Consider the following 72,089-nt stretch of genomic DNA (forward strand, 5'->3'; position numbering starts at 1 on the left):
CTTAGAGGGTAGCTAATCTTTGGAATTCTCTGCCCCAGAGGGCTGTGGATGCTGAGTCTCTGAGTATATTCAAGGCTGAGCTAGATAAGATTTTTACATTCTAGGAGAATCAAGAGATATGGAGATCAGGCGGGAAAGTGGAGTTGAGGTCGATGATCAGCCATGATCCTATTGAGTGGTGGAGCAGGCTCGAGGGTCCATACTCCTGTTCCTATTTCTTATGTTCTTATGTACATCGGACCAAAATAGTGATACAGCACCGTCCATGAACTTACACACACACACACAACCTCAAGTGAAATACACACACAACTTCATTTGAAACGCACACACAAGTTGAAACAGACACAGAACGTGAGTTGAAACACATATATATATACATACACAACCCCAGTTGAAACACTCAGATATACACACGCTATATTAACTATATCTCTTGTCTTGATTTGCACTTTTGACATCAGTCACTGTTGGCCTTTTCCAACTGATTGATACACGCAGTGAACAGAAGAGCTCTCAGAACTGAAACCAGAGTCAGATCACTCCCAATTCCAATCACTCGGGAAAATTGCCATTAAATCCTACTCTCCATTCCCCTCCCACCCCCTGACCAATTGTTGATACAGTTTGGTATCCTCCCCTAATTCACCATCCTTTATCTTCTCTAGGACTATGCCATGTGGTACCTTGTCAAAGGCTTATCCAAAATTCATGGGAACACCACATTCACTGCATTTCCCCCTCTGCCACGCCGGTTAGATCCTTAAAGAATTGATTGAGGTTGGTTAAGCACGATCGGCCCTTTTGAAATCCACACTGGCTACTTCTAACTATTTTCTCATCATCTAGCTACATGGTCATTTCATCCTTAATTAAAGACTCAAAGTCATCCTAGCTCAGATGTTGAGCTAACTGGTCTGTCTTTACCCAGATTAGCTCAGTTTCCCTTTATTAAAATGGGTACTACATTGGCTGTTCACTCATCCTGTGGCATACACCCAAACTCAGTAGAGCTGGAAATATAATTTCTGTGCACTTTTCAATTTCTTCGTTCGACTCCTCCAGGAGCCCAGGATGCTTCCCATCATGCCCTGGCACTTTGTCTGCATTTAGGTTAATTATCTAAAATATTTATTTTACCCATCCCGATATCACTCATCATGCTCTCAAGCACAACACAATTCATCTCCTCTCTGATGCCATTCTCTTTATCGAATCACTTCGAAGTATTTCTTAAATCCCTCTATTTTTGTTCGTCCGATAAAAATTTGCAATCTTCTCCGATTGATCTCATCTGACTTTTAACAACTGCTTGTTTGCTCTTATATTTACTGATATAAACTGGAGTGGAGGGGAGGAGAGAGCGAAGGGATGAAGGGCAAAAGCCCAAACCCTGGTGACACTTGGTGAGTACCCTGGCACGCATTCAACTGAGGCAACATGGTGAGGTGTGTTTGCAATAAATGCAATAAAATGTACGCAAGTTTTAAAAATATCAGCCCTTATCAAAACACCTACATCAAATTTGTGGACACTGCTTTCTCACACTTACTGCTTCCTTTGTTATCTTTGATGTTGCATGCATGAGTTGCTTTAGCATATTGCTAAAGAAGCAGGCTTGATAGGCACAATGAGGGTCACTCGTGTTTTTTTGATTGTTGTACCCTGTGTTTGGTTCATGTGATTAATAAACAGAAATCACCGTGGCAATGCACTCAGTCCAGTAGTCTGCAGTGCACCCTAGTCATGGTTTGGGGTTATAGCTATGTTGTTGCTCCCTACAATTGTTCACAAGAAGACTAAGTAAAGGCTTGAAATCAGTACTATCATAGGGTCAAAACGCAAAACAAGGCAGTGGCGGGGTCGAGTGTATTAGCATAAATGTAGAAGGTGACACATGTCTGGGGATGATGTCGCCAAAGGATAGACGAGGATGAGGAGGGACTAAGAATAGATCCTTGGAGGACTCGGAGGGCAATGGTGATTGGGGTGGTAGGATAAAACATTGCAGGATATGCTCTGGCTGCCATTGGGTAGGTTAGGATTGTTCCACAGAGGGAAGTCCCACTGAGCTGGACAAGGGAGGAGAGGTTTTGTAGGAGAATGGTTTGATTGAGTGGGTCGAAGGCTGTGGAGAGATGGAGGAAGGCAAGGACGGATAATGCATCGTGGTCAGTTACAGAGGGTGTCTTTTGTGAATTTGATTTCGGTCTCGTGCCAGACATGGAAAACTGATCGGAGAGATTCAAACATGGAGTTTCAGGAAAGATGGCAATTGATTGGAGAGGCGACAATGTGTTCAAGAACTTGGGAGAGGAAAGGAATGTTGGAGATGGGACAGTAATGTGCTGCTACAGAGGGATCAAGAGTATTTATTTTAGGAGGGTCGAAAATGGCAGCTTTGAAAGGGGGAGGGAGAAATGCAGCCGAGGAGATGGAAACGTTTACAATGACAGCTTACTTGGGATCCAGGAAGAGAAGTTATATCGTCAGCCGTTTCGTTGGATTGGAGTCTAGGGAGCAGGAGATGGCTCCCAAGGACTTAGAGCAAATAGGAGAGAAACAATAATCACTCGGCTTCCCGGCTGTGACAGAGACAGAGGGAGCCTGGGGAAAGGTTTGCCTTGGTGAGCAGGGGAGCTAGGTTTAAGGGGACGGGTGGTAGAGGGGAAAAAAGCTGCATGTTATTGCTGACCGTCAGGATATTTCTGGACAAGTTATGGGTGTTGGCAGAAGAGAGTGAGGTCCAACAACACTTGCAGTGGCCCGATCTGTTCTTGTGATGGGCGGATAAGCCAGTTCTGCGCCAGATATGATCAAATCTGCGATCTTGGACTTGAGGGACTGACTATGGGAGCCCCACCTGAGGGATAATGAAATGAATGATGGTCATATGATGGGAGCAGTGGTGTTTGATTTTGTTACCTTTAATGTTCAATGAATGAGATAAATAATGTTCATATGATGAGACCAATTGTGTTCTTACATTGAACCCAATAAGTTCCTATCGTGAGATGAACAATGTTCATGTAACGAGAACAATAACGTTCATTAAATGACACCAATATTGTATGCATGATCTGGCCAATAATATTGCCAATGTTTATATAAGATCCAATATCCAATATTGGGACAGAAATTGACATTAATAACAGGCGTTAAAATTAGTCTAACAATATTCATATAATGAAACAAATAATGTTCATATCACGAGATAACAATGTTCTTATGAGGAGAACAGCAATGCTCAAACAGCGAACTGCTCACATTTCCACACTCAGGCCACATCTGGATTCCTGAAGCAACTCCAGCTGTTCCTTTCCAGTGGAACTGAACGAATTCTCCCCCAGCCTGCAAGAGGTTAATGTTTAAATAGAAAATAAACAGAATACACAACAGTGAAAATAGCAGGTAGACTGGGGTTACTATTTCAATAATAATAATTAGAGATTAATGATTCAATGCCAGAATATCATTAATATTTTATACGGCTGAAAGAATGATGTGGGAGGGAGGGGTTCCATTTCACGGGACACTGGCATCAGTACTGGGAGAGGATGGAGCAGTACCATTGGGATGGTTTCCACATGATGCCGGAATCGGACCAGAGTCGGAGTGGAAAGGATAAATCGGGCTTTGGGCAAGGCTTTAAACTAGCAAGATGGGGGGGCGGGGAGGATCGGGTAGAAATAACATACGCCTAAAGATAAAAGATTTCAGAGATAAGAGTAAAGCTCAGACTGAGGTAAGGAATAAAGATGACAAACGGTCAGGGAACAAATACAGTTCTACATACAGTATCATAGACCACATGGAAGGCAGCTATACTGCCCATCATGCCTGTGCAGCTCTGTGAAGTCCCACTCCCACTCCCTGCTCTTTCTCCATAGTCCAGCATTTATTTTCATTTTCAAGTATTTATCCAATTGCAAATTATTATAGAATCTGCTCCCATCGCCAGTCCAGTCAGTGCATTCTAGATCATAACTCGTTGCATTTTTTACCTCATGTCGCTGTGGTTCTTTTGCCAATTACCTGAAATCTATATCCTCTGGTTACCGGAAACAGTTTCTCCTTACTTAATCTATCAGGACCCTTCATGATTTAAATCTCAATCAAATCTCCTTTTAGCCTTCTCTGCTCCAAGGAGATCACTAGCTTTCCATGCGATCCACATAACTGTAATCCTTCGTTCCTGGAACAATTCTGGTGAATCTTGTCTGTACCCTCTCCAAAGCTTTCGGTCATTCCAAAAGAGTGGTGCCCTCTCCCTCACACTTTCCCCCGTCTGACCCCTGTCTGATCCCTCTCCCTCACACTTTCCTGTCTGACCCCTCTCCCTCACACTTTCCTGTCTGACCCCTCTCCCTCACACTTTCCCCCGTCTGACCCCTGTCTGACCCCTCTCCCTCACACTTTCCCCCGTCTGACCCCTGTCTGACCCCTCTCCCTCACACTTTCCTGTCTGACCCCTCTCCCTCACACTTTCCTGTCTGACCCCTCTCCCTCACACTTTCCCCCGTCTGACCCCTGTCTGACCCCTCTCCCTCACACTTTCCTGTCTGACCCCTCTCCCTCACACTTTCCTGTCTGACCCCTCTCCCTCACACTTTCCTGTCTGACCCCTCTCCCTCACACTTTCCTGTCTGACCCCTCTCCCTCACACTTTCCTGTCTGACCCCTCTCCCTCACACTTTGCCCTGTCTGATCCCTCTCCCTCACACTTCCCTGTCTGATCCCTCTCCCTCACACTTTGCCCTGTCTGATCCCTGTCTGATCCCTCTCCCTCACACTTTCCCCCGTCTGACCCCTGTCTGATCCCTCTCCCTCACACTTTCCTGTCTGACCCCTCTCCCTCACACTTTGCCCTGTCTGATCCCTCTCCCTCACACTTCCCCCTGTGATCCCTCTCCCTCACACTTCCCTGTCTGACCCCTGTCTGATCCCTCTCCCTCACACTTTCCTGTCTGACCCCTCTCCCTCACACTTTGCCCTGTCTGACCCCTCTCCCTCACACTTCCCCCTGTGACCCCTCTCCCTCACACTTTCCCCTGTCTGATCCCTCTCTTTCACACTTTCCTGTCTGATCCCTCTCCCTCACACTTCCCCCTGTCTGAACCCTCTCCCACACACTTCCCCCTGTCTGATCCCTCTCCCTCACACTTTCCTGTCTGATCCCTCTCCCTCACACTTCCCCCTGTCTGAACCCTCTCCCACACACTTCCCCCTGTCTGATCCCTCTCCCTCACACTTTCCTGTCTGATCCCTCTCCCTCACACTTTGCCCTGTCTGATCCCTCTCCTTCATACTTTCCTGTCTGATCCCTCTCCCACACACTTCCCCCTCTCTGAACCCTCCCCTTCACACTTCCCCCGGTCTGATTTCTTCTATTTCTGAACGAATCATTATTCTAACCATATTTGTCTCTTGCAATCCGCTATGGACCTTGTATCTTCATTTCAGTGCCTCTCCGCCTTGCAATATTAGTTTCAATGAACAGAAGTATAAAAAGACTTAAAATAAAGAGAGGAGTGATTAATAAAAATAATGACATTGCCTATACAGAAATGTGCATAGCATCCGGAATAAAACAGGGAACTGAAGGCAATAATTCAGTGAAGAACCAGATATAGTAGGTATGACTAAAATAAAGAACAGGACTGGCAATTAAATAATACAGGTATAACATATTTAGAAAGGATAAGGAAGGAAGAGGGTGGAGTAACAATGGCAGGAGAATAAAGGACACAAGTAATAGAATGATAGAAAGAGAATCCATATGGATTGAGTTGAAAGATAAGAACAGATCGATTACACTAAGGGGGTATTGTACAGAGCACCAAATAATGGGAGGGAGGTGGAGGAAGAAATATGTAAACAAATCAATGAAATGAGTAAAAGCCACAGAATAATAGTCATGGAAGATTTCAACTGCACACAAATAAACTGGCAAGTGATAGGGAAAGGGAAAGGGGAATGGGATTTTTACAGTGTGTTCAGGACTCCTTTCTTACCCATTATTTAGGAAGCCCAGCAAGAGAGGAATCACTGCTGGATCTAGAAATGGACAATGAACTGGAGCAGTTAAGAAAAGAAAGTTTGGGGAACATCCAGGCAATAGCGATCACAACATAATAAGTTTAAGATAAAGATTGAGAAGAGTCATAAGTAAGACAAAAGACCAAAGTAATCTATTGGTAAAAATGATGGTTTTGAGGGGATAAGATTGGAATTCGGGAAAATAAACTGGAAAATAATAGTGACAAAGAGCGAACTATTTAAACCAATGATGAATAGATTGCAAGAGCAATATATTTTGATAGAAAACAAGAACTAACCAATAATGGAACACCGTGGATGAATGAGGACATAAAGTCAAAATTGAAATGGAAAAAAGGCATACATTAAGTACATGGACAACAAAGGACAACAGCAAATACGAAAAGATTCGGAAAGCAATAAAAATATCCAATGTTGATTCATAATTCTATCACTAATAGTAATAATGCTGAACGGCTTTGGAAATCAAGGTGTTATGAAAGCATCTCAGAGTTTGGTACTTACCGCAGTTTCTCTATTTTACAGTCCGGGTTCATCAGAGAAGCAGACAGTAGTTTCACTCCTGAATCTCCTAGATTGTTACTATTCAGATTCAGCTCCGTCAGTGAGCGGTTTACACTGAGAGCGGAGGCGAGATCCTCAGCACAAGAATCTGTGAGACCGTTATCATTCAGACTGGGCATCAGAGAGCAAGACGAGAAAAATTACTAAATTTGGTGCTAATAACTTTAATCCACATTTACAGATTGCAGCACGTTAGCTGTGTTGTAATACAGGGTTTATTCATGCTGAAACTTCATTGGGGAATCCAGTTATAATAATCTCACACAATATGATACTTACGACAGTTTCTGTATTTGACAGTCCGGGTTTTTCAGAGCCATGGATAGTCGTTTCACTCCTGAATCTCCCAGATTATTATGACCCAGGTACAGCCCCGTCAGTGTCCGGTTTGTACTGAGAGCTGAGGTGAGATCCTCAGTACGAAAGTGTGTGAGACCATTGTCTGCCAGCCTGAGGATGTGAGTGAGAGTGAGAATGTATGTGTGTGAGAAGGAGGGGGAGGGAGAGAGAATATGTAGCATGGTAACTCAATGTTTATTAATTATACTATTACTGATGCTAAAAATAATGTGCAGTGTTAGACATCCAGTTATTATAAACACAATCTAGCAGTCTGGTACTTACCCCACTACCTGTATTTTACATTTAGTGTTCCTCAGAATCATGGCCAGTAGTTTTACTCCAGAATCGCCAAGATCATTTCCCTCCAACCTTAAGGTAAACAGACAGGGGGTGAGAAATAAACTGCAACAAGCCTCGGATCTGATAGCTATGCAGCTCTCTCTCTGTTATTATGGGAAGTTGAAAAATATCAAGAAATGAACAGATTTTGCTGTCACTGAAGTTTGTTCAGAGAGAACTTTCTTGATCAGAATGTTTACCACCCAACGAGGAAGGAGGCATTGCTGGATTTGGGGAATGATATGTGCGTCAAGTGAAGCAAGTGTCAGTAGGGGAACATTTAGGAAACAGTGATCCTAGTCTCATGAGGTTTACATTAGCTATGGAAAAGGACAGGGAGCAATTAGAGTAAAAGTACTTCATTGGAGCAGGGTTGAGAATGGATGTGGCCCGTGTAAATTGGAATCAAAGATTGGAGGGCAAAACTGTAATGGAACAATGGGCTGCCATTAAAGAGGAGATGGTTCAGGTACAGTTGAGCTACATTCCCACGAGGGGGATAGGCCGGACACCCAAAGTCAGAGCTCCCTGGACAAAGAGATAGAGATTAAGATGGAATGCATTGCATGAAAAGGTGGTGGAGGCAGATTCAATTGTGGCTTTCAAAAGGGAATTGGATAAGTAACTGATGGAGAAAAATTTGCAGGGCTATGGGGAAAGGACGGGGGACTGAGGTAGCTGAAGTGCTCTTGCAGAGAACCAGCACGGGCTCAACCGACCGAATGGCCTCCTTCTGTGCTGTAACTATTCGGTGATTCTCTGAAAATGAAAGAGTTCATTCCACTTTGCTATATGTTGATGGATGGTCAGAATTTACTTTTATTAAATAAACCACTGTGTGTGAAGCCTTTAAATGCCCCTCAATCTGGTCTCATTCCCTGATGATCAGAATTACCCTCCTGGAGCCCAGTCATGTTTGAGGGAACTTCTGTTGCTTCTTAACCATCGCATTATTCCTCTAACTAAATGCACAGCGGTGATTCCCTATGTGTATCCCTTGTGTATTGTAGCAATCTGTATAATATCTCGAGGTGAGGTATATTGTGGAACAGCAATAGCTGCTGTAAAATCCACCCTAGATTTTCTGTAACAAGGTCAGTTCATGCTTTCCAGGTATTGTACAAGGCTGAACAATCCCTGCACTTTGATTTTATAGTGGAGTGAAGTCTCTCACTTTATTTCGAATTAAACTGTCTCTATTCCAGTTCCATTTAATGGCATGTTTTAATCAGACTCAAGTGCCCACGGCAGGGCCACACACACAGACAATGATACAGTGAAAGATCCTGGAGTTACATAAAAACATAAAAAATAGGTGCAGGAGTCGGCTATTCGGCCCTTCGAGCCTGCATCACCATTCAATAAGATCATGGCTGATCATTCACCTCAGTACTCCTTTCCTGCTTTCTCTCCATACCCCTTGATCCCTTTAGCCGGAAGGGCCGTATCTAACTCCCTCTTGAATATATCTAATGAACTGGCATCAACAACTCTCTGCGGCAGGGAATTCCACAGGTTCACAATTCTCGAAGTGAAGAAGTTTCTCCTCATCTCGGTCCTAAATGGCTTATCCCTTATCCTGAGACTGAGACCCCTGGTTTTGGGCTTCTCCAACATCAGGAATACTCTTCCTGCAGCTAATGTGTCCAGTCCCGTCAGAATTTTATATGTTTCTATGAGATCCCCTCTCATTCTTCTAAACTCCAGTGAATACAGGCCCAGTCAATCCAGTCTCCCCTCATATTATCAGTCTAGCCATCCCAGGAATCAGTCTGGTGAACCTTCGCTGCACTCCCTCAATAGCAAGATTGTCCTTGCTCAGATTAGGAGACCACAACTGAGCACAATATTCCAGGTGAGGCCTCACTAAGGTCCTGTACAACTGCAGTAAGACCTCCCTGCTCCTATACTCAAATCTCCTAGCTATGAAGGCCAACATGCCATTTGCCTTCTTCACCGCCTGCTGTACCTGCATGCCAACTTTCAATGACTGATGTACCATGACACCCAGATCTCGTTGCATGCCCCCTTTCCCTAATCTGCTGCCATTCAGATAATACTATGCCTTCATGTTTTTGCCACCAAAGTGGATAACCTCACATTTATGCACATTATACTGCATCTGCCATGCATTTGCCCACTTACCTATCCTGTCCAAGTCACCCTGCAGCCTCTTAGCATCCTCCTCACAGCTCACACCGCTACCCAGCTTAGTGTCATCTGCAAACTTGGAGATATTACATTCAATTCGTTCATCTAAATCATTGATGTATATTGTAAATAGTTGGGGTCCCAGCACTGAGCCCTGCGGCATCCCACTAGTCACTGCCTGCCATTCTGAAAAGGACCCGTTTATCCCGACTCTCTGCTTCCTGTCTGCCAACCAGTTCTCTATCCACGTCAATACATTACTCCCAATATCATGTGCTTTTATTTTGCACAATAATCTCTTGTGTGGGACCTTGTCAAAAGCTTTTTGAAAGTCCAAATACACCACATCCACTGGTTCTCCCTTGTCCACTATACTAGTTACATCATCAAAAAATTCTAGGAGATTTGTCAAGCATGATTTCCCTTTCATAAATCCATGCTGACTTGGACCGATTCTGTCACTGCTTTCCAAATGCGCTGCTATTTCATTTTTAACAATTGATTCCAACATTTTCTCCACTACAGATGTCAGGCTAACCGGTCTATAATTCCGCATTTTCTCTCTCCCTCCTTTTTTAAAAAGTGGTGTTACATTAGCTACCCTCCAGTCCATAGGAACTAATCCAGAGTCGATAGACTGTTGGAAAATGATCACCAATGCATCCACTATTTCTAGGGCCATTTCCTTAAGTACTCTGGGATGCAGACTATCAGGCCCTGGGGATTTAATCGGCCTTCAATCCCATCAATTTCCCCAACACAATTTCCTGACTAATAAGGATTTTCTTCAGTTCCTTCTTCTTGCTAGATCCTCGGTCCCCTAGTATTTCTGGAAGGTTATTTGTGTCTTCCTTCGTGGAAAATGGTGACATGATAGGTCCAAGTCAGCATGGATTTGTGAAAGGGAAATCATGCTTGACAAACCTTCTGGAATTTTTTGAGGATGTTTCCAGTAAAGTGGACAAGGGAGAACCAGTTGATGTGGTATATTTGGACTTTCAGAAGGCTTTCGACAAGGTCCCACACAAGAGATTAATGTGCAAAGTTAAAGCACATGGGATTGGGGGTAGTGTGCTGACGTGGATTGAGAACTGGTTGTCAGACAGGAAGCAAAGAGTAGGAGTAAATGGGTACTTTTCAGAATGGCAGGCAGTGACTAGTGGGGTACCGCATGGTTCTGTGCTGGGGCCCCAGCTGTTTACATTGTACATTAATGATTTAGACGAGGGGATTAAATGTAGTATCTCCAAATTTGCGGATGACACGAAGTTGGGTGGCAGTGTGAGCTGCGAGGAGGATGCTATGAGGCTGCAGAGTGACTTGGATAGGTTAGGTGAGTGGGCAAATGCATGGCAGATGAAGTATAATGTGGATAAATGTGAGGTTATCCACTTTGGTGGTAAAAACAGAGAGACAGACTATTATCTGAATGGTGACAGCTTAGGAAAAGGGGAGGTGCAACGAGACCTGGGTGTCATGGTACATCAGTCATTGAAGGTTGGCATGCAGGTACAGCAGGCGGTTAAGAAAGCAAATGGCATGTTGGCCTTCATAGCGAGGGGATTTGAGTACAGGTGCAGGGAGGTGTTGCTACAGTTGTACAGGGTGAGGCCACACCTGGAGTATTGTGTACAGTTTTGGTCTCCTAACTTGAGGAAGGACATTCTTGCTATTGAGGGAGTGCAGCGAAGATTCACCAGACTGATTCCCGGGAAGGTGGGACTGACCTATCAAGAAAGACTGGATCAACTGGGCTTGTATTCACTGGAGTTCAGAAGAATGAGAGTGGACCTCATAGAAACATTTAAAATTCTGACGGGTTTAGACAGGTTAGATGCAGGAAGAATGTTCCCAATGTTGGGGAAGTCCAGAACCAGGGGTCACAGTCTAAGGATAAGGGGTAAGCCATTTAGGACCGAGATGAGGAGAAACTTCTTCACCCAGAGAGTGGTGAACCTGTGGAATTCTCTACCACAGAAAGTAGTTGTGGCCAATTCACTAAATATATTCAAAAGGGAGTTAGATGAAGTCCTTACTACTCGGGGGATCAAGGGGTATGGCGAGAAAGCAGGGAGGGGGTACTGAAGTGCATGTTCAGCCATGAACTCATTGAATGGCGGTGCAGGCTAGAAGGGCTGAATGGCCTACTCCTGCACCTATTTTCTGTGTTTCTATGTTTCTAAAGTATTTGTTCAATTGGTCTGCCATTTCTCTGTTCCCCATTATAAATGCACCTGATTCTGATTGCAAGGGGCCTACATTTGTCTTCACTAATCGCTTTCTCTCCACGTATCTATAGAAGCTTTTGCAGTCAGTTTTTATGTTCCCTGAAAGCTTACTCTCATACTATATTTTTCCCCTCCAAATTAAACCCTTTGTCCTCCTCTGCTAGATTCTAAATTTCTCCCAGTCCTCAGGTTTGTTGCTTTTTCTGGCCAATTTATATGCCTCTTCCTTAGATTTAACACTATCCCTAATTTCCCTTGTTAGCCACGATTGAGCCACCTTCCCCATTTTCCTGGCAGCAGAATTTCCATAAACCGCCTGCAGTGTGCCCAGTCTGTTCCCCCATTATTTAATGTGCTGGATTAGAAACATAGAAACATAGAAAATAGGTGCAGGAGTAGGATATTCGGCCCTTCAAGCCTGCACCGCTATTCAATAAGATCATGGCTGATCATTCCTTCAGTGCCCCTTTCTTGCTTTCTCTCCATACCCTTGATCCCCTTAACCGTAAGAGCCATATCTAACTCCCTCTTGAATATATCCAGTGAACTGGCATCAACAACTCTCTGCGGCAGGGAATTCCACAGGTTAACAACTCTCTGAGTGAAGAAGTTTCTCCTCATCTCAGCCCTAAATGGCCTACCCCTTATCCGAAGACTATGTCCCCTGGTTCTGAACTTCCCCAACATCGGGAACATTCTTCCTGCGTCTAACCTGTCCAGTCCCATCAGAATCTTATATGTTTCTATGAGATCCCCTCTCATCCTTCTAAACTCCAGTGAATAAAGGCCCAGTTAATCCAGTCTCTCCTCATATGACAGCCCAGCCATCCCTGGGAATCAGTCAGGTGAACCTTCGCTGCACTCCCTCAATAGCAAGAACGTCCTTCCTCAGACTAGGAGACCAAAACTGAACACAATATTCCAGGTGAGGCCACACTAAGGCCCTATACAGCTGCAGTAAGACCTCCCTGCTCCTATACTCAAATCCCCTAGCTATGAAGGCCAACATACCATTTGCCTTCTTTACCGCCTGCTGTACCTGCGTGCCCACTTCCAGTGACTGATAAACCATGACACCCAGGTCTCGCTGCACCTCCCCTTTTCCTCGTCTGCCACCATTCAGATAATATTCTGCCTTCGTGTTTTTGCCCCCAAAATGGATAACCTCACATTTATCCACATTATACTGCATCTGCCTTGCATTTGCCCACTCACCTAACCTGTCCAAATCACCCTGCAGTCTCTTAGCGTCCTCCTCACAGCTCACACCGCCACCCAGTTTAATGTCGTCTGCAAACTTGGAGATATTACACTCTATTCCTTCATCCAAATCGATAATGTATATTGTAAAGAGCTGGGGTCCCAGCACTGAGCCCTGCGGCACTCCACTAGTCACTGCCTGCCATTCTGAAAAGGACCCGTTTATCCCAACTCTCTGCTTCCTATCTGCCAACCAGTTCTCTATCCACGTCAGTATATTATCCCCAATACCTTGTGCTTTGATTTTGATAACAATCTCTTGTGCGGGACCTTGTCAAAAGCCTTCTGAAAGTCCAAATACACCACATTCACTGGTTCTCCCTTGTCCACTCTGCTAGTTACATCCTCAAAAAATTCCAGAAGATTCGTCAAGCATGATTTCCCTTTCATAAATCCATGCTGATTTGGTCCAATCCTGTCACCACTTTCCAAATGCGCTGCTATTTCATCCTTCATGATCGATTCCAACATTTTCCCCACTACTGATGTCAGGCTAAATGGTCTATAATTACCCGTTTTCTCTCTCCCTCCTTTTTTAAAAAGTGGTGTTACATTAGCTACCCTCCAGTCCATGGGAACAGATCCAGAGTCGACAGACTGTTGGAAAATGATCACCAATGCATCCACTATTTCTCGGGCCACTTCCTTGAGCATTCTGGGATGCAGACTATCAGACCCCGGGAATTTATCGGCCTTCAATCCCATCAATTTCTCTAACACAATTTCCCGCCTAATAAGGATATCCTTCAGTTTCTCCTTCTCACTAGACCCACTGTCCCCTAGTACTTTCGGAAGGTTATTTGTATCTTCCTTCGTGAAGATAGAACCGATTGAGAGTCATTCTATACAATTACAGTTAAAGAAAAAGTTTTCTGAATAAAGGCAATTTTCTCTTCCAGGACCATAAGCATTTGATTCTACATCGTGAGTTAAACAGTTAGAAAGTCATCTTGGGTTGAAGCCCGAAATCGGAAGAATCAGACCTCAGCTCCCCGCCCGATATTCACTACTGAAATAAACTGAACTCAGTATCATTCTCATTTCCTTCCTTAGCATTATGCCCCAGTCCAGTTATTACTTTGCACATTATTGGTGAATTCGGCTCTCTCCAGTTTACCTGAAGTGTGCAGTATTTTATTTAGATAACAAAATAAAAGACTATTCAACAATTCAATCAATGGTCATAGAAACAAAAACAGTTACCTCAACACCTGACACTTGTGCAGAACAGGTTCCAGCCGCTGCAGCCCTTCACACTGAATAGAGCAGTTCCGCAGATCGAGGTGTTTCACTGTATGGCAGAGTCCAATGGCATGGGACAGGACTGCGCAGTCAATTGGGGTGAGTGGCAGTGCTTTCTGCGAGTCAGCATCTCCAAATTTAAGCCTCTCGACAGATCCCACTGTGATCTGTGCCAAGGCTTTATTCTGGGACTCAAACAGGTAGTGCAATGTGTTCAGGAGCTCCCTTTTACCAGCTTCACTCGCTGTGTTCTCAATATGTCCTTCAACCTTCTCCTTCACCCAGTCAATCACTCGGCAGGTGGTTTCATGAAGAAATTTACCCAGAAACTCCTCCAGGGGTCCAGCTGCATGTGGGGAGGAGAGACCAGCAACAAACCGGAGAAATATCTCAAATCGCCCATCTTCCTTGCTGTGGGCTTCACTGAGGAGTTTCAGGACGTCCCCGGGATCCGGAGTCAGGAATTGTGCGAGTGCGGCTACAAACTCTTGGATGGTGAGGTGCGGGAACGTGTACACCACGCTCTGGGCAGAATCATCTCTCTCCAAAAGTTCCATCATGAACCCAGACAGGAACTGGGAAGGTTGCAGATTGTACTTGATCAAATCTGCATTTCTAAACACAATCTTCTTCTCGGCGACTCCTGTGAAGGCCATCTCACCGATCTTCAGTAACACATCACGGGGGCTTTCAATCTCTCGATCATGGTTTTTCAGAATGTTGTAGATATAGTAGGAATATAGTTGGGTGATGGTCTTGGGAACTCGCTGCTGATTCCTGTCCCTTTGTGTAAAGAAGGGACCCAGTGCCAGACCGAGGATCCAGCAGTAGGAAGGGTTGTAGCACATGGTGTACAGGATCTCGTTCTCCTCCACGTGTTTGAAAACAGCTGCTGCCACCTGCTGATCTTCAAAAAACTTGTTGAAATATTCCTTCCGTTCTTCACCAACAAATCCCAGGATTTCAGCCCAGACACTGATCTCAGCCTTTTACAATAAATGTAATGCAGTGGGGCGACTGGTCACTAGCACTGAACATCCTGGGAGCAGCTTTTTCTGCATTAAACTGCACACTATGTCAGACACTTCACAGAGGAACTCAGGGTCCATACACATGTACTGAGGTGCTGTATTTGTCTGATTGTCAGTAAAATCGATCCGGTCCTTGAATTCATCTAAACTATCGAATATAAAGAGCAAACTGGCTGGATTCCTCCAGAGCTCTTCCATAACATTCACCAGGTAAGGATAGAAAACCAGAATCAGATCCTTCAATGTTGTTTTGCAGTTAATAGCGTTCAAATCGCGGAATTTAAAACTGAAAACAAATTGAAAATGTGGGTATATTTTCCCAGTGGCCCAGTCATAAACTATTTTTTGTATCATTGTCGTTTTCCCAATTCCCGAGACTCCACTGACAACTGCTGAACACCCTGAATTAAATTGCACAACCTCTCCCGTTGTTGTGTGAAGCAAACTGACTTCTCGGGAAAAACTACTTCGGAACAATTGATCGATGCGGATTTTTTCGAGTTCTTTCCGGAGATGCATGTCTCTCCATTCTTCATGGTCCTTGCCACGTGCCAGCAGTTCGTGCTCCACCAGTTTCCGATGGCGAACAGGAGAAATGATTGTCAGCTCCGTGTATCGGTCATCCAACTGGGAAATCTTAACCTTCTCTTTGATTAGAATAGTGTTCATTTCAAGTGTTTCATTTTGCTGCCGGTGTATGTCCTTGTGTTGCTGTTGAGCATCTTCAATGAAAACAGACAGATGTAATACACTTTATCTGCTAGTAAATTACAACATAATTTAAGTTACAGTTTGCGGATGTCTCACTCCTGAAAATAGAAACTCAGATGATGAGAATGTTGGTATGACAATATTAACCTGCAATGTCACCGAGACTGAACAACCCAAACTGGATTAAGTGTTACATGGAACAATTGATTTGTGGAGTATGGGGTTATAGTGGACATTCATTTCATTAAAATTAGAAATTTTGTATTTTTGGCATTGGAAGAGAGAGAATAAAATTGAAATACATTGCATTGTTGTGTTCACTCATTGTCAGACCATTAGAGTTATTGGCCCCAAGTTTCCACACGCAGTGAAAAAGGCGCACCTCAGAGCTGGGCACCTGTTTTTCGCGCCGGAAAAACAGTGCGGTATTCTCGAGCTCCTTGGAACTCGATGTCTGCTTGGCGTGGCGCACAGGGGGCGGAGCCTACCACTCGCGCCGATTTTGTAAGTAGGAGGGGGCGGGTACAATTGAAATGAGGCTTCTTGGTGCCGGCAACCCTGCGCGTGCGCTTTGGAGCGTTCGCGTACGCGCAGTCTGAAGTAAACATTGGCACTCGGCCATTTTTAAAAGTGCTGCAGAAAAAGTGAAGATTTGTTTCTTGGACCCCTGCAAAGGCTTGTATTTTAATTTTCTTGATATTTCTGTGTGTGAGGGAGTGCTTTTAGCAGCACTGCTGAATAAATCACCTGCTGAAATCAGTGAGTTCAGCTTTTCACTGCTAAACTTGCAGAACCGGTGCCTGCAAATTAAGGACTGTGTGTTTGGAGAAATAAAAGTGCCAATTCAAGTTTGCAATGGATCAACTTCCACCAAGAACAAAGAATTTCTTGCATGAGGAAGCAAACCATTGCATAATATGTGGTGCACCCATTCTGCAAATTTAAATATAAAGATGTCGATGTGGCTGCCTCTCCCTGTCCAAATGGCCTCAGTCAGTCCCCCTCACAGCTCGAAGGCTGCTGCTGTTCTTTCTTCGGCTCCCGACCAGCCACTGACGCCGCTGCAATCCCATGGCCGAATGATCTCGCGTCCGCTCCTGATTCTTCGGCTGCCTTTGAGCCACTGACGCCGCCCCATAAGCGTGGCCGAACGGCCTAAAGAATTTTAAATCTGCAGCTGTGTGTGTCCTGTGTTCATTCTTTGGCTCCCGGCCAGCCACTGACGCCGCTGCAATCCCATGGCCGAATGGCCTCAAGTCCGTCCGGGTGCTGCATCTTCGCGGGGAAGGAAGGCCTGCCTCAAGCACCGCAGCTCAGCTCGAAGGCTGCTTGCTGCCTGCCGCTGCCGTCGAGACACTGACACCACACCCCTGCCTGAAAGGCCTGCCTGAAACACTTTCACACAGGTAGGAACATGGTTTATTTAATCTTTTCTTTGCTTATAAATTTTTATTCAGGTTGGATTTATTTGTATAATATTTGTATAAGTTTAACTAAGGATTGATTGTAGAATTTAATGACTTCCCTTCCCCCCCCTCCCCCACCTCGTTCCCTACGCCTAATTTGTAACCTGCGCCTGATTTTTTTAAGTGTAGACAAGGTTTTTTCAAGCGTACAAAAATCTTCACTTACTCCATTCTAAGTTAGCTTGGTGTACGTTTTCACTGTGGAAACTTTGAAATCAGGCGTCAGTGGCCGGACACGCCCACTTTTGAAAAAAAATTCTGTTCCAAAGTGAAACTGTTCTACTAGAACTGGAGGAAACTAAATGTGGAGAATTCCGATTTCTAAGATACTCCGTTCTACACCAGTTGCTCCTAAAAATCAGGAGCAAATCATGTGGAAGCTTGGGGCCATTAGGTGCAGTTCTGCTCTCCTAGTTATAGATAGAACATTATTGTACTTCAGACGGTATAGATGTCAACCACAAATATTATTCTTTTGCCAAGCAGTTTGTTGACAGACTATGCAAAAATCTACAGCTGCATTGACTTCGATTTTCGAGAAGTTTAAAATGGGCGATATCAGACCATCCAATTTTGCTTTCCGTTTGCATCAATCGCCAAATGTATCCCATTACCAAGGTGTCTGAAACTGTGTTACTGAAAGTAGGCAACGGTCCATCTGAATAATGTTATCATTTGCAGAAATCCATTAATGTGCACAAAATGAATCGAAGATAGATTCAAAGGGCCGAATTTGTACTCTGTAAAAATAATACTTTATCAATCCAGTTCCCCACAGATTATGTTGGAAGAGAATCCTTCAGAAAAATCAACTTTCCCAATTTGGTTCCAGGTACTGTTTACGGGCCCACAATCTGTAGCCGATAAGAGCTGTGTGTGCTTGTGCATGTAGATATCTAGATAGATAGATAGAATGAGACAAAGACATTGAGATATTGAGATAGACAGACAGAGATAGAGATAGACAGATAGCGATATCTACATATTAGATATTTTTACATAAAAATCTAGAGAAAGAGAGAAATCTAGGCATAGAGTACAAAAGCAAGGAAGTTATGGTAACTGGTTAGGTCTCAGCTGGAGTATTGTGTCCTATTCTGGCCTTAGAGAGGGTGAGGAGATTTACTAGAATGGTACCAGGGATGAGGGAGAATGTTCAAAATGATGATGGGTTTCGATAGCATAAATAAGCAGGGGCTGTTTCCACTGGCATGTGGGTCGGTAACTAGAGGAAACAGATTGAAGGTCATTGGCAAATGAACTAGAGGTGAAGGATAAGGTAATAAAGAAGATGAAGGCAGCAAGTTGTGGTGGTCTGGAATGCACTGCCTAAAAGGGTGGTGGAAGCAGATTTAATAGTAACTCACAAGGAAATTGGATATATACTTGAAAAAGAAAACATTGCAGGGTTCTGGGGAAGCAGCAAGGGAGTGGAACTAATTGGATAGCTCTTTCAATGAGCCAGCAACAGGAGCAATGGCCGCCTTTATGCTTTATGATTCTATCAGCCACAATTCAGCTGTCGAATCAACTCCCAGCACAGTTTGATTTTCTCTCTTTAAGTTATTGCTGTTCAAAATCCCCATTGCTGAAATTTTGACTTTTCAATGTTGCCGATGTTTCTTGACAAACGAGGCCTGCCCACCGACAACAGCTGGATAACCAACAGGAGTCGGGCCAACATCTGCAAATTTACACACATTACTCCGACCTTGGTACGAATTGCAACTTCGTACCACGTCGAACCTTTACACAGAAACATAGAAAATAGGTGCAGGAGTAGGCCATTTGGCTCTTTGAGCCTGCACCACCATTCAATACGATCATGGCTGATCATTCACCTCAGTACCCCATTCCTGCTTTCTCTCCATACCCCTTGATCCCTTTAGCCGTAAGGGCCATATCTAACTCCCTCTTGAATATATCCAATGAACTTGCATCAACAACTCTCTGCGGTAGGGAATTCCACAGGTTAACAACTCTCTGAGTGAAGAAGTTTCTCCTCATCTCAGTTCTAAATGGCTTTCTCTTATCCTTAGACTATGTCCCCTGGTTCTGGACTTCCCCAACATCGGGAACATTCTTCCTGCATCTAACCTGTCCTGTCCCGTCAGGTCAGAATTTTATATGTGTCTATGAGATCCTCTCTCATCCTTCTAAACTCCAGTTAATACAGGCCCAGTCGATCCAGTCTCGCCTCATATATCAGTCTTGCCATCTCGTGAATCAGTCTGGTGAAGCTTTGCTGCACTCCCTCAATAGCAAGAATGTCCTTCCTCAGATTAGGAGACCAAAACTGAACACAATATTCCAGGTGAGGCCTCACCAAGGCCCTGTACAACTGCAGTAAGACCTCCCTGCTCCTATACTCAAATCCACTAGCTATGAAGGCCAACATACCATTTGCCTTCTTCACCGCCTGCTGTACCTGCATGCCAACTTTCAATGACTGATGTACCATGACACCCAGGTCTCGTTGCACCTCCCCTTTTCCTAATCTGCCGCCATTCAGATAATATTCTGCCTTTGTGTTTTTGCCACCAAAGTGGATAACGTCACATTTATCCACATTATACTGCATCTGCCAAGCATTTGCCCACTCACCTAACCTGTCCAAATCACCCTGCAGCCTTTTAGCGTCCTCCTCACAGCTCACACCGCCACCCAGTTTAGTGTCATCTACAATCTTGGAGAAATTACACTCAATTCTTTCATCTAAATCATTAATGTATATTGTAAATAGCTGGGGTCCCAGCACTGAACCCTGCAGCACCCCACTAGTCACTGCCTGCCATTCTGAAAAGGACCCATTTATCCCGGCTCTCTGCTTCCTGTCTGCCAACCAGTTCTCTATCCATGTCAGTACATTACCCCCAATACCATGTGCTTTAATTTTGCACAACAATCTCTCATGTGGGACCTTGTCAAAAGCCTTTTGAAAGTCCAAATACACCACATCCACTGGTTCTCCCTTCTCCACTCTACTCGTTACATCCTCAAAAAATTCCAGAAGATTTGTCAAGCAGGATTTCCCTTTCATAAATCCATGCTGACTTGGACCGATCCTGTCACTGCTTTCCAAATGCGCTGCTATTTTATCTTTAATAATTGATTCCAACATTTTCCCCACTACTGATGTCAGGCTAACCGGTTATAATTGCCCGCTTTCTCTCTCCCTCCTTTCTTAAAAAGTGGTGTTACATTCGCTACCCTCCAGGCTATAGGAACCGATCCAGAGTCGATAGACTGTTGGAAAATTATCACCAATGCATCTACTATTTCTAGGGCTACTTCCTTAAGTACTCAGGGATGCAGACTATCAGGCCCCGGGGATTTATCGGCCTTCAATATCATCAATTTCCCTAACACAATTTCCGGCCAATAAGGATTTCCTTCAGTTCCTCCTTCTCACTAGCCCCTCGGTCCCCTAGTATTTCCGGAAGGTTATTCGTGTCTTCCTTCATGAAGACAGAACCAAAGTATTTGTTTAACTGGTCTGCCATTTCTTTGTTTCCCATTACAAATTCACTTGAATCTGACTGCAAGGGACCTACATTTGTTTTCACTAATCTTTTTCTCTTCACATATCTATAGAAGCTTTTGCAGTCAGTTTTTATGTTGCCAGCAAGCTTCCTCTTATATTCTATTATCCCCCTCCTGATTAAACCCTTTGTCCTCCTCTGCTGTATTACAAAATTCTCCTAGTGCTCAGATTTGCTGCTTTATCTGGCCAATTTATATGCCGCTTCCTTGGCTTTAACACTATCCTTAATTTCCCTTGTTAGCCACGGTTGAGCCACCTTCCCCGTTTTATTTTTACTCCAGACAGGGATGTACAATTGAAGTTCATCCTTGTGATGTTTAAATGTTTGCCATTAAGTATCACTCGCCAGTCTATTCTAGCCAATTCACGTCTCATACCATCGAAGTTACCTTTCCTTAAGTTCAGGACCCTAGTCTCTGAATTAACTGTGTCACTCTCCATTTTAATAAAGAATTCTACCATATTATGGTCACTCTTCCCCAAGGGGCCTCGCACAACAAGATTGTTAATTAGTCCTTTCTCATTACACATCACCCAGTCCAGGTTGGCCAGCCCTCTAGTTGGTTCCTCGACATATTGGTCTAGGAAACCATCCCTAATACATTCCAGGAAATCCTTCTCCACTGCATTGCTACCAGTTTGGTTAGCTCAATCAATATGTAGATTAAAGTAGCCCATGATAACTGCTGTATCTTTATTGCACGCATTCCCTATTATCTTGTTTAATGCTGTCCCCAATCTCACTACTACTGTTTGGTGGTCTGTACACAACTCCCACTAGCGTTTTCTGCCCTTTGGTATTCCGTAGCTCCACCCATACCGATTCCACATCATCCAGGCTAATGTCCTTTCTTACTATTGCATTAATTTCCTCTTTAACCAGCAACGCCACCCCGCCTCCTTTTCCTTTCTGTCTGTCCTTCCTAAATGTTGAATATCCCTGTATGTTGAGTTCCCAGCCTTGGTCACCCTGGAGCCATGTCTCCGTGATGCCAATTACATCATATCCGTTAATTGCTATCTGTGTAGTTAATTTGTCCACCTTATTCCGAATACTCCTCGCATTGAGGCACAGAGCCTTCAGGCTTGTCTTATTAACAACCTTTGCCCCTTTACAGCAAAATTCTAATGTGACCCTTTTTGCTTTGGGTTTCTCTGCCCTCCATTTTTACTTTTCGTTCTATCTTTTGCTTTTGTCCCCATTTTACTTCCCTCTGTCTCCCTGCATAGGTTTCCATCCCCCTGCCACATTAGTTTAACCCCTCCCCAACAGCACTAGCAAACACTCCCCCTAGGATATTGGTCTCGGTCCTGCCCAGGTGCAGACCGTCCGGTTTGTACTGGTCCCACCTCCCCCAGAACCAGGATGTCCCAGGAATTTGAATCCCTCCCTTCTGCACCACTCCTCAAGCCACGTATGCATCTGAGCTATCCTGCGATTCCTACTCTGACTAGCCCCTGGCACTGGTTGTAATCCTCGAGGTTGAACAATTCTGTCACCCCCTTGAACTTTTGTTTCCTAGTGGAGTGACGTTGGACATGGGACAGGGAAATAAAACAAGTGGAATCACATTTGCCGCCCGTTACCCGACACGCCCAATATTCCGTTCTCGTGAGGTCAGTGGGAGGGAATACCAGTGGAGCGAGACAGGTGACCAATGTGTGACCACCAGTTAGGTATCGCCGGCCATCTCCAAGTTCACCCTCCTAGAAATCTGTCAGCAAATGGTCAGCGTTAAACCTTTGATCAACAGAAGTGAAATAAACTGCAAGCAATTTCCATTTCATGACATACCCTTCAGCTGATCGGGTACTTCTGATATCCCTTCTGTGGTGATTGCATAACATGACAGATCAGAACCTGTTTAAACCAAATAGTTTCAATTAACTCAGATATGCAGACTTTAGTAAAATATTTGGTTTTAGACCGGAAATTAAATTCAGTGTGTGATTATACAGTACCGTGTTCCTGTATTTCTTTCAGTATTTTGTCCAACTTTGGTACCCCATGGCGCATTTTCACAAAGGATTCCCACATCACCCTCCGGGCCCCAGAACCTTTCTCCATCACCAGATTCAGAAGGAGTTTGGAACTTTCAGCCTTGTCTCCACTGTCTGCGAGCTCAGTGACTTTCTGCAAAGAACAACAATTAATATGTTGGGGAACAGAGCGAGTCATAAAGTGAATGTGTGGAGGAACAGGATCTGCCCGCGATGCTGTTCCACTGGTTTTAATGAAGGTGCAAAGAATGCAATCACTGGAATGTGTACTGATTATTCTGGTCAAGGGCTGAATATTATCTAAACATGTTGTTTCAGTGACTGAAGTGAACAGGAACAGGAAATGATGTTGTAGTGTGTGAAGTTCTGCCACAGTCTGAAAATCACCCAGGTTAAGGTATAGGATATCAACCTCCACAATGCCCCCCTGACTGGGGCTGGCCTTTCACACACAATACTTTCCCTCCCAGATGGGTCTCCCACAGCTGCCTGCTGTTCCTTCAAGCGTTTGTGTTACACTAACTATGTACTCAATTGCTGCTGATTTTCAGTCGTTTGGATGCGATTAGTTCTCATTTATTATGCATGCGTGAAAACACGCAACTTGCGATCTGTCAACGTTCCTCTTGACAGATCCACCTCACCGCCTTAAAAATCACTTCACTGGCGCAGAGTTGGGCTATTTACCCAACTACTGCCCAACAAATGTACACAAATCCTATAGGCCTTGTAAAAGCAGGTATAGAGCCTACTTTCACCAGCTTAAGGTTAATATAAATCATAAATTTAAAAAAGGTTAAAAAAAAATGCACAAATCATTTAAAATTAGTTTATGTAAATTTCGGCCTGGATTAAAATGTTTAGTTATTTTTCAAAAAATTACATTTTTACTGCAATAGCTTCACTGAAAGGGACTTTGATTTAAATTGGAAAATGGGAACATTTATTTTTATTCCAGTTGTATAAATTTTTTTAATTGTTTGGAGGGTTCTTTTATGCTTATGGCAATGCAGCTTGTAAATGGAAGCCCCATAAGCATATTACAAATCCTCCTTTCTGATAGGAGGACCAGGCCCACATGATCCCAGGGAGGCTTCTGAACCACCTGTATCCCTGGGATCCGTGGGTCTTTATGCAGGTCCACACCTCCAGGCCCAGGACCTGAAGTCTCCGAAGCCCGGGAGCCAGCAGTAGGTGCAGATTTATTTTTAAAATCAGGTCGGAGGCACATTCCAGAGGGACGCCTCTGACCGCAAATTATGGCCTTTGATTATATTGCTATACTTTGATGTGTTACACAGTGCAGTGGAGGCCTGCACACTCTATGGGCCCAAGTTTCGGCAGTCCAGCAGAACGGCGCACTTCCGAGAGGCCTGCCTAGTTTGTAGAATTAAAAGCGCGCCCAACACTTACCTCGCAATTCTCGGTGTTCAGCAGGCAATGTTTAGCAGTCGGCGCAGCGCAGCACAAGCAGGTGGGGGCGGAGCTACAGCCCTGCGCCAAAAAGAGTGCCGGCAGTGCGCGCGTGCGCAAGCGAGTCTGCGTGCGTGCCCGTGTAGCTCCTGGCCCTCCCGGCTTGTCCTGTCTCCGGGCGACCCTATCCCTGGCCGAAGGCACGGCGTGATGTTCGCCGCCCCTATCCCTTCGGCAGGCTGTTGGAGGGCTCCCGAGTGGGTGGACAGTAAGATGGATGGATAGATAGGTAGACAGAAAGAATTCATTGATGCCAACTAGCAGGAAGAATATTTTTATTCTAATGCTCAAGCACTTTTAATCTATTTTCTCACACTCTTTTGTCACACTCCTTTATTTCCCAACTGAAAGGACAGGTAGCATACGGTCCTGCATGTTCCAATGCCGCTCTGTAATCATCTGTCACAAGAAAGGCCTGGTCAGTCACCCTCCAGATTTCTCCCTGCCACACAATCCCTGGAAGCTGCTCATCATTATCTCCTTGATTGCACAGCCAAGGTGAAAAACTCAACAGACGCAGCATCTCGGGTGTAAGCCGAGATACCATTAACTGTTGGAATAACATACTGCACTACCGAGCAACATTAATGATATCAGCAGCTGACAGGATTAAATCTACAGTCCCTGTAATTTTTTTAAGTTTTTTTTAAAACAAAGTCCTAATGAAAGAACATTTAGACTAATGGAGAGGGGAGGGAGGAACCTTCCTCCACCCCTTTTCAGGCTGATAGCTCGAATGATTCAAATTATTACTGCCCGCGGGTGTCGAAGGGAGGAGCCGGAAAATGTGTCCCCTTTAACTGTGACACCGTCTCCCAGTGCTTTGGGGTGCTGTTTCAGGCGGTGTCGGGGCGGATTCGCGTCGCGTAGCAACTTCCCCCATGGGGCGGAAAAGGGATCGCCGCCGGGCGGTAAAGGGGTGAAGGCGGCTGACAAGCGATCGGAGCACAAGGCGGGGCAGAAAGTCAGGACGCGGCGGAAACCCGGGTTGCATCCTCCACCTGCCACAGGTCGGTAAAGGCACCTAACAGGCGGTAACAGGCTTTTAAACAAGGGGCAATTTCAACCCCATAAAGTCTAAACATTTATTTTCTTTGTAGCTGGGATAGAGATCAGGAACCATGTGACTTGTTGTCAGAACTGGGAGCAACAGCGAAGCTAAATGAGCTCCAAAATGGCAATGCCAGCAAGGTTTGATCTGTGCCCACCCTGTAGTATGAGTGTACCTGTGCCAGCAGTGTGGAGAGCTGCCCTTGTTGAACTGTGTGTGGAAGCTAACCCACTTCCTCATTGTAATGTGCTCTCAGTGCATAGAAAACCAATGCTTATACATTTACCCAAATCAATTTAAATTACCATAAGCGTTCACCCTCTCAGAACTATAGTTATAGTTCTGGTCCTTTTAGATGTATAGTTATTCTCCAGAATCCTGCCTGAGTACCTCTGTCTTCCTGTACCACAAAATGATGAAGGAATTATTGATCCAGTTCCATTGCACTTTCCACTTCTTTGCTTTAATTATCCATCCCCTCTAGAGTGTTACTTTGAGGGTGTGCCTTTTTCTGTTTCACAGGGAACATGAAAACATATTCCATCTGTTTCTTCTTACAGAACCACTTAGTCTTTGTGTAACATACGATTGAGAAGTGGAGATGTTGCGAAGCATTATTCTCCTACTCTTTTAAGCTTTCTCAAGCTTGCTCACCTTCACTGCAGTAACACTGTCTGAAATTATAGTTTTCTACTTGTTGGAACTGATATTTCCCTTGGCCACTTTATTGCTAAAAGTGAAGTGTTTAATGCTTTGGAAAATCCCCCAACTTCTCTCCCCCACACCCCACCCCACCCCCAATCTCTGGCTACCTGCGCCTAATTCTAAAGTGTACGCAAGGTTTTTTTTGAGCATACAAAAGTCAACACTTACTCCGTTCTAAGTTAGTTTGGAGTAACTATTCGCTGCCTAAACTTGCAAAACAGGCAGAAGTGGCTGGTAACGCCCCCTTTTGAAAAAAAAACTGTACTGAAACAAAACTAAACTAACTCACTAGAACTGGAGCAAACTTAATGCCGAGAATTGCGATTTCTAAGAAACTCCAAACTAAACTAGCTGTTCCAAAAAAAATAGGAGCAACTCCAGGTGAAACTTGGGCCCAATAGATCCACAGAGGTTCTCCCTGATGGAATAGATCTAGTTCACCAAAAGAAACCAACACATCTGATCTCCTTTAACTTTCACGATGTTGAAATTAATCAAACTGACTGCGTGTTCCTCCCACTTACCTGATGTTCTTGTCCATTAAAATGTTCCTCGTACGTTAACACCAGGCTGATGCCCCTCACCCCTTCTTCAATCGCCTGTTCTATTCTGTCCCGATAGAATATTGTTACCTTGTATAGGTCACAATCGTTAAAATTTTCAAGGCACTGGGAGATGGGATCTGTGAACAAAGTATATTAATTGTGTCATTGAAGGTTGCTTTTTCATTTTGCTGATATAAACACATTCAGTCTGGACAGCAGACTAAATATGATATGTAGGAGACATGGGGCAATTTTAACTTGGGGCGATAGGGTAAGATGGACAATAGTTAATTAGATGCCCGTTATACACCCTGCCCGATTTTCCTTTCCAATGATATATAATGGAAGGCCAATTCGATATTGGCCACTTTATACTATCGCTCAAAGTTTATCACCCCCATTATAGTGGTAAGTATTGGCACAGTGCTGCGCAGAAAAGCAGTAGTATAAAGATCTAAAGCAAAATACTGTGGAAGCTGGAAATCTGAAATGATAGCAGAAAATGTTAGCAATACTCAACAGGTCAGGCAGCATCTGTGGAGACAAAAAGAGTTAACGTTTCAGGTGCTGACCTTTCATCAGAAAGTTATGAAAGCTCATTGACCTTGAATATTAACTGTTTCTCTCCCCACAGGTGCTGCCTGACCTGCAGAGTATTTGCAGTATACAGATCTAGTTGTTTGGTGCTGATTGTAAATCGAGATGTCAGTGCAGGACATGTGGGTGGATCACAGCTAAACCCTTTTCACAAGTTGAACATTGGGTTGTTCTGTGACTTCTGTAAAAGCAGCGAATGATAATTTGGTGATATCAGTGAATGTAAGTGAGACACAGAGCTTTTGGGACTTACAATTTATGGCACTATCAGACTCTAGAATGCTTCCTTCAGTTTCATGTAGTGCTCGGGGTATCATATTGTACCTCCAGGACTTGGAATACATTCATAGAACGATATACGGCCTTGAACTCTTCTGTTTTATCTAATTAGGCTATCAAATTCACTAGGTTGATTCAGGTTCACTAGGTTGATTCTGGAGATGAGGGGATTGACTTATGAAGCTAGGTTGAGTTTTTACTCATTGGAGTTCAGAAGAATGAGAGGTGATGTTATTGAAACTTATGAGATAATGAGGGGGCCCGACAAGGTGGATGCAGAGAGGATATTTCCACTCATAGGGAAAACTAAAAGTAGGGAACATAGTCTTAGAATAAGCATCCGCCCATTTAAAACTGAGATGAGGAGAAATTTCTTCTCTGAGGGTTATAAATCTGTGGAATTCTCTGCCCTACAGAGCTGTGGAGGCTGGGTCATTGAATATATTTAAGGCGGAAATACAGATTTTTGAGTGATAAGCGAGTAAAGGGTTATGGGGGGCGGGCAGGGAAGCGGAGCTGAGTCCATGATCAGATCAGCCATGATCTTATTGAATGGTGGAGCAGGCTTGAGGGCCAAATGGTCTACTCCTGCTCCTATTTCTTATGTTCTGAATTCGAGGAACTCCCCAGAACATAAATGGATATTAGAAAAATACAGATTTGAACCTTCATATTAATCAGAGTGATAAATATTTGGGACAAACAGCAGAGACAAGGGTAATGAGGTTGGCTCACATACAGCTGCATGCTAAGCTGGGAGGACTCAGCTATTAGAGGGATTTCTAGGCATTACATCCCAACAGAAGTTTGGCCCTATTTCTTCTCTGACCTCCCTTATGTTCCAACATAGGTACATAGGGACAAGAGACGACCATTGAGCCCCTCGAGCCTGTTCTGCCATTCAATGAGATCAGCCTGATCTGTGACCCAACTCCGTCTACCCGTCTTTGCCCCATACCCTTCAATACCTTTGGTTACCAAAAATCTATTAATCTCAGAGTTAAAATTATTATTCTAGCATCAATTGTCATTTGCAGAAACTTCTACCCTTTGTGTGTAGAAGCATTTCTTAATTTCACTTCTGAATGGTCTGGTTCTAATTTTTAGACTACTCTCCCTAGCCCTTGACTCCCCAACCAGCAGAAATAATTTCTCTCCATCTACCCTATCGGTTTCCCTCAATATCTTGAAAACTTCGATCGAATCACCCCTTAACCTTTTAAATCCCAAAGAAGACAACACTAGTTTGTATAATCTCTCCTCGTAATTTAACCCCTGGCCACCCATTTAAAACAGAGATGAGGAGGAATTTCTTCTCTGAGAGTTATAAATCTGTGGAATTCGCTGCCTCAGAGAGCTGTGGAAGTTAGGACATTGAATAAATTTAAGACAGAGATAGGCAGCTTCTTAACCCATAAGTGATTAAGGGGTTATGGGGAGCAGGTGGGGAAGTGGACCCGAGTCCATGATCGGATTAGCCATGATCATATTAAATGGTGGAGCAGGCTCGAGGGGCCTTATGGCCTACTCCTGCACCTATTTCTTATGATTCATTCTGGTAAACCTATGCTCTACTCCCTCCAAGGCCAATATATCCTTCCTGAGGTGTGGAGCCTAGAACTGCCCACAGTACCCTAGGCGTGGTCGAACCAGGGCTTTGTATAGCTGCAGCATAACTTCTACCCCATTGTATTCTAGTCCTCTAGATATAAAGGCCAGCGTTCCATTAGCCTTTTTGATTATTTTCTGTATCTGTCCATGACATTTTAATAGTCTAGGTACCTGGAACCCACCACCTCCCAAGTCTCTTTCGACCTCCACGGTTTTCAGCATTTCACCATTTAGACAGTATCTCTTCGGTCCTTTTTAGGTCCAAAGTGGATGACCTCACATTTGCCCATTCATTTCTAGAATAATTATCTCTTTGTAATTTTATGCTTTCATCTACACTGCCGCCTATCTTTGTGTCATCGGCAAATTTGGATACTTGGCTTTCTATCCCATTAACCAAGTCGGCAATAAACAATGAATAGTTGAGGCCTCAACACAGATCCTTGCAGACACCACTAGTCAAATCCTGCAAATGAGAGTATCTGCCCATTAGTCTCCTGACACTCAGCCACATACCTAACCAGATCAATAATTTGCTTTCAATTCCATGGGCTTCAACTTTAGTTAACAATCTCTTATGAGGGAATTTAGAAAATGCTTTCTGGAAGTCCATATAAATAACACCCATAGACATTTCCCTGTCTACTACTTTACTCACCTCATCAAAAAATTCAATCAGGTTTGTAAGGCATGATCTACCTTTCACAAATCCATGCTGGGTCTCTCTGATCAATGGAACATTCAGTCACCCTAGCCTTAATTATAGACTCCAGCAATTTCCCAACAACAGATGAAAGGCTAACTGGTCTATAATTCCCCTATGTCTCTGTCACCATTCTTAAATAGCAGAGTGACATGCACAATTTCCCAATGTATAGGAATGTTTCCTGAATCGAGTGAACGTTGGAAGATTATAGTTAGGGCATCTGCAATATTCTCACCAACTTCCTTTAAACCCCTGGGATGGAAACCACCTGATCCTGGGGATATGTCACTCTTTGCTGCCATTATTTTCTTCATTGCTGTTATTTTGCTTACGTTAATTTTGTTGTGTCCCTCTCCCTATTTCAACATTAGTTTCTTTGGGGTTTCCGTATGCAATCCTCTTCTGCAAATACTGGCGCAAAGAAATTATTCAACATGTCCACAGTTTTCTTATCATTGACCAGATCACTTAAGCCCATTTTAAGTGCACTTAAAGGCAATGCGAATGAAGATGATCATTGCTGTCAATCAAATCCATTGCACCCGATACGATGCAGGGATTTCAAAACATTCCCAGTCAACTCGGATCATTTGTTCTTCTATATCAGATATTGACTCGCCCACCGTCCACATCAATCAATCACCCATTGCCCACATCAATTACCCATTGTTTATATTAATCACACTGACACTGCTTCTTATGTAACCGGCAAGATCTTGTTTACAATCTGAACCTGATGCTCCGAGCTCTTTTATTTTGAAGATCCGCACACTGCAGTCACTTGCCTGTGTATGTTTCGGTTCCGTTTGGCTCTGGTTTCTGATCCGGACTCTCAGCCATGGTGGTTTCAGTTGTTTGTGAAGCTTTCCACGAAGTCCTGAAAAAGAAAATGGTTACATGGTCGATGTGGTGGGTCGGGTAAGAGGACTGAAACAGAAGGTTTCAAGCGGGAAGAACATGAGGATGTGGCACCATTACAAATATGTATCTTTGTGGCGAATAAAGAATACGCTCTGAGGGGGGTGAATCTGGGACAGTGTGCTCAGAACATCGGCATCGTCGTGTGACAGATCCACGCTCTACGGAACAGATCAGTGCTGAGCTTCAGGCACACGGGGTGAGATTGGACATGGAGGGGGTCGCAAAACATGCAGGATCGCATTTGCCGATATTAGTTTGTACTGAAGTCGATGGAACTGTTCTACGTAGAACAGCTGACCCATGTGACACCGCCTGTTTTGTGTCCCCCGCCCAGAACCCATTTCACCCAGCAGTTTTGTTGCACCAGTTGATCATATTCCTTTTGCTGACCCTGAACACTGTGCCATAACTCCAACCTCACAAGAATACCACCTCCTTGTGGAAACTAGGGTGGGGCAATAAATGCTGCCTTCCTTCTAAGAAGCTCGACATCATCCAGAACAAAACAATTCGCTTGATCTGCACCCCGTCCGCCGACTTAAACATTCACTCCCTCCACCACCGTCACACCGTGGCTGCAGTGTGTACCATCTACAAGATGCACTGCAGCAACTCACCAAGGCTTCTCCGGCAACACCTCCCAAACCCGTGGCCTCTACCACCCAGAAGGACAAAGGCAGCATTTCCAACTTCCCCCTCTAAGTCACAAATCATCCTATCTCGGAGATATATCGGCGTTCCATCTTTGTTGCTGGGTCAAAATCCATACAGAGGAAGAAGGCTCCAAGTACCAACCCCTCTCTGACTGAGCAGCAAAGAACCGAATGAAGACTTTGCATCTTTACTAACCTCTCGCTGAACCTCTCTTAAAAATGTGCGCTGTGGAAGGGTTCTGGAGAACAGGGCCAGCTGAGCAGTGATTCCTCCAGTATTATAAAGAGTGCCCCTGAACACCGAGCGCACGCTTGGAGAACGGATCCAGCTGTGAGGGAGAGGAGCTCTACGGGTGCAGGGCAACATATCCCACATGGCAAATCGGCAGTAAATCAGAAAAGCAAGGGGACAAAGTGCAGAGGGACACAGACCGCAATCCTAGAAGTTGCTTCACACTTAACTTGATCTGGCAGCATTTTTTTTCTCTCAATTTCCGTCCAGAGTCTGCAAGTTTTCCCTTTGTAATTGTGTTGCTGCTAACCGATAACTTGTTCCTGGTTTTCTTTCAGAGAGTAATTGGAGTCGTTTCTTGGAATGTAAGATATGTACCAGAGCCCTGCCCGATGTGCAAAATGTGGTTACAGTCCGATGCTCATTTTCATCTCAAACATTCCTCTTTTTTTCGAAAAGAGCTGCCTCTCGTAAAAGTAAATCAACAGGTCTGAGAATATAGGGCTTGCAGCCCCTCGAGCTTAATACATGGAACAGAAGTAGGCCATTTAGACCCTTGAACAAGTTACAAAGTAACAGGAGTCGGCCATTCAGCCCCTGGAATCTTTAAATAGAAACAGGAGGAGGCCATTCAGCCCTGTATCCTGTTATAATAGGAGCAGGAGGCAGCATTTCAGTCCTTTATCCTGTTACATGGGAACAGGATTGAGTCATTCAGCCCCGCGAGCCAGTTACATAGGAGCAGGATAGGCCATTCAGCCCCTGGAGTCTGTTCCACAGGATTAGAAGTAGGCCTGAAATGTTAACCCTGCTCCCCTCTCCACAGATGCTGCCTGACCTGCTGAGTGTTTGCAGCATTTTCTGTTCTTATTTCCGATTTCCAGCATCCGCAGCATTTTGATTTTGTTTTAGTGATTAAAAGTCCCACCGGTTACCTGCTGTTTGGCCTGAGAGCGGTTTCCTTACCAGGGGTGGACGAGGGGCGTGGCTAAACCCAGTGGGTGGAAACTGCCAGAGATCGTGTACCTGGTCCCCCGTCCCCCAAAACTTCTTCAAAGAGAGAGTGCGTGTGGGGAGGATGGTGGGGAACACGAGGGACTGAGCCGTTAAACCTCAGTGTAAAATAAACAGCTCTCGGTCAGCGTCTGAGCGCACACTTAAAAACTGGCCACATTCCTGAGCAGCTCCTGGGGGGACATATCTCACCTGGGACAGCAGCTTCAGACAGGATGGGTAAGGGGGGGAGGGGACATATCTCACCTGGGACATCAGCTTCAGACAGGATGGGTAAGTGGGGTGGGGTGGGGGGACATATCTCCCCTGGGACAGCAGCTTCAGACAGGATGGGTAAGTGGGGTGGGGTGGGGTGGGGGGACATATCTCACCTGGGACATCAGCTTCAGACAGGATGGGTAAGGGGGGAGGGGACATATCTCACCTGGGACATCAGATTCAGACAGGATGGGGAAGGGGGGGAGGGAGAGGACATATCTCCCCTGGGACAGCAGCTTCAGACAGGATGGGGAAGGGGGGGGGAGGGGACATATCTCACCTGGGACATCAGATTCAGACAGGATGGGGAAGGGGGGGAGGGAGAGGACATATCTCCCCTGGGACAGCAGATTCAGACAGGATGGGGAAGGGGGGGGAGGGAGAGGACATATCTCCCCTGGGACATCAGATTCAGACAGGATGGGGAAGGGGGGGGAGGGAGAGGACATATCTCCCCTGGGACAGCAGCTTCAGACAGGATGGGGAAGGGGGGGGGAGGGGACATATCTCACCCGGGACACCAGCTTCAGACAGGATGGGGAAGGAGGGGGGGGAGGGGATATATCTCACCCGGGACATCAGCTTCAGACAGGATGGGGAAGGGGGGCGGGGGGACATATCTCACCTGGGAGATCAGCTTCAGACAGGATGGGTAAGTGGGGGACATATCTCACCTGGGACAGCAGCTTCAGACAGGATGGGTAAGTGGGGGACATATCTCACCTGGGACAGCAGCTTCAGTCAGGATGGGGAAGGGGGGAGGGGACATATCTCACCTGGGACATCAGCTTCAGACAGGATGGGGAAGGGGGGAGGGGACATATCTCACCTGGGACATCAGCTTCAGACAGGATGGGGAAGGGGGGAGGGGACATATCTCACCTGGGACATCAGCTTCAGACAGGATGGGGAAGGGGGGAGGGGACATATCTCACCTGGGACATCAGCTTCAGACAGGATGGGTAAGGGGTGGGGGACATATCTCACCTGGGACATCAGCTTCAGACAGGATGGGGAAGGGGGGGAGGGAGAGGATATATCTCACCTGCGACAGCAGCTTCAGACAGAAAGGGGAAGGGGGGGGGAGGGGACATATCTCACCTGGGATATCAGCTTCAGACAGGATGGGTAAGGGGGGGGAGGGGACATATCGCACCTGGGACATCAGCTTCAGACAGGATGGGGAAGGGGGGGGGGAGGGGACATATCTCACCCGGGACACCAGCTTCAGACAGGATGGGTAAGGGGGGGAGGGGACATATCTCACCTGGGACACCAGCTTCAGACAGGATGGGTAAGGGGGGGAGGGGACATATCTCACCCGGGACATCAGCTTCAGATAGGATGGGGAAGGGGGGGTGGAGGGGACATATCTCACCTGGGACACCAGCTTCAGACAGGATGGGTAAGGGGGGGAGGGGACATATCTCACCTGGGACACCAGCTTCAGACAGGATGGGTAAGGGGGGGAGGGGACATATCTCACCTGGGTCACCAGCTTCAGACAGGATGAGGAAAGGGGGGGAGGGGACATATCTCACCCGGGACACCAGCTTCAGACAGGATGGGGAAGAGGGGGAGGGGACATATCTCACCTGGGTCACCAGCTTCAGACAGGATGGGGAAAGGGGGGGAGGGGACATATCTCACCCGGGACACCAGCTTCAGACAGGATGGGTAAGAGGGGGAGGGGACATATCTCACCCGGGACACCAGCTTCAGATAGGATGGGGAAGGGGGGGGGGAGGGGACATATCTCACCCGGGACACCAGCTTCAGACAGGATGGGTAAGGGGGGGAGGGGACATATCTCACCTGGGTCACCAGCTTCAGACAGGATGGGGAAAGGGGGGGAGGGGACATATCTCACCCGGGACACCAGCTTCAGACAGGATGGGTAAGGGGGGGGAACATATCTCACCTGGGACATCAGCTTCAGACAGGATGGGTGGGGTGGGGGGGAACATATCTCACCTGGGACATCAGCTTCAGACAGGATGGGTAAGGGGGGGGGGACATATCTCACCTGGGGCATTAGCTTCAGACAGGATGGGTAAGGGGAGGCGGGGGGAACATATCTCACCTGGGACATCAGCTTCAGACAGGACGGGTAAGGGGGGAGGGGGTAATGTGGAACAATAAAGAAGTTTAGAAGTTACATTAACCTGACCTATTACTGCCAAATCTCCTCCCCACCCTTAGTCACCTCACCATGCTCTCGCCCCTTCAGTCCTCTCGCTTCCTACATCTATTCTCCCCACCTTTCCCTGTTACACCACTTCTCTCTCCCCTCTTGTTTTGACCAAACCAGCCCATCACCCTCCCAGGCACCATCATCCTCCCTCATCCACCTCCCTCCGTTCCTCCATTCCCTATCTCTTCTTGTGCCCTCTAACCCTCCTCAGCTGTTTCCCTACCTCTCTCTGTCCCTTCATATGTAACCCCCTCTCCCTTTCGCACCCTGTCCCCTCTCCCTCCCCAGATATCTGTGCTCCTCTCATTCGGGCCTCCTGAGCATCTCCAATTTTAATCGCTCCGCCGTTGGTGACCGTGCCTTCCGCTGCCTAGGCCCGAAGTTCTGCAGTTCCTCGCAAAACCTCTCTGCATCTCCTCCTTCAAGACTTTCTGAATAAATCTCCTTGACCAAGCTTTTGGTCATCTGCCCCAATATCTCCATTTGTAGCTCTGCGTCCAATTTTATATTCTTCTTCTGAGGCAGTCCCTCGGAGTCGAGGATGACTTGCTTCCACACTAAAAATGAGTTCTCAGATGACTGGTGAGTGCGATGCAGGATCTCCAGTCTCGGTCATGGGTGGGGCAGATGGTGGTTGAAGGAACGGGTGGGTGGAGTGCTTTGGCTGCCGTGCGATCCTTCCGCTGTTTGCACTTGGTTTCCGCGTGCTCCCGACGAAGAGACTCGAGGTATTCAGCGCCTTCCTGGATTCTTCTCTTCCACTTTGAACGGTCTTGGGCCAGGGATTCCCAGGTGTCGGTGGGGATGTTGCACTTTTTCAAGGAAGCCTTGAGGGTGTCCTTGAAGCGTTTCCTCTGCCCACCTAGGGCTCATTTTCCGTGTCAGAGCTCCAAGTAGAGCGCTTGTTTTGAGAGTCTCGTATCAGGCATGAAGATCGTGGCCCATCCATCGGAACTGATAGAGCATGGTCAATACTTCAATGCTGAGGATGTTGGCCTGAGCGAGAACACGGATATTGGTGCGCCTATCATGGAATTGCAGGATCTTACGGAAACAGCATTGGTGGTATTTCTCCGGTGCTTTGAGGTGCCTGCTGTGCATAGTCCATGTCTCTGAAGCATGTAGGAGGGCAGGTATCATTACTGCTCTGTAGACCATGAGCTTGGTGCCGGGTTTGAGGTCCCTGTCTTCAAACACACTCTTCCTCAGGGGAACGAACGCTGAGATGGCACACTGAAGGCGGTGTTGGACTTGGTCATCGAAGTCTGCCTTTGTTGGCAGTAGGCTCCCGAGGTATGGAAAATGGTCCATGTTGTCCAAGGCCTTGTCGTGGATTTTGATAACCGGGGGGGGGTGGGGGGGGGGCAGTGCTGTGTGGCAGGGACAGGTTGGTAGAGGACCTTTGTCTTAGAGTACGAGAGGAAGCTTGCAGGGAATATAAAAACTGACTGCAAAAGCTTCTATAAATATGTGAAGAGAAAAAGATTAGTAAAGACAAACGTAGGTCCCTTGCAGTCGGATTCAGGTGAATTTATAATGGGGAACAAAGAAATGGCAGCCCAATTGAACAAATACTTTGGTTCTGTCTTCACGAAGGAAGATACAAATAACATTCCGAAGGTACTAGAAGACAGTGGGTCTAGTGAGAAGGAGGAACTGAAGGAAATCCTTATTAGGTGGGAAATTGTGTTAGGGAAATTGATGGGATTGAAGGCCGATAAATCCCCGGGGCCTGATAGTCTGCATCCCAGAGTGCTCAAGGAAGTGGCCCTCGAAATAGTGGATGCATTGGTGATCATTTTCCAACAGTCTATCGACTCTGGATCAGTTACCATGGACTGGAGGGTAGCTAATGTAACACCACTTTTTTAAAAAAGGAGGCAGAGAGAAAATGGGTAATTATAGACCATTTAGCTTGACATCAGTAGTGGGGAAAATGTTGGAATCGATCATGAAGGATAAAATAGCAGCGCATTTGGAAAGTGGTGACAGGATCTGTCCAAGTCAGCATGGATTTATGAAAGGGAAATCATGCTTGACGAATCTTCTGGAATTTTTTGAGGATGTAACTAGCAGAGTGGACAAGGGAGAACCAGTGGATGTGGTGTATTTGGACTTTCAAAAGGCTTTTGACAAGGTCCCGCACAAGAGATTGTTGTGTAAAATCAAAGCACATGGTATTGGGCGTAATGTACTGACGTGGATAGGGAACTGGTTGGCAGACAGGAAGCAGAGAGTCGGGATAAACGGGTCCTTTTCAGAATGGCAGGCAGTGACTAGTGGAGTGCCGCAGGGCTTAGTGATGGGACCCCAGCTCTTTACAATATACATTAACGATTTAGATGAAGGAATAGAGTGTAATATCTCCAAGTTTGCAGATGACACTAAACTGGGTGGGGTGTGAGCTGTGAGGAGGATACTAAAAGGCTGCAGGGTGACTTGGACAGGTTAGGTGAGTGGGCAAATGCATGGTAGATGCAGTATAATGTGGATAAATGTGAGGTTATCTATTTTGGGGGCAAAAACACGAAGGCAGAATATTATCTGAATGGCGGCAGACTAGGAAAAGGAGAGGTGCAACGAGACCTGGATGTCATGGTTCATCAGTCACTGAAAGTGGCACGCAGGTACAGCAGGCGGTAAAGAAGGCAAATGGTATGTTGGTCTTCATAGCTAGGGGATTTGAATATAGGAGCAGGGAGGTCTTACTGCAGTTGCACAGGGCCTTAGTGAGGCCTCACCTGGAATATTGTGTTCAGCTTTGGTCTCCTAGCCTGAGGAAGGACGTTCTTGCTATTGAGGGAGTGCAGCGAAGGTTCACCAGACTAATTCCAGGGATGGCTGGGCTGTCATATGAGGAGATACTGAATCAACTGGGCCTTTATTCACTGGAGTTTAGAAGGATGAGAGGGGATCTCAGAAACATATAAGATTCTGACGGGACTGGACAGGTTAGATGTGGGAAGAATGTTCCCGATGTTGGGGAAGTCCAGAACCAGGGGACATAGTCTTAGGATAAGGGATAGGCTATTTAGGACTGAGATGAGGAGAAACTTCTTAACTCAGCGAGTTGTTAACCTGTTGAATACCCTACCACAGAGAGTTGTTGATGCCAGTTCACTGGATATATTCAAGAAGGAGTTAGATATGGCTCTTACGGTTAAGGGGATCAAGTGATATGGAGAGAAAGCAGGAAAAGAATAATGAAGGAATGATCAGGCATGATCTTGTTGAATGGCAGTGCAGGCTCAAAGGGCCAAATGGCCTGCTCCTGCACCTATTTTCTATGTTTCTATATTTAGTGTAAGGCCCATGCTCTCGTACATTACGGTGAAAGTGTTGACGATGGTTTGGAGTTCGGCCTCAGAGTGTGTACAGACATAAGTGTCGTCTGCATACTGTAATTCAATGACAGAATGGGACAACCTTGGATCTGGACTGGAGGTGACGGAGGTTGAATAGTTTCCCATTTGTTCTGTAGATTAGCTCAACTCCAGCGGGGAGCTTACCGCGGGTGAGATGGAGCTTTGCAGCAAGGAAGATCGAGAAGAGAGTTGGTGCGATGACACAGCCTTCCTTGACCCCGGTCCATACATGAATTGGGTCTGTGGTGGATCCGTTGGTCAGGATCACGGCTTGCATGTCATCGTGGAGCAGGCAGAGGATGGTGACAAACTTTCGGCAAATTTTATATTATACTGCTCCTGTGGAGCACCATGGGACGTTTTAGGCAGAAGGAGGTGGGGAGAGGCCATGTGACCGTGCCTGGGAGAGTGATGGCTGGCTGGGGTGGTGGATGATAGGTGCAGGGGGTGTAGTCTAAACGAGGGGGGCGAGAGAAGTGGTGTAACAGCGAGAATAGATGCGGAAAGTGAGAGGGACTGAAGGGGTGAGAGCATGATGAGGTGACTAAGGGAGGGGAGGGACGTTAAAGGCACTATATAAATAGAAGTTGTTGTTTTTACATTGGATTACATAGGATATACAGCTCAGAAACAAGCCATTCAGCCCATGCTCCAATCGAGCCTCCTCCCGTCTTTCCTCATCTAAATTTATCAGCATAAAGCATCTAAATCTATCAGCTGTTGTACTATACTGTGGTCCGGAGCACGTTGGTCCCCCCTGTGAGCATTTCAAATATAAAACCGACCCCAAAAGATGCAGTGAGTGAACACACGACCAGTTACTATCAAAAAGACAAATCCCGAGAGAGGAAGGCGGCTTTGGGGAGACACGGTGGTCTGCCTGAACTGCCTGGGATGGGGTCGTTCTCTGGAGTCCCTGCTCCTGGTTCCGCTCGCTCCACCCCTCTGAACATTGAGCAGGGCGGTGGGGAGCAGCAGCGGGCTGATCCCCGGGGGTCCTCGCTGTTAAACAGGCTGCCCTCGGTCACTGTCCGGGCGCACGCTGACAGGATGGTTACAGCCGCGAGGAGAGGGCCCGTGGGACATAATCTCACCGGGAGACACCAGCTTTAAAAAGGGAGATTAAAAGTTAGACACAGGCTGCAAACTACACCGACCTTACCTGGATCCGCAGATTCTCCGTTTCCGTGTGCAGCCTGCCAGTTCTATCTTTGTAAGCTCATTGCCACCAATCAGGAGGCTGTAAATCACAGTTTGGTAATCGGAGCCAACCCTGGGTTATCTGACTGGCAACTGCTGTTTAAACAAATACTGACCCAACCGGTTTGACAACTCGCGTAACTATGAGCAAAGTTGGTTAGAAACAATTCTTTATGGAGTATGAGCCCAATAAAAGAGACATTTCTCGGAATGAACTGTAATGCCTCTAACTTGGACTATATGAAACGTTTCCCAGATTCCCTGATGTTTGACCTTTCAGAACAACACCTCAGAGCCAGTGTCTGGTGTTTCAGTGCGGGGAGGGCGATCACATTAACCGTTTAACTGCTGAATGAATGTGTCCTTGCATGGGAAGGAAATGATGCCTCCATATTCGTTTCTATCATGTGACTGGATCATATTCAGTCAAGCTCTCTGGTCACCCATCACCCCTGTGCTCACTGACCTACATTGGCTCCCGGTCCAGCAACGCCTCGATTTTAAAGTTCCCATCCTAGTGCTCAAATCCCCCATGACCCCCCTATCTCTGTAACCTCCTCCAGCCCGACAACCCACCGAGATCTCTGCGCTGCTCCAATTCCGGCCTCTTGTACATCCTGGATTTCCTTCCTCACTTCTTCAGCTGCCTGGGCCCGAAGCTCTGGAATTTCTCTCTACCTCTTTCTCCTCCTTTAAGTCACCCTTTAAAACCGACCAAGTTGACCAAGCTTTTGGTCACCTGTCCTAAATCACCTTCTGTGACTTGGTGTCAATGTTTTTTCAGATATCGCTCCTGTAACTCCATTCTAAGTGAGTTTGGAGTAACTTTTCACTGCCTAAACTTACTGGTAGCGCCCACTTTTGAAAAAAAAACTGTACGAAAACAAAACTATTCTAACTAACTAGAACTGCAGAAAACTAAATGCCGAGAATTGCGATTTCTAAGATACTCCATACTAAACTAGTTGCTCCAAAAAAAATAGGAGCAACTCGAGCCGAAACTTGGGCCCAATATAATACAGTTTATATTATACTGCCTCCCCATGTTGTTCCTCCCAAAGTGCATCACTCACACTGATTTGCATTAAATTGTATGTTTGCCCATTTCACCAGTCTGTCTCTGTCTTCCTAATGTCTGTCTCTCCCGGTCTCATTCTCACCATTGTAACCTTTGTTTACTGTTCCCAGAACCAGTGTTTATCTGAGTAAATGGGACTTTGTCTTATCTTTCTCTCCAGTCAATCTATGGAAACTCTTTGAATTGGAACAATTCTCTCTGTTTGGTGCTCTCACTGTGCTGGTTCACCTGCTGCTGTTCCTCAGTCGACAATTCCTGTTTACTTCCAGCTGTGGAACTCTCTCAATCACTGCGTCATTCTCCGGGAGATCTAATTATGGCAAGGCAGAAAATGAGACAAATATTGATGGAGCAAAGTAGAATGTAATGTACACTGTTCTACTGCTTAACAAAAATTAAAGCTCAAGGCCGAGTATTTCTGTTAGATTTTTGTCCTTTTCCTCAGATCCCCAGCAATCACACCTGGGTTTCCTAGAGTTACACACTGTCTGATCGCACGGGGCCCCCGGGTTACACACTGTCTGATCGCACGGGGCCCCCGGGTTACACACTGTCTGATCTCCCCCGGGTTACACACTGTCTGATCTCACTGGGCCCCCGGGTTACACACTGTCTGATCTCACTGGGCCCCCGGGTTACACACTGTCTGTTCTCACTGGGCCCCCGGGTTACACACTTTCTGATCTCACTGGGCCCCCGGGTTACACACTGTCTGATCTCCCCCGGGTTACACACTGTCTGATCTCCCCCGGGTTACACACTGTCTGATCTCACTGGGCTCCCGGGTTACACACTGTCTGATCTCACTGGGCCCCCGGGTTACACACTGTCTGTTCTCACTGGGCCCCCGGGTTACACACTGTCTGATCTCACTGGGCCCCCGGGTTACACACTGTCTGATCTCACTAGGCCCCCGGGTTACACACTGTCTGATCTCACTGGGCCCGCGGGTTACACACTGTCTGTTCTCACTGGGCCCCCGGGTTACACACTGTCTGATCTCACTGGGCCCCCGGGTTACACACTGTCTGATCTCACTAGGCCCCCGGGTTACACACTGTCTGATCTCACTAGGCCCCCCGGGTTACACACTGTCTGATCTCACTGGGCCCCCGGGTTACACACTGTCTGATCTCACTGGGCCCCTGGGTTACACACTGTCTGATCTCACTGGGCCCCCGGGTTAGACACTGTCTGATCTCACTGGGCCCCCGTGTTACACACTGTCTGATCTCACTGGTCCCCCGGGTTACACACTGTCTGATCTCACTGGGCCCCCGGGTTACACACTGTCTGATCTCACTGGGCCCCCGGGTTACACACTGTCTGATCTCCCCCGGGTTACACACTGTCTGATCTCCCCCGGGTTACACACTGTCTGATCTCACTGGGCTCCCGGGTTACACACTGTCTGATCTCACTGGGCCCCCGGGTTACACACTGTCTGTTCTCACTGGGCCCCCGGGTTACACACTGTCTGATCTCACTGGGCCCCCGGGTTACACACTGTCTGATCTCACTAGGCCCCCGGGTTACACACTGTCTGATCTCACTGGGCCCGCGGGTTACACACTGTCTGTTCTCACTGGGCCCCCGGGTTACACACTGTCTGATCTCACTGGGCCCCCGGGTTACACACTGTCTGATCTCACTAGGCCCCCGGGTTACACACTGTCTGATCTCACTAGGCCCCCCGGGTTACACACTGTCTGATCTCACTGGGCCCCCGGGTTACACACTGTCTGATCTCACTGGGCCCCCGGGTTACACACTGTCTGATCTCACTGGGCCCCCGGGTTAGACACTGTCTGATCTCACTGGGCCCCCGTGTTACACACTGTCTGTTCTCACTGGTCCCTAAAGTTACACACTGTCTGATCTCACTGGGCCCCTGGGTTACACACTGTCTGATCTCACTGGGCCCCCGGGTTACACACTGTCTGATCTCACTGGGCCCCCGGGTTACACACTGTCTGATCTCCCCCGGGTTACACACTGTCTGATCTCACTGGGCCCCCGGGTTACACACTGTCTGTTCTCACTGGGCCCCCGGGTTACACACTGTCTGATCTCACTGGGCCCCCGGGTTACACACTGTCTGATCTCACTAGGCCCCCGGGTTACACACTGTCTGATCTCACTGGGCCCGCGGGTTACACACTGTCTGTTCTCACTGGGCCCCCGGGTTACACACTGTCTGATCTCACTGGGCCCCCGGGTTACACATTGTCTGATCTCCCCCGGGTTACACACTGTCTGATCTCACTGGGCCCCCGGGTTACACGCTGTCTGTTCTCACTGGTCCCCCGGGTTACACACTGTCTGATCTCACTGGGCCCCCGGGTTACACACTGTCTGATCTCACTGGGCCCCCGTGTTACACACTGTCTGATCTCCCCCGGGTTACACACTGTCTGATCTCACTGGGCCCCCGGGTTACACGCTGTCTGTTCTCACTGGGCCCCCGGGTTACACACTGTCTGATCTCACGGGGCCCCCGGGTTACACACTGTCTGATCTCACTGGGCCCCCGGGTTACACACTTTCTGATCTCACTGGGCCCCGGGTTACACACTGTCTGATCTCACTGGGCCCCCGGGTTACACACTGTCTGATCTCCCCCGGGTTACACACTGTCTGATCTCACTGGGCCCCCGGGTTACACACTGTCTGATCTCACTAGGCCCCCCGGGTTACACACTGTCTGATCTCATTGGGCCCCCGGGTTACACACTGTCTGATCTCACGGGGCCCCCGGGTTACACACTGTCTGATCTCACTGGGCCCCCGGGTTACACACTTTCTGATCTCACTGGGCCCCGGGTTACACACTGTCTGATCTCACTGGGCCCCCGGGTTACACACTGTCTGATCTCCCCCGGGTTACACACTGTCTGATCTCACTGGGGCCCCGGGTTACACACTGTCTGATCTCCCCCGGGTTACACACTGTCTGATCTCACTGGGCCCCCGGGTTACACACTGTCTGATCTCACTGGGCCCCCGGGTTACACACTGTCTGATCTCACTTGACCCCCGGGTTACACACTGTCTGATCTCACTGGGCCCCCGGGTTACACATTGTCTGATCTCACTGGGCCCCCGGGTTACACACTGTCTGATCTCACTGGGCCCCCGGGTTACACGCTGTCTGATCTCACTGGGCACCCGGGTAACACACTGTCTGATCTCACTGGGCCCCCGGGTTACACGCTGTCTGATCTCACTGGGCCCCCGGGTTACACGCTGTCTGATCTCACTGGGCCCCCGGGTTACACATTGTCTGATCTCACTGGGCCCCCGGGTTACACGCTGTCTGATCTCACTGGGCCCCCGGGTTACACGCTGTCTGATCTCACTGGGCCCCCGGGTTACACACTGTCTGATCTCACTGGGCCCCCCGGGTTACACACTGTCTGATCTCACTGGGCCCCCGGGTTACACACTGTGTGATCTCCCCCGGGTTACACACTGTCTGATCTCACTGGGCCCCCGGGTTACACACTGTCTGATCTCACTGGGCCCCCGGGTTACACACTGTCTGATCTCACTGGGCATCCCGGTAACACACTGTCTGATCTCACTGGGCCCCCGGGTAACACACTGTCTGATCTCACTGGGCCCCCGGGTTACACACCGTCTGATCTCACTGGGCCCCCGGGTTACACACTGTCTGATCTCACTGGGCCCCCGGGTTACACGCTGTCTGATCTCACTGGGCCCCCGGGTTACACACTGTCTGATCTCACTGGGCCCCCGGGTTACACACTGTCTGATCTCACTGGGCCCCCGGGTAACACACTGTCTGATCTCACTGGGCCCCCGGGTTACACACTGTCTGATCTCACTGGGCCCCCGGGTTACACGCTGTCTCATCTCACTGGGCCCCCGGGTTACACACTGTCTGATCTCACTGGGCCCCCGGGTTACACGCTGTCTGATCTCACTGGGCCCCCGGGTTACACACTGTCTGATCTCACTAGGCCCCCGGGTTACACACTGTCTGATCTCACTAGGCCCCCCGGGTTACACACTGTCTGATCTCACTGGGCCCCCGGGTTACACACTGTCTGATCTCACTAGGCCCCCCGGGTTACACACTGTCGGATCTCACTGGGCCCCCGGGTTACACACTGTCTGATCTCACTGGGCCCCTGGGTTACACACTGTCTGATCTCACTGGGCCCCCGGGTTAGACACTGTCTGATCTCACTGGGCCCCCGGGTTACACACTGTCTGATCTCACTAGGCCCCCCCGGGTTACACACTGTCTGATCTCACCGGGCCCCCGGGTTACACACTGTCTGATCTCACTGAGCCCCCGAGTTACACACTGTCTGATCTCCCCCGGGTTACACACTGTCTGATCTCACTGGGCCCCCGGGTTACACACTGTCTGTTCTCACTGGGCCCCCGGGTTACACACTGTCTGATCTCACTGGGCCCCCGGGTTACACACTGTCTGATCTCACTAGGCCCCCGGGTTACACACTGTGTGATCTCACTGGTCCCCCGGGTTACACACTGTCTGATCTCACTGGGCCCCCGGGTTACACACTGTCTGATCTCACTGGGCCCCCGGGTTACACACTGTCTGATCTCCCCCGGGTTACACACTGTCTGATCTCACTGGGCCCCCGGGTTACACGCTGTCTGTTCTCACTGGTCCCTAAAGTTACACACTGTCTGATCTCACTGGGCCCCTGGGTTACACACTGTCTGATCTCACTGGGCCCCCGGGTTACTCACTGTCTGATCTCACTGGGCCCCCGGGTTACACACTGTCTGATCTCCCCCGGGTTACACACTGTCTGATCTCACTGGGCCCCCGGGTTACACACTGTCTGTTCTCACTGGGCCCCCGGGTTACACACTGTCTGATCTCACTGGGCCCCCGGGTTACACACTGTCTGATCTCACTAGGCCCCCGGGTTACACACTGTCTGATCTCACTGGGCCCGCGGGTTACACACTGTCTGTTCTCACTGGGCCCCCGGGTTACACACTGTCTGATCTCACTGGGCCCCCGGGTTACACACTGTCTGATCTCACTAGGCCCCCGGGTTACACACTGTCTGATCTCACTAGGCCCCCCCGGGTTACACACTGTCTGATCTCACCGGGCCCCCGGGTTACACACTGTCTGATCTCACTGAGCCCCCGAGTTACACACTGTCTGATCTCACTGGGCCCCCGGGTTAGACACTGTCTGATCTCACTGGGCCCCCGTGTTACACACTGTCTGATCTCACTGGTCCCCCGGGTTACACACTGTCTGATCTCACTGGGCCCCCGGGTTACACACTGTCTGATCTCACTGGGCCCCCGGGTTACACACTGTCTGATCTCCCCCGGGTTACACACTGTCTGATCTCACTGGGCCCCCGGGTTACACGCTGTCTGTTCTCACTGGTCCCCCGGGTTACACACTGTCTGATCTCACTGGGCCCCCGGGTTACACACTGTCTGATCTCACTGGGCCCCCGTGTTACACACTGTCTGATCTCCCCCGGGTTACACACTGTCTGATCTCACTGGGCCCCCGGGTTACACGCTGTCTGTTCTCACTGGGCCCCCGGGTTACAAACTGTCTGATCTCACGCGGCCCCCGGGTTACACACTGTCTGATCTCACTGGGCCCCCGGGTTACACACTTTCTGATCTCACTGGGGCCCGGGTTAAACACTGTCTGATCTCACTGGGCCCCCGGGTTACACACTGTCTGATCTCCCCCGGGTTACACACTGTCTGATCTCACTGGGCCCCCGGGTTACACACTGTCTGATCTCCCCCGGGTTACACACTGTCTGATCTCACTGGGCCCCCGGGTTACACACTGTCTGATCTCACTGGGCCCCCGGGTTACACACTGTCTGATCTCACTTGGCCCCCGGGTTACACGCTGTCTGATCTCACTGGGCCCCCGGGTTACACACTGTCTGATCTCACTGGGCCCCCCGGGTTACACACTGTCTGATCTCACTGGGCCCCCGGGTTACACACTGTGTGATCTCCCCCGGGTTACACACTGTCTGATCTCACTGGGCCCCCGGGTTACACACTGTCTGATCTCACTGGGCCCCCGGGTTACACACTGTCTGATCTCACTGGGCACCCAGGTAACACACTGTCTGATTTCACTGGGCCCCCGGGTAACACACTGTCTGATCTCACTGGGCCCCCGGGTTACACACCGTCTGATCTCACTGGGCCCCCGGGTTACACACTGTCTGATCTCACTGGGCCCCCGGGTTACACGCTGTCTGATCTCACTGGGCCCCCGGGTTACACACTGTCTGATCTCACTGGGCCCCCGGGTTACACACTGTCTGATCTCACTGGGCCCCCGGGTTACACGCTGTCTGATCTCACTGGGCCCCCGGGTTACACACTGTCTGATCTCACTGGGCCCCCGTGTTACACGCTGTTTGACCTCACTGGGCCCCAGGGTTACACACTGTCTGATCTCCCCCAGGTTACACACTGTCTGATCTCACTGGGCCCCCGGGTTACACACTGTCTGATCTCACTGGGCCCCCGGGTTACACATTGTCTGATCTCACTGGGCCCCCGGGTTACACACTGTCTGATCTCACTGGGCCCCTGGGTAACACACTGTCTGATCTCACTGGGCCCCCGGGTAACACACTGTCTGATCTCACTGGGCCCCCGGGTTACAAACTGTCTGATCTCACTGGGCCCCCGGGTTACACACTGTCTGATCTCACTGGGCCCCCGGGTTACACACTGTCTGATCTCACCGGGCCCCCGGGTTACACACTGTCTGATCTCACTGGGCCCCCGGGTTACACACTGTCTGATCTCACTGGGTCCCCGGGTAACACACTGTCTGATCTCACTGGGCCCCCTGGTAACACACTGTCTGATCTCACTGGGCCCCCGGGTTACACACTGTCTGATCTCACCGGGCCCCCGGGTTACACACTGTCTGATCTCACTGGGCCCCCGGGTTACACACTGTCTGATCTCACTGGGCCCCCGGGTTACACACTGTCTGATCTCACTGGGCCCCCGGGTTACAAACTGTCTGATCTCACTGGTCCCCCGGGTTACACACTGTCTGATCTCACTGGGCCCCCGGGTTACACACTGTCTGATCTCCCCCGGGTTACACACTGTCTGATCTCACTGGGCCCCCGGGTTACACACTGTCTGATCTCACTGGGCCCCCGGGTTACACACTGTCTGATCTCACTGGGCCCCCGTGTTACACACTGTCTGATCTCACTGGGCCCCCGTGTTACACACTGTCTGATCTCACTGGGCCCCCGGGTTACACACTGTCTGATCTCACTGGGCCCCCGGGTTACACACTGTCTGATCTCAGTGGGTTCCCGGGTTACACACTGTCTGATCTCACTGGGCCCCCGGGTTACACGCTGTCTGTTCTCACTGGGCCCCCGGGTTACACACTGTCTGATCTCACGGGGCCCCTGGGTTACACACTGTCTGATCTCACTGGGCCCCCGGGTTACACACTGTCTGATCTCACTTGGCCCCCGGGTTACACACTGTCTGATCTCACTGGGCCCCCGGGTTACACACTGTCTGTTCTCACTGGGCCCCCGGGTTACACGCTGTCTGATCTCACTGGGTCCCGGGTTACACACTGTCTGATCTCACTGGGCCCCCGGGTTACACACTGTCTGATCTCACTGGGCCCCCGGGTTACACACTGTCTGATCTCACTGGGCCCCCGGGTTACACGCTGTCTGATCTCACTGGGCCCCCGGGTTACACACTGTCTGATCTCACTGGGCCCCCGGGTTACACACTGTCTGATCTCACTAGGCCCCCGGGTTACACACTGTCTGATCTCACTAGGCCCCCCCGGGTTACACACTGTCTGATCTCACCGGGCCCCCGGGTTACACACTGTCTGATCTCACTGGGCCCCCGGGTTACACACTGTCTGATCTCACTGGGCCCCCGGGTTAGACACTGTCTGATCTCACTGGGCCCCCGTGTTACACACTGTCTGATCTCACTGGTCCCCCGGGTTACACACTGTCTGATCTCACTGGGCCCCCGGGTTACACACTGTCTGATCTCACTGGGCCCCCGGGTTACACACTGTCTGATCTCCCCCGGGTTACACACTGTCTGATCTCACTGGACCCCCGGGTTACACGCTGTCTGTTGTCACTGGTCCCCCGGGTTACACACTGTCTGATCTCACTGGGCCCCCGGGTTACACACTGTCTGATCTCACTGGGCCCCCGGGTTACACGCTGTCTGTTCTCACTGGGCCCCCGGGTTACACACTGTCTGATCTCACGGGGCCCCCGGGTTACACACTGTCTGATCTCACTGGGCCCCCGGGTTACACACTTTCTGATCTCACTGGGCCCCGGGTTACACACTGTCTGATCTCACTGGGCCCCCGGGTTACACACTGTCTGATCTCCCCCGGGTTACACACTGTCTGATCTCACTGGGCCCCCGGGTTACACACTGTCTGATCTCCCCCGGGTTACACACTGTCTGATCTCACTGGGCCTCCGGGTTACACACTGTCTGATCTCACTGGGCCCCCGGGTTACACACTGTCTGATCTCACTTGGCCCCCGGGTTAAACACTGTCTGATCTCACTGGGCCCTCGGGTTACACATTGTCTGATCTCACTGGGCCCCCGGGTTACACACTGTCTGATCTCACTGGGCCCCCGGGTTACACGCTGTCTGATCTCACTGGGCCCCCGGGTTACACGCTGTCTGATCTCACTGGGCCCCCGGGTTACACGCTGTCTGATCTCACTGGGCCCCTGGGTTACACGCTGTCTGATCTCACTGGGCCCCCCGGGTTACACACTGTCTGATCTCACTGGGCCCCCGGGTTACACACTGTGTGATCTCCCCCGGGTTACACACTGTCTGATCTCACTGGGCCCCCGGGTTACACACTGTCTGATCTCACTGGGCCCCCGGGTTACACACTGTCTGATCTCACTGGGCACCCCGGTAACACACTGTCTGATCTCACTGGGCCCCCGGGTAACACACTGTCTGATCTCACTGGGCCCCCGGGTTACACACCGTCTGATCTCACTGGGCCCCCGGGTTACACACTGTCTGATCTCACTGGGCCCCTGGGTTACACGCTGTCTGATCTCACTGGGCCCCCGGGTTACACACTGTCTGATCTCACTGGGCCCCCGGGTTACACACTGTCTGATCTCACTGGGCACCCAGGTAACACACTGTCTAATCTCACTGGGCCCCCGGGTAACACACTGTCTGATCTCACTGGGCCCCCGGGTTACACACTGTCTGATCTCACTGGGTCCCCGGGTTACACGCTGTCTCATCTCACTGGGCCCCCGGGTTACACACTTTCTGATCTCACTGGGCCCCCGGGTTACACGCTGTCTGATCTCACTGGGCCCCCGGGTTACACACTGTCTGATCTCACTAGGCCCCCGGGTTACACACTGTCTGATCTCACTAGGCCCCCCGGGTTACACACTGTCTGATCTCACTGGGCCCCCGGGTTACACACTGTCTGATCTCACTAGGCCCCCCGGGTTACACACTGTCTGATCTCACTGGGCCCCCGGGTTACACACTGTCTGATCTCACTGGGCCCCTGGGTTACACACTGTCTGATCTCACTGGGCCCCCGGGTTAGACACTGTCTGATCTCACTGGGCCCCCGTGTTACACACTGTCTGATCTCACTGGGCCCCTGGGTTACACACTGTCTGATCTCACTGGGCCCCCGGGTTAGACACTGTCTGATCTCACTGGGCCCCCGTGTTACACACTGTGTGATCTCACTGGTCCCCCGGGTTACACACTGTCTGATCTCACTGGGCCCCCGGGTTACACACTGTCTGATCTCACTGGGCCCCGGGGTTACACACTGTCTGATCTCCCCCGGGTTACACACTGTCTGATCTCACTGGGCCCCCGGGTTACACGCTGTCTGTTCTCACTGGTCCCTAAAGTTACACACTGTCTGATCTCACTGGGCCCCTGGGTTACACACTGTCTGATCTCACTGGGCCCCCGGGTTACACACTGTCTGATCTCACTGGGCCCCCGGGTTACACACTGTCTGATCTCCCCCGGGTTACACACTGTCTGATCTCACTGGGCCCCCGGGTTACACACTGTCTGTTCTCACTGGGCCCCCGGGTTACACACTGTCTGATCTCACTGGGCCCCCGGGTTACACACTGTCTGATCTCACTAGGTCCCCGGGTTACACACTGTCTGATCTCACTGGGCCCGCGGGTTACACACTGTCTGTTCTCACTGGGCCCCCGGGTTACACACTGTCTGATCTCACTGGGCCCCCGGGTTACACACTGTCTGATCTCACTAGGCCCCCGGGTTACACACTGTCTGATCTCACTAGGCCCCCCCGGGTTACACACTGTCTGATCTCACCGGGCCCCCGGGTTACACACTGTCTGATCTCACTGGGCCCCCGGGTTACACACTGTCTGATCTCACTAGGCCCCCGGGTTAGACACTGTCTGATCTCACTGGGCCCCCGTGTTACACACTGTCTGATCTCACTGGTCCCCCGGGTTACACACTGTCTGATCTCACTGGGCCCCCGGGTTACACACTGTCTGATCTCACTGGGCCCCCGGGTTACACACTGTCTGATCTCCCCCGGGTTACACACTGTCTGATCTCACTGGGCCCCCGGGTTACACGCTGTCTGTTCTCACTGGTCCCCCGGGTTACACACTGTCTGATCTCACTGGGCCCCCGGGTTACACACTGTCTGATCTCACTGGGCCCCCGTGTTACACACTGTCTGATCTCCCCCGGGTTACACACTGTCTGATCTCACTGGGCCCCCGGGTTACACGCTGTCTGTTCTCACTGGGCCCCCGGGTTACAAACTGTCTGATCTCACGCGGCCCCCGGGTTACACACTGTCTGATCTCACTGGGCCCCCGGGTTACACACTTTCTGATCTCACTGGGCCCCGGGTTAAACACTGTCTGATCTCACTGGGCCCCCGGGTTACACACTGTCTGATCTCCCCCGGGTTACACACTGTCTGATCTCACTGGGCCCCCGGGTTACACACTGTCTGATCTCCCCCGGGTTACACACTGTCTGATCTCACTGGGCCCCCGGGTTACACACTGTCTGATCTCACTGGGCCCCCGGGTTACACACTGTCTGATCTCACTTGGCCCCCGGGTTACACACTGTCTGATCTCACTGGGCCCCCGGGTTACACATTGTCTGATCTCACTGGGCCCCCGGGTTACACACTGTCTGATCTCACTGGGCCCCCGGGTTACACGCTGTCTGATCTCACTGGGCCCCCGGGTTACACACTGTCTGATCTCACTGGGCCCCCCGGGTTACACACTGTCTGATCTCACTGGGCCCCCGGGTTACACACTGTGTGATCTCCCCCGGGTTACACACTGTCTGATCTCACTGGGCCCCCGGGTTACACACTGTCTGATCTCACTGGGCCCCCGGGTTACACACTGTCTGATCTCACTGGGCACCCCGGTAACACACTGTCTGATCTCACTGGGCCCCCGGGTAACACACTGTCTGATCTCACTGGGCCCCCGGGTTACACACTGTCTGATCTCACTGGGCCCCCGGGTTACACGCTGTCTCATCTCACTGGGCCCCCGGGTTACACACTGTCTGATCTCACTGGGCCCCCGGGTTACACGCTGTCTGATCTCACTGGGCCCCCGGGTTACACACTGTCTGATCTCACTGGGCCCCCGTGTTACACGCTGTTTGACCTCACTGGGCCCCAGGGTTACACACTGTCTGATCTCCCCCAGGTTACACACTGTCTGATCTCACTGGGCCCCCGGGTTACACACTGTCTGATCTCACTGGGCCCCCGGGTTACACATTGTCTGATCTCACTGGGCCCCCGGGTTACACACTGTCTGATCTCACTGGGCCCCTGGGTAACACACTGTCTGATCTCACTGGGCCCCCGGGTAACACACTGTCTGATCTCACTGGGCCCCCGGGTTACACACTGTCTGATCTCACTGGGCCCCCGGGTTACACACTGTCTGATCTCACTGGGCCCCCGGGTTACACACTGTCTGATCTCACCGGGCCCCCGGGTTACACACTGTCTGATCTCACTGGGCCCCCGGGTTACACACTGTCTGATCTCACTGGGTCCCCGGGTAACACACTGTCTGATCTCACTGGGCCCCCTGGTAACACACTGTCTGATCTCACTGGGCCCCCGGGTTACACACTGTCTGATCTCACCGGGCCCCCGGGTTACACACTGTCTGATCTCACTGGGCCCCCGGGTTACACACTGTCTGATCTCACTGGGCCCCCGGGTTACAAACTGTCTGATCTCACTGGGCCCCCGGGTTACAAACTGTCTGATCTCACTGGTCCCCCGGGTTACACACTGTCTGATCTCACTGGGCCCCCGGGTTACACACTGTCTGATCTCCCCCGGGTTACACACTGTCTGATCTCACTGGGCCCCCGGGTTACACACTGTCTGATCTCACTGGGCCCCCGGGTTACACCCTGTCTGATCTCACTGGGCCCCCGGGTTACACACTGTCTGATCTCACTGGGCCCCCGTGTTACACACTGTCTGATCTCACTGGGCCCCCGGGTTACACACTGTCTGATCTCACTGGGCCCCCGGGTTACACACTGTCTGATCTCACTGGGTTCCCGGGTTACACACTGTCTGATCTCACTGGGCCCCCGGGTTACACGCTGTCTGTTCTCACTGGGCCCCCGGGTTACACACTGTCTGATCTCACGGGGCCCCTGGGTTACAAACTGTCTGATCTCACTGGGCCCCCGGGTTACACACTGTCTGATCTCACTTGGCCCCCGGGTTACACACTGTCTGATCTCACTGGGCCCCCGGGTTACACGCTGTCTGATCTCACTGGGTCCCGGGTTACACACTGTCTGATCTCACTGGGCCCCCGGGTTACACACTGTCTGATCTCACTGGGCCCCCGGGTTACACACTGTCTGATCTCACTGGGCCCCCGGGTTACACGCTGTCTGATCTCACTGGGCCCCCGGGTTACACACTGTCTGATCTCACTGGGCCCCCGTGTTACACGCTGTCTGATCTCACTGGGCCCCCGTGTTACACACTGTTTGACCTCACTGGGCCCCAGGGTTACACACTGTCTGATCTCCCCCGGGTTACGCACTGTCTGATCTCACTGGGCCCCCGGGTTACACATTGTCTGATCTCGCTGGGCCCCCGGGTTACACACTGTCTGATCTCACTGGGCCCCTGGGTTACACACTGTCTGATCTCACTGGGCCCCCGGGTTACACACTGTCTGATCTCACTGGGCCCCCGGGTAACACACTGTCTGATCTCACCGGGCCCCCGGGTTACACACTGTCTGATCTCACTGGGCCCCCGGGTTACACATTGTCTGATCTCACTGGGCCCCCGGGTTACACACTGTCTGATCTCACTGGGCCCCCGGGTTACACACTGTCTGATCTCACTGGGCCCCCGGGTTACACACTGTCTGATCTCACTGGGCCCCCGGGTAACACACTGTCTGATCTCATTGGGCCCCCGGGTAACACACTGTCTGATCTCACTGGGCCCCCGGGTTACACACTGTCTGATCTCACTGGGCCCCCAGGTTACACACTGTCTGATCTCACTGGGCCCCCGGGTTACACGCTGTCTGATCTCACTGGGCCCCCGGGTTACACACTGTCTGATCTCACTGGGCCCCCGTGTTACACGCTGTCTGATCTCACTGGGCCCCCGTGTTACACACTGTCTGATCTCACTGGGCCCCCGGGTTACACACTGTCTGATCTCACTGGGCACCCAGGTAACACACTGTCTGATCTCACTGGGCCCCCGGGTAACACACTGTCTGATCTCACTGGGACCACGGGTTACACACTGTCTGATCTCACTGGGCCCCCGGGTTACACGCTGTCTCATCTCACTGGGCCCCCGGGTTACACACTGTCTGATCTCACTGGGCCCCCGGGTTACACGCTGTCTGATCTCACTGGGCCCCCGGGTTACACACTGTCTGATCTCACTGGGCCCCCGTGTTACACGCTGTTTGACCTCACTGGGCCCCCGGGTTACACACTGTCTGATCTCACTGGGCCCCCGGGTTACACATTGTCTGATCTCACTGGGCCCCCGGGTTACACACTGTCTGATCTCACTGGGCCCCTGGGTAACACACTGTCTGATCTCACTGGGCCCCCGGGTAACACACTGTCTGATCTCACTGGGCCCCCGGGTTACACACTGTCTGATCTCACTGGGCCCCCGGGTTACACACTGTCTGATCTCACTGGGCCCCCGGGTTACACACTGTCTGATCTCACCGGGCCCCCGGGTTACACACTGTCTGATCTCACTGGGCCCCCTGGTAACACACTGTCTGATCTCACTGGGCCCCCGGGTTACACACTGTCTGATCTCACCGGGCCCCCGGGTTGCACACTGTCTGATCTCACTGGGCCCCCGGGTTACAAACTGTCTGATCTCACTGGGCCCCCGTGTTACACACTGTCTGATCTCACTGGGCCCCCGGGTTACACACTGTCTGATCTCACTGGGCCCCCGGGTTACACACTGTCTGATCTCACTGGGCCCCCGTGTTACACACTGTCTGATCTCACTGGTCCCCCGGGTTACACACTGTCTGATCTCACTGGGCCCCCGGGTTACACACTGTCTGATCTCACTGGGCCCCCGGGTTACACACTGTCTGATCTCACTGGGCCCCCGGGTTACACACTGTCTGATCTCACTGGGCCCCCGGGTTACACACTGTCTGATCTCACTGGGCCCCCGGGTTACACACTGTCTGATCTCACTGGGCCCCCGGGTTACACACTGTCTGATCTCACTGGGCCCCCGGGTTACACGCTGTCTGTTCTCACTGGGCCCCCGGGTTACACACTGTCTGATCTCACGGGGCCCCTGGGTTACACACTGTCTGATCTCACTGGGCCCCCGGGTTACACACTGTCTGATCTCACTGGGCCCCGGGGTTACACACTGTCTGATCTCCCCCGGGTTACACACTGTCTGATCTCACTGGGCCCCCGGGTTACACACTGTCTGATCTCACTGGGCCCCCGTGTTACACACTGTCTGATCTCACTGGGCCCCCGGGTTACACACTGTCTGATCTCACTGGGCCCCCGGGTTACACACTGTCTGATCTCACTGGGTTCCCGGGTTACACACTGTCTGATCTCACTGGGCCCCCGGGTTACACGCTGTCTGTTCTCACTGGGCCCCCGGGTTACACACTGTCTGATCTCACGGGGCCCCTGGGTTACAAACTGTCTGATCTCACTGGGCCCCCGGGTTACACACTGTCTGATCTCACTTGGCCCCCGGGTTACACACTGTCTGATCTCACTGGGCCCCCGGGTTACACGCTGTCTGATCTCACTGGGTCCCGGGTTACACACTGTCTGATCTCACTGGGCCCCCGGGTTACACACTGTCTGATCTCACTGGGCCCCCGGGTTACACACTGTCTGATCTCACTGGGCCCCCGGGTTACACGCTGTCTGATCTCACTGGGCCCCCGGGTTACACACTGTCTGATCTCACTGGGCCCCCGTGTTACACGCTGTCTGATCTCACTGGGCCCCCGTGTTACACACTGTTTGACCTCACTGGGCCCCAGGGTTACACACTGTCTGATCTCCCCCGGGTTACGCACTGTCTGATCTCACTGGGCCCCCGGGTTACACATTGTCTGATCTCGCTGGGCCCCCGGGTTACACACTGTCTGATCTCACTGGGCCCCTGGGTTACACACTGTCTGATCTCACTGGGCCCCCGGGTTACACACTGTCTGATCTCACTGGGCCCCCGGGTAACACACTGTCTGATCTCACCGGGCCCCCGGGTTACACACTGTCTGATCTCACTGGGCCCCCGGGTTACACATTGTCTGATCTCACTGGGCCCCCGGGTTACACACTGTCTGATCTCACTGGGCCCCCGGGTTACACACTGTCTGATCTCACTGGGCCCCCGGGTTACACACTGTCTGATCTCACTGGGCCCCCGGGTAACACACTGTCTGATCTCATTGGGCCCCCGGGTAACACACTGTCTGATCTCACTGGGCCCCCGGGTTACACACTGTCTGATCTCACTGGGCCCCCAGGTTACACACTGTCTGATCTCACTGGGCCCCCGGGTTACACGCTGTCTGATCTCACTGGGCCCCCGGGTTACACACTGTCTGATCTCACTGGGCCCCCGTGTTACACGCTGTCTGATCTCACTGGGCCCCCGTGTTACACACTGTCTGATCTCACTGGGCCCCCGGGTTACACACTGTCTGATCTCACTGGGCACCCAGGTAACACACTGTCTGATCTCACTGGGCCCCCGGGTAACACACTGTCTGATCTCACTGGGACCACGGGTTACACACTGTCTGATCTCACTGGGCCCCCGGGTTACACGCTGTCTCATCTCACTGGGCCCCCGGGTTACACACTGTCTGATCTCACTGGGCCCCCGGGTTACACGCTGTCTGATCTCACTGGGCCCCCGGGTTACACACTGTCTGATCTCACTGGGCCCCCGTGTTACACGCTGTTTGACCTCACTGGGCCCCCGGGTTACACACTGTCTGATCTCACTGGGCCCCCGGGTTACACATTGTCTGATCTCACTGGGCCCCCGGGTTACACACTGTCTGATCTCACTGGGCCCCTGGGTAACACACTGTCTGATCTCACTGGGCCCCCGGGTAACACACTGTCTGATCTCACTGGGCCCCCGGGTTACACACTGTCTGATCTCACTGGGCCCCCGGGTTACACACTGTCTGATCTCACTGGGCCCCCGGGTTACACACTGTCTGATCTCACCGGGCCCCCGGGTTACACACTGTCTGATCTCACTGGGCCCCCTGGTAACACACTGTCTGATCTCACTGGGCCCCCGGGTTACACACTGTCTGATCTCACCGGGCCCCCGGGTTGCACACTGTCTGATCTCACTGGGCCCCCGGGTTACAAACTGTCTGATCTCACTGGGCCCCCGTGTTACACACTGTCTGATCTCACTGGGCCCCCGGGTTACACACTGTCTGATCTCACTGGGCCCCCGGGTTACACACTGTCTGATCTCACTGGGCCCCCGTGTTACACACTGTCTGATCTCACTGGTCCCCCGGGTTACACACTGTCTGATCTCACTGGGCCCCCGGGTTACACACTGTCTGATCTCACTGGGCCCCCGGGTTACACACTGTCTGATCTCACTGGGCCCCCGGGTTACACACTGTCTGATCTCACTGGGCCCCCGGGTTACACACTGTCTGATCTCACTGGGCCCCCGTGTTACACACTGTCTGATCTCACTGGGCCCCCGGGTTACACACTGTCTGATCTCACTGGGCCCCCGGGTTACACACTGTCTGATCTCACTGGGCCCCCGGGTTACACACTGTCTGATCTCACTGGGCCCCCGGGTTACACGCTGTCTGTTCTCACTGGGCCCCCGGGTTACACACTGTCTGATCTCACGGGGCCCCTGGGTTACACACTGTCTGATCTCACTGGGCCCCCGGGTTACACACTGTCTGATCTCACTGGGCCCCGGGGTTACACACTGTCTGATCTCCCCCGGGTTACACACTGTCTGATCTCACTGGGCCCCCGGGTTACACGCTGTCTGTTCTCACTGGTCCCTAAAATTACACACTGTCTGATCTCACTGGGCCCCTGGGTTACACACTGTCTGATCTCACTGGGCCCCCGGGTTACACACTGTCTGATCTCACTGGGCCCCCGGGTTACACACTGTCTGATCTCCCCCGGGTTACACACTGTCTGATCTCACTGGGCCCCCGGGTTACACACTGTCTGTTCTCACTGGGCCCCCGGGTTACACACTGTCTGATCTCACTGGGCCCCCGGGTTACACACTGTCTGATCTCACTAGGTCCCCGGGTTACACACTGTCTGATCTCACTGGGCCCGCGGGTTACACACTGTCTGTTCTCACTGGGCCCCCGGGTTACACACTGTCTGATCTCACTGGGCCCCCGGGTTACACACTGTCTGATCTCACTAGGCCCCCGGGTTACACACTGTCTGATCTCACTAGGCCCCCCCGGGTTACACACTGTCTGATCTCACCGGGCCCCCGGGTTACACACTGTCTGATCTCACTGGGCCCCCGGGTTACACACTGTCTGATCTCACTGGGCCCCCGGGTTAGACACTGTCTGATCACACTGGGCCCCCGTGTTACACACTGTCTGATCTCACTGGTCCCCCGGGTTACACACTGTCTGATCTCACTGGGCCCCCGGGTTACACACTGTCTGATCTCACTGGGCCCCCGGGTTACACACTGTCTGATCTCCCCCGGGTTACACACTGTCTGATCTCACTGGGCCCCCGGGTTACACGCTGTCTGTTCTCACTGGTCCCCCGGGTTACACACTGTCTGATCTCACTGGGCCCCCGGGTTACACACTGTCTGATCTCACTGGGCCCCCGTGTTACACACTGTCTGATCTCCCCCGGGTTACACACTGTCTGATCTCACTGGGCCCCCGGGTTACACGCTGTCTGTTCTCACTGGGCCCCCGGGTTACAAACTGTCTGATCTCACGCGGCCCCCGGGTTACACACTGTCTGATCTCACTGGGCCCCCGGGTTACACACTTTCTGATCTCACTGGGCCCCGGGTTAAACACTGTCTGATCTCACTGGGCCCCCGGGTTACACACTGTCTGATCTCCCCCGGGTTACACACTGTCTGATCTCACTGGGCCCCCGGGTTACACACTGTCTGATCTCCCCCGGGTTACACACTGTCTGATCTCACTGGGCCCCCGGGTTACACACTGTCTGATCTCACTGGGCCCCCGGGTTACACACTGTCTGATCTCACTTGGCCCCCGGGTTACACACTGTCTGATCTCACTGGGCCCCCGGGTTACACATTGTCTGATCTCACTGGGCCCCCGGGTTACACACTATCTGATCTCACTGGGCCCCCGGGTTACACGCTGTCTGATCTCACTGGGCCCCCGGGTTACACACTGTCTGATCTCACTGGGCCCCCCGGGTTACACACTGTCTGATCTCACTGGGCCCCCGGGTTACACACTGTGTGATCTCCCCCGGGTTACACACTGTCTGATCTCACTGGGCCCCCGGGTTACACACTGTCTGATCTCACTGGGCCCCCGGGTTACACACTGTCTGATCTCACTGGACCCCCGTGTTACACACTGTCTGATCTCACTGGGCCCCCGGGTTACACACTGTCTGATCTCACTGGGCCCCCGGGTTACACACTGTCTGATCTCACTGGGTTCCCGGGTTACACACTGTCTGATCTCACTGGGCCCCCGGGTTACACGCTGTCTGTTCTCACTGGGCCCCCGGGTTACACACTGTCTGATCTCACGGGGCCCCTGGGTTACAAACTGTCTGATCTCACTGGGCCCCCGGGTTACACACTGTCTGATCTCACTTGGCCCCCGGGTTACACACTGTCTGATCTCACTGGGCCCCCGGGTTACACGCTGTCTGATCTCACTGGGTCCCGGGTTACACACTGTCTGATCTCACTGGGCCCCCGGGTTACACACTGTCTGATCTCACTGGGCCCCCGGGTTACACACTGTCTGATCTCACTGGGCCCCTGGGTTACACGCTGTCTGATCTCACTGGGCCCCCGGGTTACACACTGTCTGATCTCACTGGGCCCCCGTGTTACACGCTGTCTGATCTCACTGGGCCCCCGTGTTACACACTGTCTGATCTCACTGGGCCCCCGGGTTACACACTGTCTGATCTCCCCCAGGTTACACACTGTCTGATCTCACTGGGCCCCCGGGTTACACACTGTCTGATCTCACTGGGCCCCCGGGTTACACATTGTCTGATCTCACTGGGCCCCCGGGTTACACACTGTCTGATCTCACTGGGCCCCTGGGTAACACACTGTCTGATCTCACTGGGCCCCCGGGTAACACACTGTCTGATCTCACTGGGCCCCCGGGTTACACACTGTCTGATCTCACTGGGCCCCCGGGTTACACACTGTCTGATCTCACTGGGCCCCCGGGTTACACACTGTCTGATCTCACCGGGCCCCCGGGTTACACACTGTCTGATCTCACTGGGCCCCCGGGTTACACACTGTCTGATCTCACTGGGTCCCCGGGTAACACACTGTCTGATCTCACTGGGCCCCCTGGTAACACACTGTCTGATCTCACTGGGCCCCCGGGTTACACACTGTCTGATCTCACCGGGCCCCCGGGTTACACACTGTCTGATCTCACTGGGCCCCCGGGTTACACACTGTCTGATCTCACTGGGCCCCCGGGTTACAAACTGTCTGATCTCACTGGGCCCCCGGGTTACAAACTGTCTGATCTCACTGGTCCCCCGGGTTACACACTGTCTGATCTCACTGGGCCCCCGGGTTACACACTGTCTGATCTCCCCCGGGTTACACACTGTCTGATCTCACTGGGCCCCCGGGTTACACACTGTCTGATCTCACTGGGCCCCCGGGTTACACCCTGTCTGATCTCACTGGGCCCCCGGGTTACACACTGTCTGATCTCACTGGGCCCCCGTGTTACACACTGTCTGATCTCACTGGGCCCCCGGGTTACACACTGTCTGATCTCACTGGGCCCCCGGGTTACACACTGTCTGATCTCACTGGGTTCCCGGGTTACACACTGTCTGATCTCACTGGGCCCCCGGGTTACACGCTGTCTGTTCTCACTGGGCCCCCGGGTTACACACTGTCTGATCTCACGGGGCCCCTGGGTTACAAACTGTCTGATCTCACTGGGCCCCCGGGTTACACACTGTCTGATCTCACTTGGCCCCCGGGTTACACACTGTCTGATCTCACTGGGCCCCCGGGTTACACGCTGTCTGATCTCACTGGGTCCCGGGTTACACACTGTCTGATCTCACTGGGCCCCCGGGTTACACACTGTCTGATCTCACTGGGCCCCCGGGTTACACACTGTCTGATCTCACTGGGCCCCTGGGTTACACACTGTCTGATCTCACTGGGCCCCCGGGTTACACACTGTCTGATCTCACTGGGCCCCCGGGTAACACACTGTCTGATCTCACCGGGCCCCCGGGTTACACACTGTCTGATCTCACTGGGCCCCCGGGTTACACATTGTCTGATCTCACTGGGCCCCCGGGTTACACACTGTCTGATCTCACTGGGCCCCCGGGTTACACACTGTCTGATCTCACTGGGCCCCCGGGTTACACACTGTCTGATCTCACTGGGCCCCCGGGTAACACACTGTCTGATCTCATTGGGCCCCCGGGTAACACACTGTCTGATCTCACTGGGCCCCCGGGTTACACACTGTCTGATCTCACTGGGCCCCCAGGTTACACACTGTCTGATCTCACTGGGCCCCCGGGTTACACGCTGTCTGATCTCACTGGGCCCCCGGGTTACACACTGTCTGATCTCACTGGGCCCCCGTGTTACACGCTGTCTGATCTCACTGGGCCCCCGTGTTACACACTGTCTGATCTCACTGGGCCCCCGGGTTACACACTGTCTGATCTCACTGGGCACCCAGGTAACACACTGTCTGATCTCACTGGGCCCCCGGGTAACACACTGTCTGATCTCACTGGGACCACGGGTTACACACTGTCTGATCTCACTGGGCCCCCGGGTTACACGCTGTCTCATCTCACTGGGCCCCCGGGTTACACACTGTCTGATCTCACTGGGCCCCCGGGTTACACGCTGTCTGATCTCACTGGGCCCCCGGGTTACACACTGTCTGATCTCACTGGGCCCCCGTGTTACACGCTGTTTGACCTCACTGGGCCCCCGGGTTACACACTGTCTGATCTCACTGGGCCCCCGGGTTACACATTGTCTGATCTCACTGGGCCCCCGGGTTACACACTGTCTGATCTCACTGGGCCCCTGGGTAACACACTGTCTGATCTCACTGGGCCCCCGGGTAACACACTGTCTGATCTCACTGGGCCCCCGGGTTACACACTGTCTGATCTCACTGGGCCCCCGGGTTACACACTGTCTGATCTCACTGGGCCCCCGGGTTACACACTGTCTGATCTCACCGGGCCCCCGGGTTACACACTGTCTGATCTCACTGGGCCCCCTGGTAACACACTGTCTGATCTCACTGGGCCCCCGGGTTACACACTGTCTGATCTCACCGGGCCCCCGGGTTGCACACTGTCTGATCTCACTGGGCCCCCGGGTTACAAACTGTCTGATCTCACTGGGCCCCCGTGTTACACACTGTCTGATCTCACTGGGCCCCCGGGTTACACACTGTCTGATCTCACTGGGCCCCCGGGTTACACACTGTCTGATCTCACTGGGCCCCCGTGTTACACACTGTCTGATCTCACTGGTCCCCCGGGTTACACACTGTCTGATCTCACTGGGCCCCCGGGTTACACACTGTCTGATCTCACTGGGCCCCCGGGTTACACACTGTCTGATCTCACTGGGCCCCCGGGTTACACACTGTCTGATCTCACTGGGCCCCCGGGTTACACACTGTCTGATCTCACTGGGCCCCCGTGTTACACACTGTCTGATCTCACTGGGCCCCCGGGTTACACACTGTCTGATCTCACTGGGCCCCCGGGTTACACACTGTCTGATCTCACTGGGCCCCCGGGTTACACACTGTCTGATCTCACTGGGCCCCCGGGTTACACGCTGTCTGTTCTCACTGGGCCCCCGGGTTACACACTGTCTGATCTCACGGGGCCCCTGGGTTACACACTGTCTGATCTCACTGGGCCCCCGGGTTACACACTGTCTGATCTCACTTGGCCCCCGGGTTACACACTGTCTGATCTCACTGGGCCCCCGGGTTACACACTGTCTGTTCTCACTGGGCCCCCGGGTTACACGCTGTCTGAGCTCACTGGGCCCCCGGGTTACACACTGTCTGATCTCACTGGGCCCCCGGGTTACACACTGTCTGATCTCACTGGGCCCCCGGGTTACACACTGTCTGATCTCACTGGGCCCCCGGGTTACACGCTGTCTGATCTCACTGGGCCCCCGGGTTACACACTGTCTGATCTCACTGGGCCCCCGTGTTACACGCTGTCTGATCTCACTGGGCCCCCGTGTTACACACTGTTTGACCTCACTGGGCCCCAGGGTTACACACTGTCTGATCTCCCCCGGGTTACGCACTGTCTGATCTCACTGGGCCCCCGGGTTACACATTGTCTGATCTCGCTGGGCCCCCGGGTTACACACTGTCTGATCTCACTGGGCCCCTGGGTTACACACTGTCTGATCTCACTGGGCCCCCGGGTTACACACTGTCTGTTCTCACTGGGCCACCGGGTAACACACTGTCTGATCTCACTGGGCCCCCGGGTAACACACTGTCTGATCTCACCGGGCCCCCGGGTAACACACTGTCTGATCTCACCGGGCCCCCGGGTTACACACTGTCTGATCTCACCGGGCCCCCGGGTTACACACTGTCTGATCTCACCGGGCCCCCGGGTTACACACTGTCTGATCTCACTGGGCCCCCGGGTTACACACTGTCTGATCTCACTGGGCCCCCGGGTTACACACTGTCTGATCTCACTGGGCCCCCGGGTTACACACTGTCTGATCTCACTGCGCCCCCGGGTTACACACTGTCTGATCTCACTGGGCCCCCGGGTAACACACTGTCTGATCTCATTGGGCCCCCGGGTAACACACTGTCTGATCTCACTGGGCCCCCGGGTTACACACTGTCTGATCTCACTGGGCCCCCGGGTTACACACTGTCTGATCTCACTGGGCCCCCGGGTTACACGCTGTCTGATCTCACTGGGCCCCCGGGTTACACACTGTCTGATCTCACTGGGCCCCCGTGTTACACGCTGTCTGATCTCACTGGGCCCCCGTGTTACACACTGTTTGACCTCACTGGGCCCCAGGGTTACACACTGTCTGATCTCCCCCGGGTTACGCACTGTCTGATCTCACTGGGCCCCCGGGTTACACATTGTCTGATCTCGCTGGGCCCCCGGGTTACACACTGTCTGATCTCACTGGGCCCCTGGGTTACACACTGTCTGATCTCACTGGGCCCCCGGGTAACACACTGTCTGATCTCACTGGGCCCCCGGGTAACACACTGTCTGATCTCACTGGGCCCCCGGGTAACACACTGTCTGATCTCACCGGGCCCCCGGGTAACACACTGTCTGATCTCACCGGGCCCCCGGGTTACACACTGTCTGATCTCACCGGGCCCCCGGGTTACACACTGTCTGATCTCACCGGGCCCCCGGGTTACACACTGTCTGATCTCACTGGGCCCCCGGGTTACACACTGTCTGATCTCACTGGGCCCCCGGGTTACACACTGTCTGATCTCACTGGGCCCCCGGGTTACACACTGTCTGATCTCACTGGGCCCCCGGGTAACACACTGTCTGATCTCATTGGGCCCCCGGGTAACACACTGTCTGATCTCACTGGGCCCCCGGGTTACACACTGTCTGATCTCACTGGGCCCCCGGGTTACACACTGCCTGATCTCACTGGGCCCCCGGGTTACACACTGCCTGATCTCACTGGGCCCCCGGGTTACACACTGCCTGATCTCACTGGGCCCCCGGGTTACACACTGTCTGATCTCACTGGGCCCCCGGGTTACACACTGTCTGATCTCACTGGGCCCCCGGGTTACACACTGACTGATCTCACTGGGCGCCCGGGTTACACACTGACTGTTCTCACTGGGCCCCCTGGGTTACACACTGACTGATCTCACTGGGCCCCCTAGGTTACACACTGACTGATCTCACTGGGCCCCCTGGGTTACACACTGCCTGATCTCACTGGGCCCATTCTCCCAGGTTACTCACTGTCTAATCTCACTGGGCCATCCTCCCTGGGTTACTCACCGCCTGATCTCACTGGGCCCAAGACCTCCACGTAATACACTGTCTGATCAGGCCCAGTGTGTATCCGAATCAATGGTACTCTCTATGACCTTTCTCCCCAGTCCATCTCTCTGAGACAATGGGATTTTCTCTTGCCATTCTCCACAGTCGATCCATTGAAGTGCTTTGAATCAGAAGGGGGCTCCCTAGTTGGTGCTCTCACAATCCTGTGCTCGTTCACCTGCTGTTATTCCTCACTCTGCAATCCATCTTTACTTCCAGCAGTGGACCTTTCTCAATCACTCCATTATTGACCGGGATATCTAATTATGGCAAGGCAGAAAATGAGACAAATATTGACAAAGTGAAGTAGAATGAGTCTCACTGTGACCTGTCTCCCCTGTCCTTCCCCAGGAACACTGTGTATCTGAGTCAATGGGACTCTCTCTGACCTTTCTCCCCAATTCCTCACACACCGGGCACTGCCTGGGGCTCAGTGCGGGGACTCACACCCCCCCCCCCACCCTCCCCCAGGCACTGCCTGCGGCTCAGTGCAAGTCTCACACCGGGAAGTGTTGCGGAGCGAGAGACCCCCAGAAGGAGGAGAAGTGAGCGGCCATTAACCCGTTTCCCTTTCGGTATAAATGTCCACCTCCCTTCTTCACTCCCTGCCCCGGCCAGGCGGGCGGCCCTAAGTCCCGACACTCACCCACATTACCGAGGCTGCACGCTGAGCGCTCTGATCCGGCTCCCGGGAATCCGCTCAGCTCCGGCCGCCGCTCCTCACTCCATCACCGAGCAACTAGTTTTACATCAACCTGCGCACCATTCGGGGGACTCGAGGTGGGGGCAGGGCAGCGTGGAGCCCCCTGGATTCTGGGGAGGTCCCAGTAGATTGGAAAACTGCAAATGTAATGCCTCCTTTTTACAAAAGGAGGCAGACTAAAAGCAGGAAACTATAGACCAGTTAGCCTAACATCTGTGGTTGGGAAAATGTTGGAGTCCATTATTAAAGAAGCAGTAGCAGGACATTTGGAAAAGCAAAATTCGACCAGGCAGAGTCAGCATGGATTTATGAAGGGAAGTCATGTTTGACAAATGTGCTGGAGTTCTTTGAGGATGTAACTGTTAGTTATGCAACCCTAGGTAACCTGTATCATTCCGCCACCAGAGCGCATACCTTTTGGTGTCCCAAGGGATCCTAGCATCGCTTGGAAGCACTGTATATAATAAGCAGACCTCCCATGCTGTACCAACACTCTGGAGTTTGAATAAAGGAGCTAAGGTCAGCCTTACTCATATCTACTGTACTCAGTTACATTACTTTATTATGAACATAACAGTAACAAACAGGGTGGATAAAGGGGAACCAGTGGATGTGGTATATTTGGACTTCAAGAAGGCATCTGACAAGGTGCCATATAAAAGGTTACTGCACAAGATAAAAATTCACAGGGTTGGAGGTAATATATTAGCATGGATCGAGGATTGGCTAACTAACAGAAAACAGAGAGTCAGGATAAATGGTTCATTCTTGGGTTGGCAACCAGTAACTAGTGAGGTGCCACAGGGATCAGTGCTGGGACCCCAACTATTTACAATCTATATTAACGACTTGGAAGAAGGGACCGAGTGTAACGTAGCCAAGTTTTCTGACGATACAAAGATGGGAGGAAAAGCAATGTGTGAGGAGGACACAAAAAATCTTCAAAAGGACATAGACAGGCTAAGTGAGTGGGTAAAAATTTGGCAGATGGAGTATCATGTTGGAAAGTGTGAGAAAAAATCAAAGAGCAAGTTATTATTTAAATGGAGAAAGATTGCAAAGTGCCGCAGTACAGTGGGACCTGGGGGTACTTGTGCATGAAACACAAAAGGATAGTATGCAGGTACAGCAAGTGATCAGGAAGGCCAATGGTATCTTCGCCTTTATTGCAAAGGGGATGGAGTATAAAAGCAGGGAAGTATTGCTACAGTTATACAGGGTATTGGTGAGGCCACACCTGGAATACTGCGTACAGTTTTGGTTTCCATAGTTATGAAAAGATATACTTGCTTTGGAGGCATTCAGAAAAGGTTCACAAGGTTGATTCCGGGAATGAGGGGGTTGACTTATGAGGAAAGGTTGAGTAGGTTGGACCTCTACTCATTGTAGTTCAGAAGAATGAGAGGTGGTCTTATCGAAACGTCTAAGATTATGAGGGAGCTTGACAAGGTGGATGCAGAGAGGATGTTTCCACTGATGGGGGAGACTAGAACTAGAGGGCTTAATCTTAGAATAAGGGGCCGGTCCATTTAAAACAGAGATGAGGAGAAATTTCTTCTCGCAGAGGGTTGTAAATCAGTGGAATTTGCTGCCTCAGAGAGCTGTGGAAGCTGGGACATTGAATAAATTTGACAGCCATAGACAGTTTATTAAACGATAATGGAAGAAGGGGTTATGGGGAGCGGGCAGGGAAATGGAGCTGAGTCCATGATCAGATCAGCCATGATCGTATTGACTGGCGGAGCAGGCTCGAGGGGCCGTATGGCCTACTCCTGTTCCTATTTCTTATGTTCTTATGTCCTTATGCCAAAGAGGCGTATTTGTGTAAATTAACCACCCGCAGCGAGTCCGCCCTTTCTATTGGGTGCACACGGTAGATTGACATCTGGTCTCACCAATCGAAGACCTTCACCGTCACATAGCTCCGTCCACTTTAAGGACCACACGCCAGGACAGCGTGGGATCACATGACTCCTGATTTGAACCCGCAGCGGCCGTTAAATCGCCTTTGCATGAGCCCGGCAGCGCGCCTCTGATGTCAACCGCCGCCCGCAGCACGTGTCGATGCTGAGGGATGGGATTGCTCACAGTGTGCATGCACCAAACTCCTGCTACCTCGCGCGCAGTTTGCTGCTGAATTTCAGTTTCACAACTTGTATTGATAGAGCACCTTTAACATAGTAAAACCTCCCAAGGAGCTTCACAGCAGTGTTACATGACAACAAATTTGGCAGCGAGCCGCAAAAGGAGAAATTAGGACACGTGACCAAAAGCTGGGTCAAAGAGGTAGGTTTTAAGGAGCTTCTGAAAGTAGGAAAGAGGCGGAGAGGTTTAGGGAGGGAGTTCCAGAGCTCGGGGCCCAGGCAGCTGAAGGGCTGGACATCGATGGTGGAGCGATTATAATTAGGGATATTCAAAACACAGATATCTCGGGGCATTGTGAGGCTGGCGGAGATTACAGAGGGAGAGGTGAGGCCATGGAGGCATTTGCAAACAAGGATGAGAATTTTGAAATCGATGCGTTGCTTAACCGGGAGCCAATGTAGGTCAGTGAGCACAGGGGTGATGGGTGAGCGGGACTTGGTACGAGTTAGGACATGGGCAGCCAAGGTTTGGATCACCTCTAATTTACGCAAGGTCATCATCATCGGCAGTCTATCGGAATTGAAGACTTGCTTTCCACTCTTAAAATGGGTCCTTAGATGGCTGAACAGTCCAATATGAGACCCACAGTCCCTGTCACAGGTGTGATCGATAGTCATTGAGGGAAAGGGTGGGTGGGGAGTCTGGTTTGCCGCACGTTCCTTCCACTGCCTGTGCTTGTTTTCTGTATGCTCTCAGCGATGAGACTCGAGGTGTTCAACGCCCTCCCGGATGCACTTCCTCCATTTAGGGCGGTCTTTGGCCAGGGACTGCCAGGTGTTGGTGGGGGTGTTGCACTTTATCAGGGAGGCTTTGAGGGTGTCCTTGTAACCATTCCTCTGCCCACCTTTGGCTCATTTGCCGTGTAGGAGTTCCGAGTAGAGCACTTGCTTTGGGAGTCTCGTGACTGGCATGCGGACAATGTGGCCTGCCCAGCGGAGCTGATCAAGTGTGGTCAGTGCTTCAATGCTGGGGTTGTCGGCCTAGTTGAGGACACTAATGTTAGTGCGTCTTTCCTCCCAGGGGATTTGTAGGATCTTGCGGAGACATCGTTGGTGGTATTTCTCCAGCGACTTGAGGTGTCTACGGTACATGGTCCATGTCTCTAAGCCATACAGGAGGGCGGGTATTACTACAGCCCTGTAGACCATGAGCTTGGTGGCAGTTTTGAGGGCCTGGTCTTCGAACACTCCTTTTCCTCAGGCAGCCGAAGGCTGCACTGGTGCACTGGAGGTGGTGTTGAATCTCGACTTCAATGTCTGCTCTTGTTGATAAGAGACTCCTGAGATATGGGAAATGGTCCACGTTGTCCAGGGCTGCGCTGTGGATCTTGGTGACTGGGGGGCAGTGCTATGCGGCGAGGACAGGCTGGTGGAGGACCTTTGCCTTACGGATGTTTAGCGTAAGCCCCATGCTTTCGTATGTCTCAGTAAATACGTCGGCTATGTCCTGGAGTTCAGCCTCTGTATGTGCGCAGACGCAGGCATCATCCGCGTACTATAGCTCAACGATACAGGTTGGTGTGGTCTTGTACCTGGCCTGGAAAATTAAAGGGTAGGACCTCAAATGTAGTAATCTTTGAGTTACTACCGGTGCCACTTGCTAATGAGTACAAGAGTAGAAGAATAGAGAGGATGAATGCGTGGTTGGAGAGTTGGTGTAGGTAGGAGGGCTTTAAATTCTTGGGGCATTGTGACTGCTTCTGGGGGAGATGGGACCTGTACAAATCGGACGGGTTGCACCTCATTAGCGCCGGGACCAATATCCTCATGGGGAGTTTTGCTAGTGCTGTTGGGGGATGGGAACCTGAGAACAAATTCAATAGGTGAGGAAGTAAAGCAGAAATTGGATAGCAAGAATTTAGAAAGCAAATCTGTAAGACAGAGGAAACAAGGGTTGGTAAGTGGTAATCAAGGAGGTCTTCCTGTGCTACATGGTATATACTTTAATGCAAGGAGTCTTGCGAATAAGGCGGATGAGTTAATAGCACAGGTAAACATTTGGGAGTATGACATTACAGCCATTACAGAGACATGGCTGAAAGAGGGGCAGGTTTGGCAGATCAATATTCCTGGTTACAGGATTTTTAGACAAGAGGGTGGGGGGGGAAAGGTGGTTGGGGGGGAGGTGGTCACTGTATTGATTAAAGAAACTATTACAGTGGTGAGAAGGGATGATATGTTAGAGGGATCATCAAATGAGGCCATATGGGTCGAATTGAAAAATAAAAAAGGGGCGATCACACTGCTGGGCATGTGTTATAGACCCCCAAACAGTGGGAGGGAGCTAGAGAAGCAAATATGTAGGCAAATTGCTGTGAAGTCCGAAAGCCACAGGGCAGTAATAGTAGGGGATTTTAACTATCCAAATATTGATTGGGACAAATATAGTGTGACGGGTATAGAGGGTGCGGAATTCTTAAAATGCATTCAAGAGAACATTTTTAGTCAGTATGTAACAAGCCCAACATGAGAGGGGGCGGTTTTGGATTTAGTTTTGGGGAATGAAGCTGGGCAGGTTGAAGGGGTAGTAGTGGGAGAGCACTTGGGTGCCAGTGACCATAATTCAGTCAGATTCAAGATAGTTATGGATAAGGACAAGAATAGGCCTGGAATAAAAGTCCCAAATTGAGGAAAAGCTAACTTTGCTAAGTTGAGGAGTGATTTGGCCACAGTCATCATCATAGGGAGTCCCTCAAAATCGAGGAAGACTTGCTTCCACTCGAAAAATGAGTTCTTAGGTGACTGAACAGTCCAATACGGGAATTACAGTCTGTGTCACAGGGGGACAGACAGTCGTGTCGGAGAGTCATGAGACATTCGTTAATCCCGCAGGGGGAGTCTCTGAGGCGGTCAACCAGCTCGTTCTTGATAGCGAAACCGACTCTGTGGAGGCGGCGTTCTTCCTCTGGTTTGCCTTTCCAGAAGAAGGTGTAACCTCCACCTTGTTTCTTGAGCTGGCCTTCCCCTGCCTGCTGGATTTCACTTAGGGCGGCGATGTCAACATCAAAGCGTCTGAGTTCCTGGGCAACTATGGCGGTGCGCGTTCCGGCCTGTCACTGTTGGAGTTGGCCATGAGGGTCCTGATGTTCCAGGTCCCGAACTTCATATTGTATGGTGGAAGATCCTGTGCGTGAGTTCTTTTAATGTGGGGTAGCCGTTGCACACTGGCTACTACAGCGACTCAGCTGAGCAAGGTCTTGGTCCAGTGACAAGGGGGTCCAAGACGACTGGAGACCAGGCACTACTGTATGGGCATAATTGCCTATGGCGAGATGTTGGCCATAAGCTCAGCACTGAGGACCAGAAACTGGCCACAGTGGACTGGAAACAACTACTTGTGGGTAAATCAGTGTCGGAACAGTGGGAGGCATTCAAAAGAGGAGATCCGGAAGGCTCAGACCAAACATGTGCTCTTAAAGAAAAAAAGC

At 50.8% G+C, this 72,089-nt stretch overlaps 1 protein-coding gene across 1 annotated transcript; it reads right to left on the reverse strand.

Moving 5' to 3' along the window:
- Positions 1-3,093: 3,093 nt before the first annotated feature.
- LOC139273750 (NACHT, LRR and PYD domains-containing protein 3-like) lies at positions 3,094-30,945 on the reverse strand. The gene is given in 10 exon segments (XM_070890801.1): positions 3,094-3,351; positions 6,565-6,735; positions 6,904-7,074; positions 7,249-7,335; positions 14,148-15,939; positions 22,734-22,799; positions 22,901-23,072; positions 26,693-26,850; positions 30,692-30,783; positions 30,885-30,945. Coding segments are annotated over 9 exon segments (2,760 nt in total). The 5' UTR covers positions 30,747-30,783; positions 30,885-30,945; the 3' UTR covers positions 3,094-3,263.
- Positions 30,946-72,089: the final 41,144 nt, after the last annotated feature.

This window comes from Pristiophorus japonicus, chromosome 9 (assembly GCF_044704955.1).
Source record: "Pristiophorus japonicus isolate sPriJap1 chromosome 9, sPriJap1.hap1, whole genome shotgun sequence".
NCBI classification, from domain to species: domain Eukaryota; kingdom Metazoa; phylum Chordata; class Chondrichthyes; family Pristiophoridae; genus Pristiophorus; species Pristiophorus japonicus.